Consider the following 72,089-nt stretch of genomic DNA (forward strand, 5'->3'; position numbering starts at 1 on the left):
AACTATTTTAGCCAATACTGAGTACTGAGCTGCACATTACATTCATATCTATGTGTTACCCATTTATTATATTTAAGATTCAATATCTCAAAGATATGACATGGGTTAAATGAGAGTTATTTGACCAAGAGTAAAAGCTTTAACACAATAACAACATTTATTGGTGAGCAGTTGAAAGTCTATCCAATACACATCCATCTATCTATAGTCTACACTAAGGAAGAAAATATTAGGTTAAAATAAAAGAATTACATGAAGGAACACAGAGTATATTCCTAAAAACATTAATCTACAAACATATTTAGTTACAAGTAAAAGGCAGACCTTTCCCATAGTTACCCTTTGCACCAAGGTTCCATTCTGATGGCTGCTCTACCATAAAGTGTGTGTTTCCCTCCCATCTAGTCTGTGTATATCATTACAGGCTAATGGTTCATTGGTTGGCATGACATGGCTCTGATTGGTGGGCTTCCCGATTCCCGATTAAGGACTGGCTACATCTCCAATCCCTATACTGTACTTTGCATAAGTCAGCCCCCTTTAATGCAAATCCTTGGGATTATTCTGAGTGGGAGATTAACTTGAATTTTCCCAGAAAGTTAAGTATTGATTACGGGTTGGCCTCCCTTTATTACATATCCCAGCATGGGATCCTTTGAAGTGACGATGTGTAAAACAATGAAGCTTGGATCCCATTGTTTGTATACACAATCCTAGGCACGGAACTGTCTGTTCTAACAGACACTTCTGTGGCGCTAGGTTGCACGTTGCACGCCCTCCATAGATACAAGCTAAATGAAATATATTCATAATTACAATATTTTACAGCTATTAATGGAGATTTCACATAAACATTATGCAACACTACTGTATGTATTGTGGTGCAGGTAAGGAAATTTGCACTGAAACACACATTTACAGCTAACCATTGTGGTACATGTGTATCATGATGTGCTTTGAAAATGAATGTGCTCACATTTCCTGATCTATCTAAACTAAAGCAAAAATTCTGACCAAAGTTCTATTTGAAATACCACTGCAAAAATGTATGTGAATTTTCCCAGTGGAAAAAATACTGACAAAACATTGCAATGTGCTTGTATAAGGTCTTTAATCATCCAGGGGAAAAAATTAGGATCATAAAGAAGCTGTTTAAGTGAAAGCCATATATTTTATTGTGGAGATTGTTGACACTGTGTATAACCATTAGATAATAATAAATGCCCTGCAGTAGCATATTTCGCTAACAGTCAAGCCACATATTACATTCCTACATAGTAATTCTGAAATAATGGATCGTTTTAATTATTAAAACATTAAGATGCCTATTCATCAATAAAAAGATAAAAGAAAACTCATGGTGTATACTAATATACCAAGATTTAGACCTAAATACATTAACATTATTTTCTATATTAATGTTTGAAAATGTATGTACAGCTATATAAACATAATGATATAAAATAAATAGAAGATTTTCACATATAAGCTATTATAAAAAAAAAAAAACTATTGTAGACAACCTAGGAGATATGTCAAGCCGTATGAAAAAAATATTGTTAGTATTATTATTTTTTTTGTTGTTTATACTCTCTACAATCAATGAGAATTATTCAAATGGGTTATCTTGCAAAAACAAATACATCCAATTTAGTTAAATGTTAATCAGGTAAAAAACTCACGCCCTTTTGATATTTTCTGGGAACCAGTTTACTAATCTGCCAATATGTACAATCATTACAAACATACCTTCATCTCTCTGCTAGTTTCATTTTGTGTCTTAACCACTTTCTGACCCCTCTCAGTGGCACTGTAACTGGGTCTTAATGCTGGGGTGAACTTACAAATTACATGATCACGGTGATTGGCTGTCACAGTGGTCACACGATAAGGAGCCAGTCCTACTGGATTTCAATCCTAAAAATAGGCTGGAAGCTGTCTGGGATATATTGGTCACTGTACTGGGAGTGTGAAATTAGTCAGCTCTTAGCACAGATAATGATATTTCTTGCTAGTGGATGTTGAGGCCCATTCTGACATTCACATGAAATACATTGTTGGCAAGACATTACGAGTGAGTCATGATAGAAATAGGGAATGTACATTGTGTAGTTAATCACAGTATAGAAATATAAGCATAAGGCTTAGTGTACACGGGACAAAGGATGAGCCCAACACCCCCTGGTTTGGTTTGCACCAGAACATGCGAACAGACAAAAAAAATTGTGCGAACATGTGTATACCGTTAAAGTCAATGGAACACGAACGTGAAAAAATCAAAAGTGTTCATTTTAAAGCTTTATTTGCAAGTTATTGCCATAAAGAGTGTTTGGGGACCTGGATACTGCCCCAGGGGACATGATTCAAAAATTTAAATGGCCGTTTTTTTCAGAAGCAGTAATTTTCTTTTTTTTTCTTTTTTTAGTTCTTTATTAATTCTCCATATAAAATAACATTACAGTGGGCACTCGGCCACACATAAAAAAGTTACTTTATTACATAATATATATCGAAACCCTCCCAATCGGATCTTAATACCGCTTCCTGATTTGCCAGGAGGGGAATCAGAAAGACAATAGCGAAAATGTATTTGCTATAGTCACACAAATGGGTGGGTTTAGGGCTAAGTGCTCTGCACACTGAGCCCACCCTTTTTTGAAGCCAATCATGTGCTTCCAAAAAAAAAACATTGGAATCCATGCATCTAACATCCTGCATGCGCCCCATATGGATGGGCCACCACTGGTTGTACCATGTACGTCTGTTAAAAAGTAACCTGTTCTCGTAGTACTTGGAGATCCTTCTAGTCCCCCTGCTTCCTATTTCAAAGTGACCAGGCTAGGCATAAGAGCACGTCCTTCCCATAGTGGTCTGCTTTCTGGCTGTGCTAGGAGCATAACCTGCCTGTCTTCCAATGGACAAGACTTGTGCTGACATGTCCCCCTGCACAGCTATTCACTGGGAAAAACAGTGTCCTGCAGCCAAGTGAGCCAACCATCGTACATGATTCCGGGTTTACTTTGGGACACACTGCGGGACACATGCGTTTCGGAGCATGTGCGGCTCCTTCATCAAACGAGGTCTGACAAAGGAGCCGCACATGTTCCGAAACGCGTTACCGTCCCCTTCTACCCTACTGACACTATCAGCCTTGTGTGTCCCGCAATAAAACCCGGAATACAGGTCGTCCCTGCTGCCTCCTCTCTCCAACACGTATGAGAATGCTTTACAGCTGCTGGATGGCTCTACACTGCTCTCTACCACCATGCTGAGGATGGACACATGCCACAGATGAGGACTCCTGATTTTATCATGTCTTTTAACACTCAACAATCTTGTAAGTGCTTTTAACCCCTTGTGCATTTTATTAAATTGTGTGTTTTGGAAAAGTAAGACAAACATTTATTATCTCACCAAACCTCAGAACAAGGCCCTCAGGTATTGCTTGGGTCAAATACATATTCATAATTCAATGATAATCCTTCCAACTCGAATTACTTGAAAACCTGCAGAGCCTAGAAAAAGGTAAACAAATGCTCAGGCTTGTTATATCCTAGAAACCAACTCACCAAATTTAATTAGCAACATAACAGCAAGGGAAAGGTTTCAAAAAAGGTGTGTCCTCATAGGCCAAAAAAAAATGCAATAATCTCCAAAAACTGGTTACCCCATAGCTAAAATGGATAGGAATGGCTGAAATAAAATAAACAGTTATCACCATCTCACATGTGAAATTTCACATGAAAATGTAAAGGTTACATTTATTGGTAAAATTTATTTTTCATGTGTTTGTTTTAAACAGTTTTTACCTGCAGTTGCGGTGCTTAATTTTCACATTGCCTGTCAGCAATTCCACGGACTTCCCTCTTAGAGATATATGCTCAACCGCAGCAATACATGCAAGTCCAATATAGTATGCAATTTCTTCATGCTTTACTTTTACAATACAATTCGCTTTATTCATTTCAGTACACTTTATTTTCATATTCAATCTTATTTTTATTTTTTCATTCTTATTCATATATTTTCTTTTTCATGCATCTATTCAATTTTCCTCCTCAACAAATATTTAAGATAATCTTTTTAACCATTTAAATAAGAATCTAATGCTGACTGTATTCTATATACCTGCATTTATAGATTATATTTATTGAATGACATTCATAGTCATCAGCCATGGACACCCTAACATAAGATACATATATATATATTTATAACAAGTTTCTTTATTGACTGTATCAAATACAACCATTTGGGAGGTTCACGCCCCTGTTTAATTTTAATTGTTATGGATGTCATATGGCTGTACCTATCAATACTAAATTGATCCAGTAATTTAATATCTTTTAGATTTTTATTTTCCTCATATTAGGATATATTTCCCCTTTTTCATTCATCTATATACCAATTTTTCACGTCACATGCCATACAATTCTAAGAAATTTAATTACATATTTGAGTCATCTTGACTCCATCAACATATTGTACCTCTTGAGTATTTTATTGACTGAATATAAAATAAAAAAAATATATTCTTTCTTTTCTCTTTTTCCTTTTTTCCTTTTCCTGTTTACTGAATATTGGCATTATTGACAATTAACTTAATACCCTTATACTCCCAAATAGGATTGACTAGCACCACGTGCTTTCTGTCCTTGATCCGGTTGCTTACCCTAGGGGGGTTTTATATCTGCGCTCTTTGGTGTCCGTGAGAGAAAGTCACCGAGGAGGTAATTATCTACACAAGTGTGTAATTTCCTGCTTTAATATGGGTGCCATCGTTGAAGAGCAAATCAGTAGCGTATATTCGCCAACACATTATCATTTTTAGTACCCTAAGAAAGTAGACATCTATGATTAATTATATTTATTCATATTTCAATAACAACACGAACATGTTTGTATTATATATTTATATTTACTATGTAGAAGATGTCTTCACCATTTTTGTCTCTTATTGTAGATTGAGTTCAAAACATATATATACATGTGTATACGTCCCTGAGGAAGCCCGACTGGGCGAAACATGTAGGACACCCCACTGTATATAACTCAACAATCAATTATTAGTGAAACTCAATACGACTTTTTATTTTATTCATTTTTTGTATGTAGCTGTGACAGCTATTCTTACAATTACAGCAACACCAAATTAGAAGTAGGTTTTCTACCACTGTATACAGTAACTAATAACAACCGGTAACAGTGGTACACCTAATATTACAATACATTATTTATTGAAATGCAGTTGCTCAGTTGCTTAATCTGCACAAAAATAGAAACAACAAACAATCCGTACACATTACTTAAATCTTAAACCTATGCGTTTTTCAGTTTTGCAGAAACGCAGTTCATTTAACATGTTTTTTTGTGAGCATTTTCCATTGGTGCATTTTTTGGAAAGGGTCAGGGACTTTTTTTCAGCGGATTGCATTTTTGGTTCTATAGACGTTAATGAAAATGCAGAGGAAATGCCTAAAAAACACAGCGCTTGTGTTTTTGATGAGTTTCTGTCGTTTTTTTTGATGTTTTCTCCTGTAAGACATCCTCACAAAAACACAAAACAAATCAAAAACGCATTAACTAGTTACGGACCAGCCTCTGCAGTTGTAATGTGGCAGGTTGGCTCCCTTGCACGAATTGCTGTCATTGTATATCGGGCGCGTAGGCGGTGATCTGTAGTGGGGGAACCAACCACCGGCCACCCACGATCGCTCCTGAGGCAGGCAGAACGGGGATCTGTCAGTGTAAACAAACAGATACCCATTCTGTCAGGGAAGTAGAGTGAGATCTGTGGTTCCTAGTGATTTGGGAGCAGCAATCTCTCTCCCCCTCCAGTCAGCCCAGCCCCCATACAGTTAGAAACACCTCCCTAGGGAACACTTAACCCCTTGATTGCCCCTAGTGTTAACCCTTTCCCTGCCAGTGACATTTATACAGTAATCAGTTATAGCACTGGTCGCTGTATAACTGTCAATGGTCCCAAAATAGTGTCTAAAGTATCCGAGCTGTCCGCCACAATGTCGCAGTCCCTCTAAAAATTGCAGATCACTGCCATTACTAGTAAAATAATAATAAAAAAAATGGCATAAATATATACCATATTTTGTAGACACAGGAACTTTTGCGCAAACCAATTAATACATGCTTATTGTAAAAAAAAAAAATATGTAGCAGAATACACATTGACCTAAACTTGGGAAGAATTATTATTTATTTTTTTGGGGGAGGAATATTTATTATAGCAAAAAGTAAAAAAAAATTACATTTGTCGCTTTTTTTGTTTACAGTGCCCATCAGTGCTTCACAAAAGTATAATAGGTAGTCAACATAGATGTGCAATTTATGCTTCTAGAACACCTGATGGTGCTCCCTGCATGTTGGGCCTCTGTATGTGGCCAGGCTGTGTAAAGTCTCATACACACGATCGGAATTCCATCGGACAAAGCGTAGGACTTTTGTCCAAAGGGTGTTGGCCATTAACTTGTCTTGCATACAAACGGCAAAGAATTGTCGACCAACAGACACAAAACTATGTTTTTTTCAGCTCTTTAGCGCCACCCTTTGGGCAACTTCTGCTAATGTTGTGTTATGTAAAAAATAGTTGTGTTCAAGTAGACCACCCACACAGGAACACAATACAAGCGCTCATGAAATTAACTAATATAAAATTGAGAACAAAAAGCCAAATTCCAAACAAACCACGTTCAAGTGGCCACAGCTGCTACCATTAAATTTGGTTCACGGACCAATCTGATATCAATAGCTGGGTGAAAAAATGGACTACTAAGAAAGAATCTCAGAAAAAAAGTCAAAGATCACCAGGCAGCGCTGGACACAAAACTAGCCAAAGTTAAATGCAAGCATAAAAATTTTAAATAAAATTCAGCAATTTATATACAATGTCCTTGGAAAAGGTCATTTCTGTGAATATCAATTTTAAATGCAATAGCTGAAGAGATCTTATTGGCACAGAGTCCACTAATGCCCAAGATGCAGCATTCGGAAAACAAGACACCCCACGATAGTGCTCATAAAAGTTGGAGGGGGGTGTGTGAAAGGGAACCCCCTCTTGAGTGTCCTCTTACCCCAAAGATGCAATCAATCAGTGTATCTGTGACTCCAATCTCGGCCGCAACAGCTTCTCTGGTTTGCACAGGATTTAACCATAAAAAGAGAAAGGAACAGGGCACATAGCGTAATCCTGCTTAAACTTTTTATTCTCCCAAAATGTTAAATCTTCATACAGTACACTCACATGAAGGCAGCTTTTACATTGGCATATCTCACAGTGATACCTCAGTCAGGTGCAGTGTCAGTGTATCCACACCTCTGGCCAATCTCTGCTGATCCAGCTATGAGGAGGGGAACGAACAATGATGCTGGCTGACAAGACACTTTAGATCACTTGGTTAATCCCTGACTAGTTTCATCACATGGGACATCATCTGAGGGTGGAGCCAAGTGCTGTACATAGGATCTTTATACCCGAGAAGTGCACACTAACTAAAATTCCAAATGGAGATTAAACCAGCGGAGGGGCCAATGGCAGTGCAAACAAAAAACTCAGGCATAAGGATTATAAGTGCATGATGCAGCAGTTTATGTATGCTGTGAAATGCACTATGTTGGAAAATCCGTCAATCGTGCTCATCACCGCAGTTGCAAGAGCCAGCAAATAATTACTACATGCCGGACTCATGCAAACTGACAGGGAAAGACGATCCAGGTGTACCAAACCCGTTAATAGAAACAAAGTGCCCAATCAATGGGACCACATCACTATCGACAATTTCAACGGGCTATGCACATATATAATGTGCACCCTCGATTGAGAAATCCATCAGACGTGATCACGGTCAACACAGTATCTAACATCAGAGTATAAAATTCACATATCAAATACACATATGAAAATATACATAAAAAAATATACATATAAAATATATACATATGGAAATTAACATATAAAAATTGACATATAAAAATTGCACATGTCAAAGCCATTCCATATAACTGGGGATCATATATCAAATAAGTTAAATTTAGACAACACAGAAACCCATATGTATATATATGAAGAAATAGGAAAAGAGACTGCCTTAGAGCTCTCATAATGAAAGGTCCCAGCAATATGCTGGACCAACATGGGCTAGCTCAAAGGAGAATGTACGTCTGTGCAGTTCTCCTGCCTGTGTTTCTATTTCCAGGATCCACTCCGTCGCTGGGCGGCAACAGCCATGCGATTGGCTGTTGAAACGGACCAGCTGATTGGTCGAATCGAGCGGGGAAGAACCCACGCAGAGGAAGTTTATAAAAGGGCTCCAGCGCGGCGGTCTCCTTAGTTCGTTCCTGTCAGCCAGCGTCGCCCACCCTCCCTCCCTATCCTCAAGTCATGTTGTTGTCCGAAAAGGGGAATTAGTTGTCCAGCTTTGGCTGGATGGACAACATGTTATTCTCTTTAAAATATATCTTATTATTTATTTATTTATTTAAATTAATTAACCCCTATGGATAACACCGTGGCCACATAATTTCCAATTAATAAATATGTGTTGGTTTAGAATTGTGTGTTGAGTTTTCATTTAAGGTACCTTTGTGCTAGCCCACGTCTGTTATACATATCGGTACTCATCTGCATCAATCCCTCCAATTTTATTTATTTTCTTATAGGGAGGAATGATATTCCTTTCTATTAATAGGGGGAATGGTGTCAGCATGCCGATACAGATAATAAACCCGAATGTTATTAAAATACCGTACCAACGTGAGGGTTGATTTCACATTGCACAATGCAATTTAAATTTCAACTTTCTTAATATAAAACGAATGCATGTAATTGACTGCTTCGATATTATTTGTCACCAATGGTTCAACATTATCTCCCTGACCGCATCTGACTATATGTCCGAAGATCTTTAATATAAGCGCACTGAATTATGCTATAATTTAAAAAGATCTCCCATAGAGATGCAAAGAAGAAAGCAACCACTGTGAATCGGGTCTAGATTGTATTACCCATTAATAATGGATAAATCAATGATGTTCTCATATAAACCTGGCTTTGCCAAGGACTCCACAAGAAGGAGTCTCGTGAAAAGACCAGATCCACTTGATATTATCCGAAATATCCAAAAATAGAACTCAGATATATTATATATAAAATCAGTGAACAATAAAAAATCACGATAAGAATCCAAAAATAGAAAATAAAGATATAATAAAAGAAAATCAAATCAAATGTAAGGATACTGAATGTATACTAATTAGTAATCACTTATGAAACAATTCACATCCAATTCAACATTTAAGCCGTGTGGAGTGAGTGTATTCATCAAATATATCCAACGGGTTTCACTTTTAGAAATTTCTCTCACCATGTTTGAACCCCTCCAATTTGGGCTAATACTATCTATGCCCCAAAATTTTAAACCGGATGGATCTTGGTCATGGAATTTTTTAAAATGGAGAGAAACACTATGATCTTTATAACCGATCTCTATATTATAGATATGCTCTGAGATTTGTGTCTTTAAAGTCCTCTTGGTGCGACCTACGTACATTAAATTACATGGGCACTGTAACACGTAGACAATGTGAGTGGTACTGCATGTAATGAACCCCTTAATTTTAAGGTTCAAATTATTGCCCGTTGATGTAAATTCGGTCAGTCCCCGAATAGGTGAATTCCCCTTAGCGCAGGCGTTACACCTTCTGCAGGCAAAGAAACCCGCATAATCCCAAAACATAGTTGGTCTGACTGGTGGATCTAGTACCTTCTTCACCACCTTGTCTCCAAAGTTAGGTGCTTTTCTATATATGAAGACCGGGTTAATTGGCACCACACTTTGTAAAGTCTTATCCATTTGTAGAATGGGCCAATGTTCCTTAAAAATCTGCTCAATGTCCCTATATTGGTCGTGGAAATTTGAGATGAAACCCCACTAGTGTTTAGAGTTCGTTGTTTTTTCTTTATTTTTAAGACACACCGACCTTGACGTGCTACCAACATCCCTAATGATTTTGTTTAAGGTCGACTCATTGTAACCTTTTTGAACGAAACAAGTTTTGATAATCTCGGATTGTGATTGAAAATAAGCCGGCCTAACTTTTTGTGAATCTACCTAAGACTGAGCATATCATTACCTTTTCCTAGGCTCTGGAGGTCTTCTCTAAGCTCAGTAGGTTTATTGTCTCTACCTGTTAATGATATGCTCAGTCTTAGGTAGATTCACAAAGAGTTAGGCCGGCTTATCTGTAGATAAGCTGACCTAATTCTAAATCTAAGCCGACCTATGTTTAAGTGTATTCTCTAACAGAGATACACTTAAACATATCTAAGATAGGACGGCTTGCGCCGTCCTATCTTAGATTGCAATGTATTGGCTTACCGCTAGGTGGCGCTTACATTGCGGCCGGCCTAGATTATGGAAATGAGGGGATACAACGATTCACGAGCGTACACCGGGCCTACACCGTCGCATTACGTTGTTTCCGTACGCGATAGGCCGTCTAAAGTTATTCCACCTATGAGGTGGAATAACAATGTTAAGTGTGGCCGCCGTTCCCGCCGCGAGGTTCGAATTGTTTACGTCGTTTGCGCAAGTCGTCCGCGAATTGGGATTTACGTTGTTTACGTACGCGTCGAAGTCAATAGGCCTGTACGGCCTACTTAGCCGCAATGCGCACTGGGAAATGTAGTCGCCCGGCGCATGCGCAGTGTAAAAAACGTCAAAAAACGTGAGGTCAAGCCTCATTTCCATACTACACGCCCCCTCCCAGTCATTTGAATTAGGTGCACTTACGCCCGCTCGTTTTAGGCTACGCCGCCGAAAATTTGAAGATAAGTGGTTTGAGAATCACTTCTAACCTAAATAATTTACGGCGGTGTAGCCTAAAAAGAGTAGGCTAGGCCGTCCTAATTTTAGGCGCCCCTACGTGAATCTACCCATCTGATCCTAGTCTAGCAGCCAACACACTAGATTTAAATGAAGATAAAGCAGAATAGCGCAGGGTCTTCTTTTTTCAGTTGTGGTCACATGACTGTTGGACAGGGATTATCAAGTCTTTACAGGTTTTATTGCAGCTTCCATGATTATCTATTTTCATTTTATATCAAATATGTCTATTTAACTAACATACTTTTCAACCACCTAGATGTTTTATCTAAAATGATTTAGTATTGTCTAATTGGGTAATTGTTTTGGAAACTGAGACTACCACAATTTAATTACAATCTAATGAATGCATAAACAATAAAGTAGTAAATATAAACCATAATGAAGAATTTTCTTCACAAATCATGTTATTCATTTGTCAGTACAGTTTTAATTCTTGATTATTTATTATTCAGCAACGTCCTTACTTTTGCTGGAAGACATGTTTTTAATGCTGGCAATATTTAATGTTAAATAGGACAAGGACCTAACTTATGTAACTGTGAACTTCATTATGCTAGTGGCATTATGGTAGAACTGCCAGCTAAGGAGAATGAGAAACTAGGTTCAGCTGGAATATAGAGAGACAGCCAATTTCATTATATTACTAAAACGAAGAATGGGCAGGCTGTATGCAAAAGGATTTTCAAGGCTACTTCTTGTGCATAACAAAACATATTCTTAGCTGGTCATAAACATCAGAGAATGATAGGGTGTGCAGGTATGATTTGACCATAATTTAGACAATGTTCAGACATGTTTGCTGTATAAAAGCTAACATTTAATATGATTCAGTGTTTGTGCTTAGCTTATAGAGAGAAACAATATAGGCATAAGCAGAAATGTCTGTTTTTTCATAGGGAAAGGAGGTGTTTCAAAAGTTAGGGTCATTCAGCACTGTTGAATGAAGGTTTTATAAACTCTCTGAAGCCGCATACACACGATCAGAATTTCCGACAAAACCGTGGATTTTTTTCCGACAACATTTTGGCTCAAACTTGTGTTGCATACACACGGTCACACAAATGTTGTCGTAAATTCTGAACGTCACGAAAGCTGTGATGTACAACACTACAACGAGACGAGAAAGATGAAGTTCAATGATTCCGAGCATGCGTAGGATTTTTGTGCATTGGAATTGCATACAGACGATCGGAATTTCCAACAAGAACTTTTCCCATCGGAAAATTTGAGAACCAGCTCTCAAATTTTTGCTGTCGGAAATTCAGACAGAAAATATCGAATGGGGCCTACACACGGTCAAAATTTCCTACCAAAAGCTCACATCGAACATTCCTTGTCGGAAATTCTGATTGTGTGTAAGCAGCATGAGTGTTATTTCTTAGGAAGAAAGTAGATGTCAGCCAGTTCTAATAAACATAAGACTATCATTAGATCTGGCTGAACTCTATGGGTACTTTTAAATGAATGTGTACTGTGCATGTGCAGAGAAAAGTAACATGTTCACGTTAATGCTGGCCTCCCATAACTACACATAATATCTCCCCTATAGCCCCCTTCTACTCTAGTTGTTGGTAATGATGTAACATTACCAGTATTTCTAGGTAAGGAAGATCATGCGACTCTGTCTAATTCATCTCATGTGAAAGTACCCTGTGTTGTTACATATAGGCAAAGAAAGAGTATTCAGCCCTCTGTTTGGCTTTAATTAAAGGGACTTTGGGGGTAACAAAGAGCATATCCTTCCTCTCACATATAAGTGAAGCAGTGGGAAAGTATAGGGAAGGTAAGTATATGCAGCTGCTCTGCCAGCAATAACCTACTGCTTTGCCTTGCTAAAAAAAAATATATATACGGTATTATATATATATATATATATATATATATATATATATATATATATATATATTATAAAAAAAATCCCTGTTGCAAAAATATTGCCAGTATACTTGTATGGTTAGGTTAATTAGTCAGACTCTGAAAACTGAGACCAGTTAATATAAAAAAGGGAGGTATGGCACAGCACTCAAAGTACTCACAGCTGGTACCTGAAAAAATATAACCTACTTAGTTGACAGCCATAACAGAATATTTTTCACACAATCAACCAGACTGTCCTATCCTATCAGGAGATATCAAGAGATACTAAGAGTTAATTCACCTATTTGGTATGGATAATGCAATACTATAATACTATACAGAACTCTGACAAGTAGCAACTATTTTGCATGGACTAGTATTTTACAGAAGGCTGTAGATTTTATTTTAATCAGGCCCTTAAGCTGGCTATAGATGGATCAACATTTGTCTGGTTCATTCCTGTTCAATCGACTTCTCATGTACTGTTGGAAACATTTTCTTCAATCAGAGCATGCAGCCAATGGACCGTAGCCCTAATCAGTGTATTCTGGAGTGTGGGGGGGGGTCCCTTTGTTAGGATACAATGACACAGCAGGGAGAATACACCTTGAATGTGTGGATAGGGGAATCATTGCAGTTTTTTTTTATTCAATCCACTGGCTGAACAAAACTGACACTTAAACCTCGTACACACAATCGGATATCTGGTGGAATCTAATCTGATGGATCTTTTTGTCGGATATCCGCTGAAGCTGACTTTCATCAGTCTTGCCTACACACCATCAGTCAAAAATCTGACCGTGCCAAAACGCGGTGATGTAAAACACTACGACGCGCTGAGAAAAATGAAGTTCAATGCTTCTGAGCATGCGTCGACTTGATTCTGAGCATGCGTGGATTTTTGACCGATGGACTTCCACACAGACGATTGTTTTTTTCTATCGTTTTTTTATCCATAGGAAAAATCTAAAACATTTCTATTTTTTTACACCGATGGAAAACAAACCGATGGGGCCCACACACGATCGGTTTGTCTGATGAAAACAGTCCAGGGCTTTAGCCATTAGTGAAGAAAGGAAATCTGCTATGGAGTGCCACAAACTGCTTATCTCTACAGGAAGCTACAGGAAGGCACTTACATGCCCAGTAAGCATGTATTTCTTTTTTTGTAATCAAAATGTTTTAATTATTTACCTGCATTTTAATAGTTTTATTGGGATGCCTATATTTGGTGTGATTGTAACAAATTCTTTTCACATACAGAGACTTGTTGTATGTGCTTTAACCTAAAAAATAAACAGAGGTACCCATTCAGGCCAAGTGCTGTAAACTGTTATTTTCTGAGTTTTAGAATAGATCCTCCTTACATACAACAAATCATTCCAAATTGATTTTCTCATTGGACACAATGACATTACTATGGTAAAATTTCCTCTTTCAAATTCTATTACATTTTCAACTTCTTCACCCTCACCCTTCATTTTTCTATCATTTTCTTTTATCACTGGAAATCTTTCATCAAAGAAACACTTCAGAAAGAAACACAAGTATTTCATGTTGCAGAAAGCAGCTGTGGCATACATTATGCGTTGTGTAATAATGGGCAAGCAGATATTAACTGGCCACTCGTTCCTTGGAACAAGCATCAGATTTCATTAGGCTTTTGGTATTCAGCTGTATTCTTGTGTCAGAAACACCTGATCCAATATATGCAGCCAAATTGTTCTTTTTTTTTTTCCTGTACGGTATTTTATTAAAGCTTTTCTTTTTGATACAATATACAGCTCAAAAAAATTATTCCCTCTGAATAATTTTTTACTCTATGCTGTAAATAATGTCAGACTGCCATTTATAAACATAAATAACATACAGAAAGCCAAGCAGATTCATCTATGAAGTCCAGCATAATATTTCTCACTTTGCCAGAAACATTTGGGCAGACTTAATCCAGAAGTGACACTCTGTATAAGCTCAGTTTTCAATGGTTTAACGCTGAGCAAATATGTGAGTTGGTACAATGGAAGGATGGAGTTTATCAAATGGATCTATTTTTTTTATTATGGGAGAGTGTGGGCTCTTTCCTGTGTTTAAGTGAACCTTTTTTTCTTAAAAGTACAATATACAGAGCAAATTGTTAGCATATTTACAAAGAGGTATATCCAAGAGGCATAGCTTCAACACCCAAAGTAGGCAAGTTTTAGAGCTACCTATATTGGACCACATTAGGGCAGTTGGAATAATGTTTTTCACCTTCATCCAGTATTTTTGTAATAATGAGCAAATCCATAAAGCATTAAAAAATCTGCCGTTTTACCACAGACTTGGAAACACAATTGAAAGGAGCATATACCAAGTTTAGATATCTTAAGCAGTGTGTAGTATACATATTAAAAACATTTCCATTCTGTTACTTTGTACCTATCTGGAAGGTATTACAGACAGTCTCTTCAGACTCTGACCAATACCCATCTGAGAGCTGTATACATAAACTGGGTGTACAATCTATTTTTGGCCTAGTGATATCAAGAGCTGGGCATAGCATTTATAGCCAAATAGTAAGTAGAAACCAGCTTGGCTTTGTTTGGTTGACTCAACAGTCTTTCAAGTACCAGGAGGACACATTGGAGAGACCATGCTAGAACTGTGCAGCATGTTGTAGGTAATGGTAATTAAATACTATATATAGACAGATGGAATTTGGAATTCATCCTAGATTTTCTAAAACTACTCATTGGTAGAGTAAAGTTACTGTACATGTTTAATCCTCCATGTGTATTATAAAGAAAAATGGCGAGAGAAGTACAACACAGTGTGGTACCCTGGGCCATGGTCACAGAGCGTTTTTAGATAACATTGTGTTTCAAAAGAGGAGATGATAACTGCCTCAGTAGCTGTACAGATGTTGTCGGAAAATGGGAGGATCCAATCATAAATGTTAATAAGCTGGGAAGCCAAGGAGTAATAATGGAAGATGAGGAAGAATGATAAGCCAGCTTTCTGTTGTGAGAGGTGGAAAGTAGCTAGCAAGGTGCTGAAGGAGTTATGCAATAAGAGGAGTAAGGTTGTTGGCAATGTAATTTTTTAAAGAGTAATTAGGCCTTTATGTTAAAATAAAGGAATCAACCATTTGTAGTTTATATGAGGGGTAATATGACTGGGTGGTCTAGTTACAACCTAGAGGAAAGAGATCAAATTCCTATTTTCCTGAAAACCTGAGTAGTCTTTAAATTCCTCAACTAGATTGAGTAATTTCAAGATGGACACTCATTTAAATACATGAAAACATGTTTCTCTAACAAGTTTATAATTATACCTTTTATAGTTAAAGAGGGGAAAATAAGAATGGCTAGTTAATGATCAGGGCAAACAAGATAGGAAAAAGGGGACAACATTATCTAATTCCCTAACGAATAGGAAGGTTGAATAGGTAGCATTGTTTACCCTGTGGGACAAAACAAAAGGAAGGAGGTGTTTCAAAAGATAGGGTCATTCAGCACTGTTGAATGACTTGTAAGTGTCTACTGACACAATCACTTGTTGATCAGTAATAATCAAGGGATAATGTAAGTTAGTGAATACTCTTCTAATATTATTTCTGGTAGAACAAACTGGAATGAAAAAAATCCTCTCCCACCAAATGAGAAATTACCTTTCAGCCTAAGGGGGGGAAATCTTAGCCTAAATCTTAACATCATTGTTTATTAAAGTGGGCAATATGAATCAGACCTAGTTAAGTCTTTGTGCAGTTTATGAAAAATATAAATGACCACCGTGCACTGACTGCTCCAAATGTATCTACAGTATATATATATACAGTATGTACAGTATTTATAGGTGTGGGCTAATATAATGGAAAAAATTAAGGTAACAGTCAGCAGGAAATATTTCTAGGCTGGGGTTTTTATGGACATGTAATTTGGAAAGTACATTTTTGGAAATGGTCACATGGACTTCTAAAGCCCTGTACACATGGCCCGACCTTTGTCCGACCAAACTCACATCGAAATTCCGACGGAATTCCATCGGAGTAAAAGAGAACATGTTCTCTATCTAAACTCCGATGGAATTCCAATGGAATTAATCCGATGGGGCATACACACAGTAGGAATTTCCGATGGAAAAAGTCCGTCTGAAATTCTGATTGTGAGTATGGGGCATAATTCTTCCCTCATTTTAGGAGTCAGCTTCGGTAGAAAAATATTTTCAGGGCAGAAAGACAGTCGATCAGTGGAATTTATATAACGAGAAGGTTAAAACATCCAGTATTTTCCCTAGGGTAGCTGAAGTGAATCCAAATAATGGGAATAGAGGTTGGGACATATATGGGCTTGGCAAAATAGGCAAGAAGTTTGCCTGACTTATTATTAAATTTGAAGACCCTTTTTTTAAAGTGTGTTTGATCAGAAGCAGATCATATTCTTTCCCATTTGCCACCAATTACCTATTTTTGTCAGTGGAGGGGGGTAGTTTGTAGTATGTTTTTTTCAGTAAATTCAGTGAGAGATCCTGCATTTTTCATCAGTATACGATATCTATCATGGACATAATGGAGCTTTTTGTAGTAGCCTTGGATGCTCCAATATTGATGTTTCAATATTTGGAAGAAGTGCTGGTGCTGTCATTGTGGATAATCAACCATCAGTCATTCAACCACTGTGGGTTTAAACATTATGAGGAAGGAGTGCCAAAGAAAAGATACTTTAAATCTAGTGCTAGAGGAGCATGGTTGGAAATACTTCTAGACAGGTAGGTAGTACTAGATATGACAAAGAAAAAGTAGGAAAGGCTAGGTCTTTTATGGACATGGATTTAATGAAAATAAGAATGGCAAGAAAAGTATCTGTCTATAGGATGCTTTTACTTTCAATCACCAGAGCATATTTATCCATCCATTCCACCAAGATATCAGGCTTAGTTGATCCATCTATCCCAGTGATGGCGAACCTTGGCACCCCAGATGTTTGGAACTACATTTCCCATGATGCTCATGCACTCTGCAGTGTAATTGAGAATCATGGGAAATGTAGTTCCAAAACATCTGGGGTGCCAAGGTTCGCCATCACTGATCTATCCTAGCTATTGTGCATCTGTGACCAAAATAATCAATTAAAGACATGGCCAGAAGTGGGATGTGAGTGGAAGCTCCTTGTAGTAGCTCCTAGAGAACCTCCATTATCCTGACTGATCCTGATCTATCCTTCCCACACACCTTCGCCCTGCTACCAATTTGGACTACATGGATGCCGATTCCCTCACCCGCGGTTGTTTTAGAGGATGGAACGGCATAAAAATCCTGGCTTCTCCGTCGACCTTTTGGCCTCGGACGAGAGGACGTCCATGATAGGCGGAACACTGAACACACTATCACGGAACAGCACAAGGAGGAGGCGCGGCTTTTGAACAATGGACGACCTGCAGTCTGACTGACTGAGGCATATTTTTAAGTATAAAAGGTTATCTTATATGCTGGGAAATACGGTATATTGATTGGTTTGCGTAAAAGTTATAGGGCCAAATTCCCAAAAACGTAGCCTAACTTAAATTTCAGCAGTTAAGTTACACGGCCTTAAAATTTCTACCTAAGTGCCCGATCCACAAAGCACTTACCTAGAAATTACACGCCGTGTAACTTAAGTGCCTCCGTCGCAAGGCGGTCCTCCTCTCCGGGGGGCGATTACTATTTAAATGAGGCGCGCTCCCGCGCCGGCCGTACTGCGCATGCGTGTGACATAATTTTCCCGACGTGCAGGGCGTTAACGTAAATTACGCCGGGCTTTGTGGATTGCGACGGGACAATAAAGTTGCGACGGGTGAAATAAAAAATACGCGCCGGGAAAACAAAAAAAAAAAAGAAAACTTGACAGCGTCGCTCGGCATGCATTCCTGAGAGGGAGAACTCCATGCCAATTTTCAAAGAAAAAACTGGCATGGGTTCCCCCCCCAGGAGCATACCAGGCCCTTAGGTCTGGTATGGGTTGTAAGGAGACCCCCCCTACGCCGAAAATTCGACATAGGGGGTCCCTCTACAATCCATACCAGACCCGTATCCAAAGCACGCTACCCGGCCGGTCAGGAAAGGGAGTGGGGACGAGCGAGCGCCCCCCCTCTCCTGAGCCGTGCCAGGCCGCATGCCCTCAACATGGGGGGGTTGGGTGCTCTGGGGCAGGGGGGCGCACTGCGGGCCCCCCCACCCCAGAGCACCCTGTCCCCATGTTGATGAGGACAGGACCTCTTCCCGACAACCCTTGCCGTTGGTTGTCGGGGTCTGCGGGCGGGGGCTTATCGGAATCTGGGAGTCCCCTCAAATAAGGGGGCCCCCAGATACCGGCCCCCCACCCTAAGTGAATGGATATGGGGTACATCGTACCCCTACCCATTCACCTGGAGGCAAAGTGATAGTTATTAAACACACAACACAAGGGTTTTTAAAATCATTTATTAGTCTGCTCCGGAGGCCCCCCCTGTCTTCTTTAGCTCTAATACCAGGGAGGGCTTCTTCTTCTTCCGCTCTCCGGGGGTCTTCTCCGCTCTCCGGGGGTCTTCTCCGCTCTCCGGGGGGGTCTTCTCCGCTCTCCGGGGGTCTTCTTCTATCTTCGCCGCTCTCCGCTGTTGACTCGGCGCACCCCGGTTCTTCTGCAGCTGTCCGGTGCCTTCTCCTTCAGCGCTGGCTGCCTGCTATTTCGTGTGTTAGCTCAATTACTAGCAGGAGGCCAGCGCGGTCTTCTGTGACGTCATGTTCTTCTTCTCCCTTCTTCCGATGTTGACACTACCGGAGCATGATGGGACGGTGATGCCTATATAAATGGGATGCAAGGCGCGCTTCCATCATTGCAGTGAGAAGAGGCGACGTGTCAACATCGGAAGAGGGGGGAAGAACAGAAGAGAAGAACATGACGTCACAGAAGACCGCGCTGGCTGCCTGCTAGTAATTGAGCTAACACACGAAGATAGCAGGCAGCCAGCGCTGAAGAAGAAGGCACCGGACAGCTGCAGAAGAACCGGGGTGCGCCGAGTCAACAGCGGAGAGCGGCGAAGATAGAAGAAGACCCCCGGAGAGCAGAGAAGACCCCCCCGGAGAGTGGAAGAAGAAGCCCCCCCCGGAGAGCGGAGAAGACCCCCGGAGAGTGGAAGAAGAAGCCCTCCCTGGTATTAGAGCTAAAGAAGACGGGGGGGGCCTCCGGAGCAGACTAATAAATGATTTTAAAAACCCTTGTGTTGTGTGTTTAATAACTATCACTTTGCCTCCAGGTGAATGGGTAGGGGTACGATGTACCCCAAAACCATTCACTTAGGGTGGAGGGCCGGTATCTGGGGGCACCCTTATTTGAGGGGACTCCCAGATTCCGATAAGCCCCCGCCCGCAGACCCCGACAACCAACGGCAAGGGTTGTCGGGAAGAGGTCCTGTCCTCATCAAGGGGGGGGGTCTCCTTACAACCCATACCAGACCTAAGGGCCTGGTATGCTCCTGGGGGGGAACCCATGCCGGTTTTGATTTTACAAATTGCCGTGGAGTTCTCCCTCGGGAATGCATACCAAATGCCGACGCTTGAATGGGCTTTTACATGGTGTGACTAACTTTCCACATTGTAAAACCAGCCCTAGTTTTGCGCAAGCAAATCGGAACTTACGCAGAAATCACAATGCTGAAATGCTTTGTGGATCTGCTTAAGTCCTCATTTGCATACTCAAAGCGGCATTTCAATGAGAAATGCCCCCAGCGGCGGATGCGGTACTGCATCCTAAGATCTGACCGTGTAAGTGTCTTACACATGTCAGATCTTCTGCCTAACTTTGGAAAAAGCCTTTTGAGGATCGTTTCCAAAGTTAGGCACAGAGATAAGCAGGCTGAACAGCAGTTCCGCCTGCGTATCTCTTTTGAGAATTTGGCCCATAGTGTCTACAAAATAGGGGATAGTTTTAGGGCATTTTTATTTTTATTTTTTTATTTTTTTTACTAGTAATAGTGGTAATCAGCAATTTTTATCATGTGATATTGCGGCTTACACATCAGACACTTTTGACGCTATTTTGGGACCATTGTCAGTTATATATCGATCAGTGCTATAAAAATGCACTGATTACTGTGTAAATGACACTGGCAGGGAAGGAGTTAGCCACTAGGGGGCGAAGAAGGGGTTAAGTGTGTCTTAGGGAGTGATTCTAATTGTGTAGGGGGTTGGCTAACTGTGACACGACATTGATCACTGCTCCTTGTTTACACTGGCATCCCCCCCGCTCTGCCTCTCCATGACACGATTGCTAAATCGAAGATTTAAAGGAGACATACCTGTACTCCCATTTGCGCAGCCGTGCCATTGTGCCGACGTATATCGTTGTGTGCTGGACGGCAAGCGGTTAAGGATCCTGTTAGTCTGGGAGCCAAAGAGAACTGTCCACTGCTATTGCTTTATGTTTCTCCTTCCCCACTTGTTTCTGTCAGTGGGTTATTATAACCCCCTCCGGACAGAACAAGAAAAAAAATGCATGCTGAGTAATGCAAACAGTTTTGGTATTGATGTTTCTGTCAGCGGTTATAACCCCCTACTGACAGAATTCCTCAGTAAAGTATGTAGATGTTAGTTTAGGATGCTGTGGTGTTTTACTTTTCTTTAGGATCTACTGGAATGGGACAGCTGTCCACCCCCTCCTGCTGAGCAGAATATCACTCTTGAGGGAGAAATGCTCTGGCTCAAAATCCGTATTATGTTATGTGACTGTTAGCTACAGGTATCTGTACTGAGACATGTGCTGAGATATGGTTGCACTGATACCACTTTTTTAAGACAAGTACTCGACGATACCAATTACAGATACTTTTTTAAATGTCTTGTGACAGTGGCCCTCATATGCGGCACTAATGATGCGTGGACAGTGTCAGTAGTTTTTTGTTTTTTTTATACAATGCTTGCTTCTTCTTTTTTTTGGAGGATGGGAAGGAACAGTGTCAGTGTGTTTTTTATTTTATTTTTTATTATTTTTACAATTTAACCTTTTGAATATTTATTTATTACAATTCTTTTTTTCTATTATTAGTTTTATTTTTTAACCCTGTTGGGGGACTGGCTTTGCTGAGATATTAGGGGTCTTAACAGACCCTTGACATCTCCCTTTTAGGACAGGGAAAGGGTCTGAGGACACAGATTCCCCAGTCCCTTTCTCTGTAGCCTCAGCTGCACTAAAGATGAATAAACAGGTGACAGAGGCACCTCTCTATTCATAAACTGAAGCATTGTAAACACAGTTTAAGATGCTCAGTAACAGTTATGAATGAACAGTCAGTGATCACTGACTGAAAGAAAAGGAGTCAGTGAATTACATATTTACTGGCTCCTTCCTCTGCTCTCCATCCTGAAAAATTGAGGAGAGAGGGAGCGGAGGAGCACAGAGGGGGACCGAAGCACAGAGGGGGACTGGAGCACGGAGGCGGGCCAGAGCACAGAGGGGAACTGGAGCACGGAGAAGGACTGGAGCACAGAGGGGAACCAAGGAGCACAAAGGGGGACAGAGGAGCACAAATGGGGACCAGAGCATGGAGGGGGACTGGAGGAGGATATGGGGGACAGTCATGGACGATTGGTGCGGCGCTGGGGGGAGTTACAATCACTGATCTTCCTGTATACATTTTAACAAAGCATCTAAAAGCAATAGGGGGAGGAGGGGAAGGGGCTTTCAGCTACTTTATTGAAATGTATACAGGGAGATCGGTGATTGTAACTCCCCCCCAGCACTGCACCGATCATCCCTGACTGTCCCCCATATCCTCCTCCAGGCAGCGTCACAAAGACCTCCCTCTTCTTTTTAGAAGATTCTACAAAGAAAAGTGGAGAGGAAAGGCAGAGCCGCCTGGGGTATTCTGAGGAGTCCTGACCAATCCCCAACCTGGATTAAAAGGGGGCAGGCCTCATTTTATGCACATGCAGCCTGGTATGGGTGCAGAGCCAATGGAGTGGACTGTGATATCATGAGCAGTGCAAAGGGGCAGCTGCAGCCAGGATGGCTGGCAGGGCCTGATAATGGATTACTGGGCTCAGTAGCTGCATGTAGGACAGCTAGAACCAACTTTATATTTCTACTACACTATAAAGGCCCACTGTTCCTGCCTGCAAAAGGCAATTACTTAGACCTGGCTGAGCCAGTGTCAGGCTTAACCACTTTGTGCTAGCTGTACCTGTAACATTAGAGAGGAAGCAATGTGCAGGAGGAGAGAGGAGTGACCATTAGAAAGGAAGTGATGTTCAGGAGGAGAAATGAAATGTATATACCCGAGTGTATATAGTTTGTCCCAGCAAGTACTGCAAAATTCAATTGGGCATACCATACTTCCTATACCCTATCCAAGTTCAAATCAATAAAACATAAAAACAAGGACATGGACTGTTTTCTGTCTTGGAGTGACTGGGAGGTCACAGGTGGGTCACGTCACTTAACAGCCCCTACAGGGGTACTGCTACACATAAAAAGTTTGTGTTGTGTTAAAACTGCAGCTTGAAGATTTGATGGTGTATGTTCCATGTAAAAGCATACACCAACAAGATAGTCATTATCTTTTTTTTGGAATGATATGACAGTACTTGTAAAAATTATGTTCAGCTATGAATGCACTGAAGATAAAGCATAAACTAGCTGTGATGAGCAACAATATATATTTCAGCCACTATGATGACAGTGTTATACACTTTGACCAAATACTTAAGCAGTCCTAACTTTGACCAGACTTTGAGAGTGCAAACCTGCCCTATGCCTCCCAGCTTATACAAGGGCAATTCACCCAGACCCACATACAATCTCATGACCTTTTAGGTATACAAAAATTAATAACTAAACTAAACTGCTACACAATGTACAGTACAAGTAGCAATGAAAGATGTCTTTAAAAAGGATAGGGAGTGACAATGATATCTCTGTCAAGACCAGGGGGACACATGCACCTAGTATTAAAAGAAGACTATGAGCAGAATTTTCTAAGGAACTAATATTGGCTACACATGCAGAAATTTCAATACATTTTTATCTGTTTTTCCAAATATAGATTTTTTTTTTTTTTTTTTACTGTCCACATACCGTACTTTGTATGTGTTTTGAAAGATTTTTCATTCAGAAATACAAGGAGGAAATGAGAATGATAATTGAAAGAATCAGATCCAAACAAAATGCAGAAACACATCTTGTCAAATATGATCAGACGTTTTCTGATCTGCTTGACTGCTTCTTTTACAAAACAAAAAAAAAATGATTGAACATAACAACATACAAAACAGATTTATCCTTTTAATCAGCATATCAAAACATCCAAATAAACAACTGTAAAAAGTGAAACACGCCTGTAGTTTAATCTGCAGTTAAAAAAAGTATCAGTGGACCCCTTTTTCAATAAAACACCAGAAACCACAAATCCCCAAACCCCAATGGGTAGGAAAATGAAAATAGTAGTAAATTGATACTATTGCCCATAACCTTCTCCTACCTTGTTTTAACTAAGGCCACATATGTAGAAATCATGCTTAGTTTAAACCACTATGGTTGTATAAATATAGTTTTAACAATTCTGCAGAAGTGTAATAAATAATATAAAGGAAAAACTCAGCATTTTTTAATATGTAAAAAAATATTAACCAGCGTAATGCCTTACTTCATCATGCAAAATAAAATAAGATTGCCAGCAATTCTTTATGTTTGTCTTGTATAACAATAGCTCTATCTAGTGGTAAAAACAGAAATAACACTTGGAACCTCTGCATTTGTTCATACAGTGTACTATACAGTATATATTAAACATAATATTGTATTGCCTCGTAAGCTGCTATGTGCTTACTGTGATAAGTTGCTAGCACCTGTGCACACTCTCATATGTGTGTCCCATTTACCAAATGTATATTTTTTTTATTATTTTACCCAAATAGCATTAAGACCTACCATTAGAAAATCATAAATAAATGACAAATGAAAAGAAGAAAAAAAAAACAATCTTTATTTATTTTTTTCTAAATGGTATTTGGGTAAAATAGTGCTGCACAGATATATACTGGTATATTAAAGACATAACAATATATATATTTTTTTTGTGTACAGCCCCAGAAGATCTAAAATCCATATTATCCTATTTGTTTATATACAACTTAAAGTGGTTTTAAAGGCAGACATTTATTTTACCTTCATGCATTCCCTGCATGAAGGTAAAAAATGTTCCAGTTGAAACTATCGCCCCCACCCCTTTACCCCCTTACCTTATATCCCCCCCTCCTTATACTTACCCAAGTCCTATCTTAATCCAGAATTTTATCTGTCCGCCGCAACAGTTCCTACAGAAGTTGCTAGGGGTTCCTTGAGCAATTTCTGCCTCTTAGATAGGTTTGCTAACACCATTGATCTTTTTTTCTATCTGTAGGGGTAATCCTTCCCAATGATCACAAGTGAAAGGAGCATTTCACCCACTGACCATCAAACTAATGTATCATGAGTTGTAGATACAGTAATAGTAGTTTCTAGCAGGGGTTCACTGAGACCAGAAATTATTTCAAGGTTTCCAATGCGTTGTAAAGGCTGATCTAACTTAGTCTAATAAGCAATGTATATTCATAACATGTAAAGATTATGATTACCCCAAAATTTGTATCAATAACAAAATCAAATAGTCGAAAATGACAGCACACTTTGACCACCCAAAGCTTATTGTTTAGGACTAATAGAAGAAGTGTAAGAATCTACAGTTAACTATGTATAGAAAAAAAACAAAAAAAAACAAAGAACAACAAAAAATATATATAAATCTTGCAAGCTATTCTAGAGCAGTGATGGCGAACCTTGGCACCCCAGATGTTTTGGAATTACATTTCCCATGATGTTCAACTACACTGCAGAGTGGATGAGCATCATGGGAAATGTAGTTCTAAAACATCTGGGGTGCCAAGGTTCACCATTACTGCTCTAGAGCAACCTGAGACTGTAACCAGCGTCAGGTGTAAAGTAACCTGATGTTACAACCTAGTGTCAGGTTTGGTATAACAATTTCTGTGAAACAAAGTGCAAATTCACAGCTAATCACAATCCCATAATCTGTGAAAACATATATATAAAAAATAAAAATAAATGCAGCGCTTTGTGATACTGAACCTTACAAATGCAAAGATAGTGCCATAAACAATGAAAATCAATATTGCAAAAAAATGTAACTATGAACATAAATAAAATAAAAAAATCTGTGTAACAAGAAAGCTCACAGTGAAATAAATGTAATATTATTCCTAAATAGCAAGTGTAAAAAAAAAAAAAAAGAGATTGGGCTAGATTCAGGTAGGGGCACGCAATCTAATGGCGGCGCAGCGTATCGTATTTACGCTACGCCGCCGCAAGTTACAGGAGCAAGTGCAGTATTCACAAAACACTTGCTCCATAAGTTGTGGCGGCGTAGCGTAAATGGGGCCGGCGTAAGCGCGCGTAATTCAAATGTGTAAGGGGGCGTGTTTTATGTTAATGTGTGTTGACGTTTTGTACGAACGGCGCATGCCAGTGTGCATTGCTCCAAATGACGTCGCAAGGACGTCATTGGTTTAGACTTGAACGTAAATTACGTCCAGCCCTATTCGCAAACGACGTAAAAAATTCAAAAATCGAAGTGGGAACGACGTCCATACTTAACATTGAGTGCGCCTCATAGAAGCAGGTACAACATTACGCCGAAAAAGCCTTACCCAAACGACGTAAAAAACGAACGCCGGGCGCACATATGTTTGTGAATCGGCGTAATTTGTATACTCTCCGCCAAAAACGATGGGAGCGCCACCTAGCGGCAACGCGTCAGAATGCACCCTAAGATACGATGGCGTAAGAGACTTATGCCAGTCGTATCTTAGGCTAATGTCAGCGTATCTAGCTTTCTGAATACAGAAAGTAGATACGCCGGCGCAGCTTTGAATTTACGCGGCGTATCTATGGATCTATGGATACACCGGCGTAATTCTTTGCTGAATCTAGCCCATTGTTTTCTCCCAATTTTCATCGATCTACAGAGACAAAAGTGCAAATTGGGGTATTATAGGTATTATGCCACGTACACGACCGTTTTTAATGTCATGGAGAAAAATGCAATTTTTCTCAACGTGATTCTTGTCAAGCCTGCCTTGCATACACACGACGTGAAAAAAAAATGCTTGAGCAAAGTGCGGTGATGTACAACACGTACAAAGGCACTATAAAGATGAAGTTTGATTCGGATGGCACCACCCTTTGGGCTGCTTTTTCTGATTTTGTGTTACCGCGTGTTAGTAAAAGTTTGGTGAAAGACGATTCGCGCTTTTCAGTCTTTGAGCTTTTCAGTCTGCTACAGCTTGACGAATGTGCTATCTCCATTACAAACGCTAGTTTTACCAGGACAAGTGCTCCTGTCTCAAAACTGGCTTCTGAGTATGCACGTTTTTCCCATCGTTAAAGCGTACACACGACCGTTTTTCATGACGTGAAAAACGACGACCTGAAAAGCAACGAGAAAAAATAGAGCATGTTGTAAATTGTTCACGTCGAGAAAAATGCTCTGGAGCCTACACACAATCGTTTTTAATTAAGAATTTAAAAAGTTGCATTTTTCTCGTCGTGTGTACACAGCATTACTGTCCAAAAAGTGACTCATATTCCTGATCAGAAGAGGGTGACTTAAGTTTTGTCCACATAAGCAGTTGAACCACTCCAGAGGTTCTTCCCATAGCTAGAAACTTGCATTTGTATTTTTAGCACCCAAATTAATTACTTTACATTTTTTAACATTAAACCTAATTTGCCATGTAGTTGGCTACCCCATTATTTTATTTAGGTCTTATTGTAAGGCTTCCACATCCTGTGCTAAAATTATTTCTCTGCTTAGCTTTGTACCATCCGCAAATACTGAGATTAAGCTATTTATCTCATCCTCTATAACGTTCTTGAATACATTTAAAAAAAAATTGTCTTAGGACAGATCCTTGGGGCACCCCATGTACCACACTGGACCCTTCTGAGTACTCGCTACCACCACCCTTTGGACCCACCCCTGTTGCCAGTTTTCAATCCAGGTATTCATCATATGATCCATGCCGACAAACCTCAGTTTGAAAAGTAAACGATTGTGGGGAACTGTATTGAATGCTTTTGAAAAAATCTGGATACACCACATCCACAGGCCTTCCTTTATCTAGATGGCAGTAATTTTTTTCATAGAATGTTAATAGATTGGTCTGGCAAGAACGATTCTTCATGAATGCGTCGGATTACCACTAGTGATACCGTTTTCATTACTAAAATCTTGGATGTAGTCCCTTACTGGGGCTGAGCTTCGAGTCGAACATGAGTTCGACTCGAACATTGGCTGTTCGCCAATCCGGCTAACAGCGAACAATTTGGGGTGTCGTGGCAAATTCGAAAGGCCATGGAACATCCTGTAAAAGTCTATGGGAGAATTCTAAAGTGATAATTTTAAAGGTTACATTTCAAGTTATTGTCCTAAAAAGTGTCTGGGGACCTGGGTCATGCCCCAGGGGACATGTATCAATGCAAAAAAAAAGTTTTAAAAACTGAAGTTTTTTCGGGAGCAGTGATTTTAATAATGCTTAAAGTGAAACAATAAAAGTGAAATATTCTTTTAAATTTCGTACCTGGGGGGTGTCTAAAGTTTGCATGCAAAGTAGCACATGTTTCCCATGCTTAGAATTGTCCCTGCACAAAGTGTAATTTCTTAAGTAAAAAAAAATAATTTAAAACTACTAGCGGCTATTCATGAATTGTTGGTCCCCTGCCATTTTTTTCACCAACTTTAATCTGTATTGCCGGGACCGACAATTCATTATTAGCGGGAGTAATTTTAAAATACTTTCTTTTCTTTCAAAAATTACATTTTGTGCAGGTAACCAGAATTTAAAAAAAATGTGTGGGGGTCCCCCCAAATTCCATGTCAGGCCCTTCAGGTCTGGTATGGATATTGAGAGGAACCCTGCGTCATTTAAAAAAAATGATGTGGGGTTCCCCTAAAAAATCCATACCAGACCCTTCAGGTCTGGTATGGATTTTAAGGGGAACTCCGAGGCGAAATAAAACAACATTTGTGGGGTCAGGCCGCAGGAAAAGAGGGGGGGATGAGAGAGCGCCCTCCCTCCTGAACCGTACCAGGCCACATGCCCTCAACATAGGGAGGATCTCATCCCCACAACCCTTGCCCGGTGGTTGTGGGGGTCTGCAGGCAGGACGCTTATCAGAATCTGGAAGCCCCCTTTGTGATCCCGACCCCCCCTATGTGAATTGATAAGGGGTACATTGTACCCCTATAATTTCACAAAAAAAATTGTCAAATTGTTAAAAATCACACAGACACAGCTTTAAAAAGTCCTTTATTAAAAATAAAAAATAAAAACAGAAAAAAAAAGATTCCAGCGATGTAATCTACTCTCGATCTCCACTCCAGCGATGGAATCCATTCTCGGTATCCAGTGATGGGTGATCGCCACTCTCCAGTGAGGAACACTCACATGATGTTGACTCCACCGGAGACACCCCAGGAATGACCGCGGCTAGCCTGACAGCTCTTATGTCGCTGAGGGTGGGGCCACCCGTCATGTGACCCCGTCCCACTCTGACGCAAGGGGAAACGATGGGCTTTCCCATTGACGTGGATGGGTGGTTTCCGTTGCATCAGACAATAACTTGCATATTAACTTGCATATTAACCTTTAAAATGTTTCATGTTCGTTTTCCATAAACTAGACTTTAACAGTGTTTGCGTGTTTGAACAAATGTTTTGCCTGTTTGCATTTTCTGGTGCCAACCGAACAGGGGGGTGTTCGGCTCATCCCTATCCCTTACCATCCCCTGCATTAGGGATATATATATATATTTTTTTATATTGGTACCACGTTGGCTTTTCTCCAATCAGCTGGTACCATTTCAGTTGGTAAACTGTAGGGGTGCGCATCTTCATTGATCTCACGATTTGATTATGATTATCTGGTCAACGATTAGATTCGATTCTGCGATGCATCATGATGCATCACGATTACAGACGTGCTCTCACTTCCACTTGGGCCGCCTAGGCGGTCTTCCTTCCTGCAATCTTCTGAAAAACATCACAGGTCCCAGAAGTTTGCCCGGCTATGCAGGACAGTGCAGTGAGACATGCGAACCCGGCTGTGAAACTACAAGCTATCACAGCTGGATGCCCACAGTAGTATTGCCAGCGCCGTGGACAGAATGGAGGGTTCGGTTGGCTACGTCGCTGGATTGTGGGACAAGTGAGTGTCTTTTTATTAAGAGTCAGAAGATGCACTTTTTTTGTAGCTGCTGACTTTTAATAAAACAAAAAAATTACTGAACTCTGCTTTGAAATAAAAATAACCTCACTCCCTTAAAGTGGAGTTCCACCCAAAAGTGGAACTTCCGCTTTAAGCACTCCTTGCCCCCTGACATGCCACATTTGGCATGTCATTTATTTTGGGGTGGTGTCCTCTTTTTAGTGGGACTCCCTGTCCCGGCCGCCTAGGTGACTCCTTTCGCCCTAGGTGGCCCCTCCCTGCCAGCGATCTTCTGGGACACAACATAGGTCCCAGAAGATTGGCTGACCAATGGCAGAGCACAGTGCGTGCCTGGCCGTGAAGCTGTATGCTATCACGGCTGGGTGCCCACAGTAGATATGATGGTGCCGTGGAAAGGAGGGGGAAAGGAGCGGGGCTCCATGTGGCCGCATCGATGGAACGTGGGACAGATAAGTGTCGGTTTAATAAAAGTCAGCAGCTACACTTTTTGTAGCTGCTGACTTATAATATACTAAAAAAGGTGGAAATCCACTTTAAAAAGTGCACTAATCTGGTGCACTACAGGGTACAGGAATTCACACATGTGGCTGGTGGGAGGTCAGGAGAGATTAGAATCCACAGCAAACAGCCCTATGAAGTTCCCTGTACTATTGTCTCTGTGTTGAAATTTCTCTGGGGTCCCAAGTTTGCACATTCCAGCCCACTAGGACTTAACACAGTGGAATGTACAAACGGGAAGCCGGGGAAATCTCAGCACAGAGCATGTGTAGGAGGTAAAAACATACTGCTGTTAAAATACCCGTTTTGTAATAAATGCTGTTATAATCCATTAAGTGGCCACCGCTGTATGTGCTTTTTAAAATATATGCAGCTACTCATACCTGCATTTCTGTCTGTGTATAACTGTATATGCGCTCACGTGACTCTGTCTGTCTTTTGACGTGCAAGAATGTTGGGTAAAGAGGTGTTATGAGAGGCGCTCGGCTATTTACCTATCATAATATTCAAAGGCCGGGAAGAGACACCATCTGAGTGTGTAGACTTGATGGGCCAAATTCATTATCTAGATAAAGGCCTTGTTCCTCCTTGCTAACCAACCATTTATCAATTTTAAAGGGTGTTTGATATGATGAGAATTTTTCTTTCATCTGATCAGGAGGGGACAATTTGTCCTGGCTATTGGCATGCATAGTTAAGTGCCCCATTCAAGAGAAGGTGATGACCTTCGCTTTAATTAATTTCTCATTATTATCTCTAATTATCACTAACTCATTAAACCAAGAGATGAGGCGCTATTGAGGGGCTGAGCTAGGCTAAATTAAGAGAAGAGGAAATTGTCCAATCTTGGCGAAGATGCGCCCGCAGGGAGGAGAGGGCTAACAATCAGAATGGCCCTGTTCAAGTCAATGACAGATGGACCTATATTAGTGGGAATCGCACACAGAATAAATTGAGTCATGAATCTGACCTGGGCCCAGAACCATTAATAGAGGTAAATATCAGATCATCTCTCAGCACTTAAAGGTATACCTGCTTTTCATATGTTTGTGTTGTTTACTATTTGTATTTTGTATGAATATACTCTGTAGCCTTGTATTTTAACCTACTATTTCCTCCATTGGTGTAAGATTATAGATATTTGCTGTGTATTAGATAGACTAACTATACTGTAATAAATGTTATTATGTTAACACGTTCACTTCTGATCAAAAGAACTCTCATTTAACCCACATCATATCTTTGAGATATTAAATCTTAAAAGTATATTATACAGTATGTATTAAAAAATGGTCAGCAGTACTTTGAATTTCAGCAGGTTCCCAATTATCAGTTGTAGACAAACAAGCCATGGGATCTGATCTACTGTGTGTTCCATATATCATTCCAAACGTTGCTCCTAGTCCTATAGTGTGACAATGAGGCTGATTTATTAAAGGAGCCAAGAACCCTCAGAATTGGGCTGATATACAAAAGAAGTTAAGGCTCTTATGTGAATATTTGCATTAGGTTTCCAACCATGTAAAAACCATGAAATTCCTGTTCTCTTTGAATACCCAATCATGTGCAAATGCTTTTCACATTGTTAGATGATTTAAGTGCATATTCACCAAGAGGCTTAACTCCTTTAGTATATCAGCCCAATTCTCAATTCCTGTGAATTTTGAAGGCTCCTGTCTTTTTATATTTTCCCTTAACCATACTCATATGGACCTCATTTATTTAATTGTAAAATTAGGTAAGAGTAAATGGCATAAATCTTTGTTTTCTAAAAACATTTAACATTTGATTGAATTAAAAAATAAATGTAGAACTCCTTTGCACATGACTGGATAACTGAAGTAAACACGAGTTGACATCATTTCACTTCACTTTATACACAATAAATCAGGTCTTAGATATTTCTGAAAATTGCTATATAACTACTGGACAAAAGTTTCATATTATTATTTTGTGAATGACATACACAGTCTTCTATCGCTGTACCCAAAGTGCAGTATATTTGGAAAATAGCCAGTACATAAAAAGACCTCCCCTTGAGATAAGAATGCCACTTGAAGAAAGATTGACAACACTTGTCCTTTGAAAGAAAATATTATCCATGGTCTACTGATTCATTGTTTGGGTACCATGCAGGGAACCTGTACAAGCTTATGTTGTCACACTGAGATCTTTATCCATATTCAAGTAATCAGGAGTACTGTTAGACATTCGGTGAAATTGTGCTTAAAATGGTGCTCGTTATGTCATAAACATGAGTGAGACATTGTCAAGGTTAAGAAACTGCTTGTATTTTTTGAGGCAAGAAAGTCATACAAGTTTATTGCTTGATTTCCAGATGACTAATTCAGTATGCTCATTTGACTACAAATGTTTCAATATAAGAGAAGAGGGATTCTTAAGAATTATGGGCAAAAAAATTACATAAAGGTTGCTTTATTAGGGAACAGAAAGGGGTGTATTTCTTACAAAAAAAATGCATAACAATTTGCCCAGTATAATTGTATGTACACTTGTACTGCACTGAAGTTGAAAAAAACAAAAAATGGTATTAGGCGATTTCCTGCGCTGGAGGATTGTCTTTTATTAATTTAAAACAAAAAAATCTTGCATTTGGTCCATAGATGGTCCTTAGTATCATGATTGCCTAATAACATTTATTTTCTCCTCTTTCACACAGTAAAAATGTACACGCACTTTTACATAGACATATTGAAATACAGCCGGTTCAACAGGGAGTGCCTGAATTGTGATCAGTGTGTGGCTTAATATAAGTTGATTGACTTCTGTTGAAGGGACATGCTAGAAAATCTTTGGCAATCAGCAGCTACAACCAATAATAAGCTGTAGCCCCTGATCAGTGTATCCTGGAACTTATGACTGTCAGAATACAATGTCCCAATGGGGAGGGGGATTTCTCCACTTACCTCAATTAATTTGGTTGATGGATAAATATGCTATTTTTCTTCCAATGTGTAGCACCACATTCATGTGTCTCATATCATTTCCTAATTGATTATTGTAACAAGCCCCTGCTTGCTTGGTTCCACTCTCCCGACACTCCTCTGCTGCTATGGGATCAGATTGGGGATCACAAAGTCTGATAGTTCTGTCGTCCAATGCAAATATCTCCTTCACTTCTTCAACACAAACCACACACACATAATACAGGATAACAGTGTCAAAAGAAAAATGCTGGGTCCAGTGTGGTTGTACGGCATGTTGGGTTAGGCGGACCCAACTGGAGTTCTCAGTCACCCTGTGCCCTGAATGAACACAAAAAAAAAAAAAAAACAGCGGTGATTAGAATAAATACCACCAAAAGAAAGCTCTATCTGTCTCAGAAAATGTAATTTGGGTAAAGTGCTACATGACCGTGCAATTGTCATTCAAAATGCTATAGCACTGAAAGCTGAAAATTGGCCTGGGCAGGAAGGGGGTGAAAGCGACCAGTAGGCAAGTGCATAACATACTGTCACCAGTCAGTGTCCCTGATCGCTGCCACACCAGTCATATGATGATGTTGTACTGTGCTGCTGACAGTATGTAAAAAACATTTTTTTGATTTTTTTTTTTTAATACCCTTAACTTAATTTTGAAAAAAAAAATTAAAAAAAAAATACAACTTAAAAAACATTGCCATGCCCCATATTAAATACCTCAGACTGTCTACTTTCCAAAAAGGAAATTTTAAGGGGCTCAAGAAATTAGGTCAGTACATCAGGATTGTAAGTTTGTAAGTTTGTAGATGCTATAACTTTCATGTAGCAGAGAACATTTTGGCCTAAATTTATGAAGAAATTTGATTATTTTGTTTTTTTTATTGGATATGTTTTAAAAAATAATAATACAATAAAAATAGCCTTTATTTTGCTTGTATAATAAAAAATAATAGACAAAATGAAAATGTACACTCCTACTGCATACTTTCACTAGCTTTAATGATGAGGCTGAAGCATTATGGGTGGAACTGCATACAGATGTGCGTAGTTCAAAATTAATCATTGGAGTTTGTTATAAACCACCCAATGTTAATGAGGAGGTGGAGACTCAGCTCCTTGCACAGATGGAAAGGGCTGCAAGGTCTGGGACGGTGATAATAATGGGGGATTTTAACTACCCAGAAATTGACTGGATTAATGGCACTTCTGGGACAGTTAAAGGACAAAAATTTAAAAACCTATTGCAGGACAATTTTATGGTGCAGTTTATTGAGGCCCCAACTAGGAATGATGCCCTGTTGGACCTGATAATTTCAAACCATGCAGAGCTTATTACTAATGTTCAGATAAAGGAACACCTGGGTAGCAGTGATCATAACATGATTTCATTTAATGTTAACTATAAGCAAGAAATACATACAGGAAATATTAAAACACTAAATTTTAAGAGAGCAAATTTTCCAAGGATGAGGGCTGCTCTCCAGGACTTGGACTGGGAGGGACTATTGGCACAGATGAACACAGAACAGAAATGGGAATTCTTCAAAAAGACTGTGTGGAACCTCACTGCAAAGTATGTTCCCATGGGCAATAAGTTTAAAAGGCTAAAAATAAAACCTATGTGGCTCACGGTCAAAGTTAAAAAAGCTATAAACAATAAGAAAGTAGCTTTTAAAAAATATAAAAATGAAGGAACACTAGTGTTGTTTAAATGTTACAAAGAATATAACAGGATATGCAAAAAGGAAATCAAGGATGCAAAAATTCAAAACGAACGACAGATTGCAAAAGATAGTAGGACAAACCCCAAAAAATTCTTTAAATATATTAATAGTAAAAAGGTGAAGTCTGAGCATGTAGGCCCCTTACAAAATAATCTAGAGTGGGTGACTGGGGACAAAGAGAAGGCAAATTTACTAAATGTTTTCTTCAGCTCTGTGTATACAATGGAGCATGGGGGAGCTCATGTCCAAAATGGGGGTGGGAGTGACACAGCCCCAAATCCACAATGGCTCAAAAGTGATATGGTCCAGAAATATTTAGACAGAATAAAGGTGGATAAAGCACCTGGACCTGATGGCATCCATCCACGGATCCTAGGTGAGTTGAGCTCTGTCATTTCAAAGCCACTGTATCTAATATTTAGGGACTCATTAAAGACAGGAATAGTACCACTGGATTGGCGCAGGGCCAATGTGGTGCCCATATTTAAAAAGGGAACAAAGTCTTTACCAAGTAACTATAGACCTGTTAGTTTAACTTCTATAGTTGGGAAGATACTGGAACGTTTAATAAAAGACCACATGGATGAGTTCTTGCTGGAAAAAAACTATTTAAGCAGCAGACAACATGGATTCATGAAAGACAGAAGTTGTCAGACAAACCTGATTTCCTTTTATGAAGAGGTAAGTAAAACCCTGGACAGAGGCGTGGCTGTGGACGTGATATATTTGGATTTTGCAAAAGCGTTCGATACAGTTCCGCACACACGGCTCATGTGTAAGGTAAGGTCTACAGGATTGGATATATCAGTTTGTAAATGGATAGAAAACTGGCTGAAAGACAGAATTCAGAGAGTCGTGGTTAATGATTCTTACTCTGAATGGTCCAATGTTATGAGTGGTGTACCCCAAGGTTCAGTGCTGGGACCCTTACTTTTCAATATATTTATAAATGATATTGGGTCTGAGATCAAAAGTAACATTTCTGTCTTTGCAGATGACACCAAGCTATGCAGTGGAATAACGTCCTTACAGGATGTCTCCAATTTACAAGCCGACCTCAATGCTCTGTCTGATTGGGCGACTAAGTGGCAGATGAGGTTTAATGTAGATAAATGTAAAGTTATGCACTTGGGGGCTAAGAATATGCATGCATCATACATACTAGGGGGAGTACAACTGGGGGGGTCTGTAGTGGAGAAGGATCTGGGGGTTTTAGTTGATCATAAGCTCAATAATGGCATGCAATGCCAAGCTGCGGTTTCCAAAGCGAGCAAAGTCCTTTCTTGTATTAAGAGAGGTATGGACTCCAGAGACAGAGATATAATTTTGCCCCTGTACAAATCATTAGTAAGACCTCATCTGGAATATGCAGTTCAGTTTTGGGCACCAGTTCTCAAAAAGGATATAGGAGAACTGGAGAAAGTGCAGAGAAGAGCAACCAAACTGATAAGAGGCATGGAGGAGCTCAGCTATGAGGAAAGATTAGAGGAACTAAATTTATTCACTCTTGAGAAGAGGAGAATAAGGGGGGATATGATCAACATGTACAAATATATAAGAGGTCCATACAGTGAACTTGGTGTTGAGTTATTCACTTTACGGTCATCACTGAGGACAAGGGGGCACTCTTTACGTCTAGAGGAAAAGAGATTTCACCTCCAAATACGGAAAGGTTTTTTCACAGTAAGAGCTGTGAAAATGTGGAACAGACTCCCTCCAGAGGTGGTTCTGGCCAGCTCAGTAGATTGCTTTAAGAAAGGTCTGGATTCTTTCCTAAATGTACAGAATATAACTGAGTACTAAGATTTGTAGGTATAGTTGATCCAGGGTAAATCCGATTGCCTCTCGGGGGATCAGGAAGGAATTTTTTCCCCTGCTGTAGCAAATTGGATCATGCTCCGCTGGGGTTTTTTGCCTTCCTCTGGATCAACTGTGGGTATGGAGTTGGGTGTATAGGATTTTACTGTGTTTTTTTATTTTGTTTTTTGTGGTTGAACTGGATGGACTTGTGTCTTTTTTCAACCTATGTAACTATGTAACTATGTAACTATGTAACTATGTAACTATGTAACTTTAACAAAGCAGTGTTCGTTGTTTTTGAGTCCCCGGTAACAGTTTTTTCACCTATTGATCCTGTCAGTGTATACATTATTTTTCCACTAACTATCAGGCCTCGTACACACGACCAAGAAACTCGACAGAATCCATCAAGAAACTTGGTGGGAGAGCTTTTTTGCCGAGGAAACCGGTCGTGTGTACGTTTTTCATCGAGGAAACTGTCGAGGAACTTGACGAGGAAAAAAGAGAACAAGTCTTTTTTCCTCATCAAGTTCCTCGACAGTTTCCTCAATGAAAAACGACGGGAGTTTCAATTTCCTCGTCGTGTTCCTCGTCAGGCTGGTTTTCGACGAGAAACTCCAGCGTGTGTATGCTAAGAAACCCGCGCATGCTCAGAATAAAGTATGAGACGGGAGTAAAAGTAGCATTTGTAATGGAGATATCACATTGTTCACACTGTAACAGACTGAAAAGTGCAAATTGTCTCTTACCAAACTTTTACTTAACACGCAGTAACATGAGATTAGCAAAAGCAGCCCCATGGGTTGTGCCAGTGGAATCGAACTTCCCCTGCCATTGTATGTGTTGTATGTCACCGCGTTTGAGAACGAGGAGATTTTGTCTTGATGTGTGTATGCAAAGCAAGCTTGTCGAGTTCCTCGACAAGCCTAACAAAGAACTCGTCGAGGAAAACTATGTGTCTCGCCCGACGAGTTTCTCGGTCGTGTGTACGAGGCCTAACTGGCAAAGCTGCCAAGCAAAATGGGCAGTTACATTTCAGTTGCTAAATGGTCAGAGCAGCTGTCAATCAGCAGAGAACACTGAATGCAGAAAACTGGATGAAAGCATGGGGCGACCACTTCCCTGCAGATCTGGGTGAATCGTTTTGAGGTTATATACACTTTTATGACATACTAAGAGGGAGATGTGGAAAGCCTATGACCTCTCAGCAGAGCTCAAACTAAGAAGTCATAGAGAACCCCGGGTCCTATACTGTGCTTGCAAATTTGAAAATATGCATGCATGCCCTATTTTAATTTGAAATTATAGTGTTTGTATTAAAAAAAAGGACTGACATTATCCAAAATGAACACTCAATGAAATCACATTTACAATGTGGTGCATGATCTTTTCAAATGTGTGGTTGATTATGCTCTTGGGACAGAAAGTAAATCTCAAAATATATTTTTATAAATATGCCCTTTAGTTTTTTGCTGGCATTAAAGTAGAAGTAGCAACTTTTGCAATCGGAAAATAATTTCATGTAATTCTATTTTTCATCACAAAAATATAAATATTAATATAATCTACAGCTGCAAATATAAATATTAATATCATGTTGGAAGAGCAATTACTGGCATGTGGATTCTGTGTTTTCTGGTGATTTTCTAAATTGCTGCAAGAAAATAGTTTGCTATTAAAATACCAATGAAGACTTTAGATCTAGAAAATGTAATGTGCATACATTATGTTTAACTCTTGTACTTAAAAAAAATACAAAAACACTGATGATGATTATATTCAAATTGTATCACCCTTTGATCTAAATTCAGCTCTACAGTAAAATATATCAGTTCATATCATGTAGGTTTAATAGCATAAACACTGGCCTTTACTACCTCTGCATTACCGGGGCATTTTTTTTGTGTGCTGTAATAGGTGATAGTTTGACTGAAACTACTCGGTCATGCAGCACTGTACCCAAATTATATTTATATCATCAATCAAAAATGGCAGGAAGCCCATTCACTCCCTTCAAACAACAATGTGCTTAATCTACACCCCAGAAACATGTGATCTCCATTATTTATAATATGCTATCCTCCAGATAGCTCAATGAAATCCATCAAAATGTGTTTAGATTGGGAGAGAGACTTGCAATCAGAGATAATGGAAAAGCAATGGGAGCACATAGCCACAATGACAAATAAAGGTTCTCCTAATGTCTCGATCCAGGAAAATAATTATAAGGTTCTATCGTGCTGGTATAGAACCCCAATAATTCTTAACAAATACAACCCGCCTACTCCAACAAGTGCTGGAGATGCTCTGAGGAATTAGGGACTCTATTACACATATGGTGTTCGTACTCCCTAATTCAACCGTTCTGGACACAAGGCCGTGTATATTGATTGGTTTGCGCTAAAGTTAGAGGGCCAGATTCACAGACAATTACGTTACTCCGCGGCGGCGTAACGTATCCCATTTACGTTACACCGCCGCAGGTTTACAGCGTAAGTGCCTGATTCACAAAGCTCTTACCTGTAAACTTGTGGCGGTGTAACGTAAATGCGCTCGGCGCAAGCCCGCCTAATTCAAATGGGGCGGGCACCATTTAAATTAGGCGAGTTCCCGAGCCGAACGTTCTGCGCATGCTCCATTAGGAAATTTCCCGATGTGCATTGTGCGAAATTACACCCCCCCGATGTTTTTTTTTAAATGCGACGTGCGTTACGGCGTTTCGTATTCCCGGACGTCTTACGCAAAAAAATAAAAATTCGAAATTCGATGCGGGAACGACGGCCATACTTTAACATGGCTGATCTAAAGATAAGCTATGTTAAAGCAGGTGTAACTTTGCGACGGGTAAAAACGACTAGCGACGACGTACGGGATTGCGATGAACGTGCGGATCTTCATAGATTGCCGTAACTAGTCATTTGCATATTCTACGCCGACCGCAATGGAATCACCACCTAGCGGCCGGCCTAGAATTGCATCCTAAGATCCGATGGTGTAAGTCAGTTACACCTGTCGGATCTTATGGCTATCTATGCGTAACTGATTCTATGAATCAGTTGCATAGTTAGGACGGGCGGATCACAGAGATCCGACAGGTGTAATTTGAATTTGTTTTTTTCGGCGTAAGTACGTTACGCATGTTGCCATTCACAAACACGTCGGAGCGCCGTAATTTCACGCAAAGCACAGCGGGAAAATTGCAAACGGAGCATGCGCAGAACGTCCGGCGTGGGAGCGCGCCTAATTTAAATGGTACACGCCCCATTTGAATTGGGCGGGCTTGCGCCGGATGGGTTTACGTTACACCGCCGTAAGTTTACACGCAAGTGCTTAGTGAATCAGGCACTTGTGCTGAAAACTTGCGGCGGTGTAACGTAACGACGATACGTTACGCCGCCTGAGTTTTCTGTGAATCTGGCCCTATATTGTAGTCAAGAAGGGACAGGAAGTGTGTTGTTCACATGATTTCCAAGTGGAAATAAAAAAAACTAATCCTGAATAAACAAATGCAACTATTACATCTAATAACTGGTTAAATACGTTTTCAGTCTGAATCACAGATACATTTGCCAATGTGATTATCACAAAAAATCAAAAAGCTGTATTGCACATTATACTGTGTTCAAGACAGTTTCACTTGTGCTAAAGCTTATGACCTCTCATTGCCTATTAGATTTTAAGTTTCTAAACCATACTGTAAAGCTATGAGATTGTTTGCTGCCATATAGGCCACCATCATCATAATTGTCACATATTCTTGTAACAATAGTGAAAGCACCATGTGTAGTATATTTTTACTTTACACATACATGTATCAGTCAGATCAGAGTGTTTTCCAGAGGGTATGTGAAGTATCCTGCAGTACATTGGATACGTTGTCTGCCGAGTTAATTTGCATGACAAGTCATGTCCCATTAACAGCAATGGAACCTTTGTAATCAGCGTAACTCAAGTCACTTTGACTTAGAAAAAGGTTCCTGCACTACTTTGAAGCAACTTCAACACGACTTTCATTGACTTCTGTTAAATGAAGTAATGCGACTTTGAAGCCACGCTGGTGTGAACCAGCACTTCAAAAATTCATGCTTGTATTTTTGTCTTTGACCTCAATGGGTAGAATTTCCCTCACTTGATATCCGAATGACAACACAGAAAGTGAGGGGAAATCTTTCTATTCGAGACACAGTCAGCAATAAAAACCTAGCAGAAGCTGTAACCCTATCTTTGCTAAGTAAAAATGCTTTTATTGCTTTCTTTTGTTTCATTGAAGATATTCTTTCCCACTCTATCCAAAACAAGAAAAAAGTACATGTACATTATCTCACAAAAGTGAGTACACCCCTCACATTTTTGTAAATATTATAATATATTTTTTCATGTGACAACACTGAAGAAATTACACTTTGCTACAATGAGTATAGGAGAAAAGGCTGCTTGGGGCCCAATATCCAACCATAGTCATTGGTCAGGGGTGTTGGCTAGGATTTTCAAGGCACTGATAACAAAACCATAAAATATCAAATTTTTTCAAGTTTATATTCTGGATGATGGCACACTGTACACTATTTACTAGCCATAATTGAGGTGATACTCTCCCTTTTTGACTTTGCTACAATGTAAAGTAGTGAGTGTACAGCTTGTATAACAGTGTCAACTTGCTGTCCCCTCAAAATAACTCAACACACATCCATTAATGTCTAAACAGCTGGAAACAAAATTGAGTATGTCCAAATTGGCTCACCATTATTTTCTAGCACTGCCATAACCCTCTTGGTCATTGAGTTCACCAGAGCTTCACAGGTTGCCACTGGAGTCCTCTTCCACTCCTCCATGACAACATCACAGAGAAGGTGGATGTTAGAGACCTTGCGCTCCTCCACCTTCTGTTTGAGGATGCTCCACAGATGCTCAATAGGGTTTAGGTCTGGAGACCTGCTTGGCCAGTCCATCACCTTTACCCTCAGCTTCTTTAACAAGGCAGTGGTTGTCTTGGAGGTGTGTCTGGGGTCATTATAATGTTGGAATACTGCCCTGCAGCCCAAAAATAAATAAAAAATCACATGACCGACTAAGGAAATAAAAGAAGGTATTTACAATTATTTTAATTCAGTGATTTATGTTTAAAGAGAACAGGTTCAATGCTCGTAACTTTTCCTCATAACTAAGGTCCTCCAGTCCCTTTATTAGCTGTGTTTCCCTTCTCTGGACTCTCTCCATTTCCAGTACACCCTTCCTGAGGACTGGTTCCCAGAACTTGACAGCATACTCCAGGTGCGGCTGAAACAGAGTCTTGTAAAGTGGGAGAATTATCGTTATTCCCCTTTTTAATGCATGCCAATATTCTGTTTGCTTTGCTTGCATCAGCTTGGCATTTCATGCCATTGCTGAGCCTATCATCTACTAGGACCCCCATGTAGTTGCCCACCCCATTAATTTGTTCAGATCTTCTTGCAAGGTTTTCACATCCTGCGGATAAGTTATTGCCCTAGTTTGTTTTGTATCGTCTGTCCGCAAATACTGAGATTGAGCTGTTTATCCCATTCTCCAGGATGTTTATGAATAAACGAAATAGGATAGGTCCCAGGGCACAATACAAACCAAATCCACATACTGTTTGCAGATGTTGCAACTATTGGACAAGTATGTATTTTGAAGAAAAAACATACCTATCTTTAAATACTAATTCTGACCATACATATTGCAACCTCCTTTGTATTTACCAACAGCTATATAGTGCATGAACCTGCATGACTACATAGAATTAGAATTATGTATATAGGTAGGCCCTCTCATACATAGATTGGGCAAATCTAAAGCATATAATGTGTAAGCCACCAAGCTGATTCTGAGTGACAACATTTTGTTTAGTCAATTGTAATCACAAGATTTGGGATTGCACCCTTAACTAACAAACCAGGCATATTTATCCTAAAATAAATCAATTTTGCCTAGTATAATGCAGACTGAGGACACTAGGAATTCCAGGATCTCATTTGATCTGCAAATAAAGATTCATTAAGCTCTGTTACTGTACTGATTTTTCATGTACTTCCCAGTTTGAACAAGTAGTAAAGTTAGTCTGACATTATCTAACAAGCTACCAAGTCTTTATTGCCTGCTATTATTAAAATGCATAAGGAGATTGCAGAAGTTACTGCCCATTATAAAACGAAAGTATCTAAGACAAAATAATAGACAGTCTCCCTGAAGTCCATGGTAAATTTATTCAGCTCAGGTAACAAGATCTTAGACAAGAAAGTAATTCAAAGGGATATCGCAAAGATCAGTGTGTGTCTGTGTGGCATATTGTATATCTTCATAGAAGGGACAATTGCTACCTGCAAACCTCTGATGTCATAAATGCTTGTATGTCTGCCATTATTTCTGTTGCCATCGCAGAAAACAATGTTATAATGCAGAACTCTACTGTTACTGTAGGAGACATGAATACAATGGGGTTTTTTTTTTACGAAAGGGAACTCCACTTTGCACTACAAGTGCAAAGTGCACTTGAAATTGCACTGAAAGTGCACTTGGAAGTGCAGTTGCTGTAAATCTGAGGGGTAGATCTGAAATGAGGGGAATCTCTTCTGATTTCCTTGCATGTCCCCCTCGGATCTACAGCGACTGCAATTCCAAGTGCACTTTTCACTTTGCACTTGTAGTTTGCACTTGTAGTGCAAAGTGGATTTTCCTTTCGTAAGTAACCCCCAATGTGTTAGTACGCGATGCAACATTAAAAAAAAAAACAAGAGATATATCGTGCTAAATTGTAAAAAATAAGTACATTTAAAAATGACTGCTGTGATTGAAGTGATATCAACAAGACAAAACAATACGAAAATAATAATTGCGCAAATCAATGTGCTACCAAGTGCATGATTAATAGACATGTGCATTCGTTTTCGTCCGAATGCATTTTTGTCCGAATTTCAGGTATTTTCGTTGTCGTTTTTAACAAACGATAACGAAAGCACAGACGATGAAAACCGAAAGATCCAACATAAACAAATGCTTTATTTTCGTTGCGGTCGAATGTGCCTAACCCTAACTCTATTAGTCCAATATTATTCTACATAAAGAGAAAAGAGTCGACATAGAGAGACATGAATATTCGACATAGAGAGACATGAAGATTCGACATTGAGAGACATGAAGATTCGACATAGAGAGACATGAATGTTCGACATAGAGAGACATGAAGAGTCTAAATTATTATTATTTTTTTTAAGATTCTGTCGAATCTTCTTTTTTTTTTTCTTAGAACATTCGACAGACACCATAAGCCTGCAATGACAGATTCAACCTTAATTTGGATTTTCGGACGAATGCATTTTTTTTACAAAAAACGAAATGAATAAAAACAAATTTCGGGAGTAACTAAATAAATGTATTTTTCGGACAAAAACGAAATTACGAAACAAAATATTTCAGTGTGCACATGTCTAATGATTAATAACCACTTTAACACTTAATGAAAAAATGTGCAAATACAGTAGCTAGACTAATCAAATGATTAGACAAAAAATCACTGTGAAGGATTAAATACGAAGTGCTAAAAACGCACTAATTAGTGAAAAGCAAAAGTGCAAAGGAATAAATAAAATATAAAAGTCCATGTAATGTTGAAAAATCCCTGAGGAGTAAGGTGAAACCTCCACCAAGTGATGAAATATCTTCAGTGTCACACTAAGAGTGGTATTCAGAACCTCTTACCAGATAATTAGGACCACCTATTGCTAGGATGGTCACTTGAGTGAGCAGAAAAACCTCTGCAAGGTATGAAGAAAACCCTTGAAGGAAATCAGATCGCAGATCTATCTGTTGCAGTCACCACTCCACTCACATTGATATCTCCAGGACATCCATAAAGTTTACATAGGATTTTTTTGTTATATATGGTGATGACTCGCCCGTGCCCTTAGAAGACGTCAAGTATGATGAAACGTATCGGGCGGAGCCACGTCATCGCGCCCCATGTAATCCCAGAAGTACAGGTGTACATTTGTTTGCTGGCAATGAGATTCTTTTATGCGCATAAGAATTTTTAACTTCTGTAAGTAGCCATTTGGCATTTTATTTGATTAAACTTGGTTGTATGGTATTACACTATTGGAGCCTTTTTCTTCCTATGTAAGAGTAGCGATAGGTGGTCCTAATTATCTGGTCTCTGAATAGCACTCTTGGTGTGACACTGAAGATATTTTATCACTTGGTGGAGGTTTCACCTTACTCCTCAGGGATTTTTCAACATTACATGGACCTATATTTTATTTATTCCTTTGCACTTATGCTTTTCACTCTTATTTAATCCTTCACTGTGATTTTTTGTCTAATCATTTGATTAGTGTAGCTATTTGCACATTTTTTTCATTAAGTGTTACCGTGGTCATTAATCATGCACTTGGTAGCACATTGATCCGCACAATTGTTATTTTTGTTTTGTGTTAATAACATTGCCTTGCATGGCGAAAAAAAAAAAAAAATTCTCACCGAGTTTACTACCACTTTAAGCATGAAGGTAACAGTAACAGTTGCTAAGGACTTAGACATGCCATAGATGATGCAATTTTATTTCCTGCAACCATGGAAAGAAAATTGCTTGATTTCCCTATCAACACAGTTAGTGTTGATGGGGGAATCCCTCCCCCTGAGCCATTGTGTTCTCCCTGTGGGAAGGAGGGGGGCAACACGGGGAGCCATCACTTCTGGGAGAACACAGTGATTATTGCTAGAAGCTATAGCCGCTGGCAATAATCACATTTAAGAATCAGACATGCTGGTTTTACACAAGTCGATTGATGATCCAGCCTGCCCATATATAGTTTGAATCTTGGCCAGTCCCTGCTAAACCGGCTGAGATTTGAACTGCCTATGGCCGCCTTTATTTTAAATCTGTAGTCAAAAAAAAATTCAGTACTGAGATGCCATCACCTTTAAATGTATGAGAAGTATTCCTATGGGACAAATAAGGAGAATCGGGTATTGGAACAAGATTATTTTGATCAAACAAGGGTACTGGCAAAAAGGATGGAAGGGTTACAATAAAAATGTAGTGGAAAAGGTGGGAAGAAAAATAGGTGCTTGCAATAGGGACAGGTTGTTAGGGCCAAATGATATAGGTGAGTATAGTGTTATTTCGATAAAATGTCTGCACGGCAGGGAAGCCATCCCCCTGCACGACAGGGAACCGATGCGCCGGCCAAGCGCAATCGCGTGCATTAGCGAGATCATGGGGGTTTGTGTGTGTAAACAGCACTTTACCATTTTCGGAATAGTAAACATGATCCTTGATGCTTTGCCAAAAGTGGGGGGCCGTCTTCCCAATGTAAAAGACACCGCATACACAGGACATCAGATACACAACCCCCTGTGTAATGCAGTCTGCATCTTCTACGTTGGGAAGACGGCCCGCCACTTTTGGCAACGCATCAAGGATGACGTTTATTATTCCGGGAATGGTAAAATGTTAACTCCTGTCAGTAGACACTTGGACCTGTACCATAGGTTTGACACTACATGCGTCTCCTTCATTGCACTAGCTGTAATTCCAAAGGACCCACGAGGGGGGAACTGGGATAAATATATCTTGCAAAAAGAAACCCTATGGCTAAAGAGACTTCATGCTATCCACACACCAGGCATAGGTGTGCGCAGCCTATTGCATTAGGGTGCGCACCTCAAAGCTCAAACACACATGCGTGTGTGTGCATATGTATATATATACTGATAGTGTCCGTAGAGCAGTGGACAGTGTTAGTAGGACAGATATTGGTGTCAGTAGAGCAGTGGACAGTGTCAGTAGGACAGATATTGGTGTCAGTAGGGCAGTGGACAGTGTCAATCGTTTTTATCTTTATTATATTATTTTTAAAGGGGTTGTAAAGGTTTGATTTTTATTTTCTAAATAGGTTCTTTTAAACTACTGCATTGTTGGTTCACTTACCTTTTCCTTCCATTTCCCTTCTAAATGTTTTTTTTCTTTGTTTTCTTTGTCTGGATTTCTCACTTCCTGTTCCTCCTCAGTAAGGTGTTCAGTAAGCTGTTCTTTTTGCAAAATTGTATTTGTATTGGGTTATAGGAAAAACAAGTAAGACATCACAGTATTATAAGATACAAAGTATTGAAAAGTTCAACACAATGACAATAAAGAAATTGTACAAAGAAAAAACATGAAAGTAAATGACATATACATAGTGTCCAAGGACGCAGAACACAGGAGTGATCTGCATGATTCTACAAGATCATATAAAACAAACAACTCTTAGGCATATATTGGAGGAACAAACAGAAAAAAAGAAAAACAAAAAAGGGGAAAACATATACTAAGGTGAGGGCAACGACACAGGGGTCCCGTATCTCGAGAGATCCCAAGGTTCCCAGACTTTTTCAAATTGTGGTATGGAATCGTTAACAGAGGCTGTCAAATATTCCATCCTCCGAATTTCAGCAACCAGGTGGAGAAATCTGGGCCATGGAGGCGGGGTACCAGACAACCAACACGACGGTATGAGCCTCCTGGCGGCCAATAAAATATAGGCGGCCAATCGGTTAGCACCTCTGGTTAGAACTGGGAATGGGAGGCCCAAAAGAAAGTTCAATGGATCAAATGGAAGGGACACTTCTATCACCTCCTGTGCCAGCAGTCTCACCTCCTGCCAAAAGGGTTGAACCAGGGAACATTTCCAAAAAATATGAAACAAAGTGCCAATATAATTTCCACAACGCCAACAATGCGGCAGAACTGAGGGAACATAAGTGTGTATGACATCAGGAGTTTTATACCAAAACATGAGAATTTTAATAGACGTTTCCCGATGGATCACACATTTAGAGGATTTAAAGGTAGAAGACCAAATCTTATCCCAGGATTGGACCGTAATAGGCTTACCCAATATGTGGGACCACTTTCTCATGTAAAGATGTGTGGTTTCAGAAAGAGGGATTGACTCATGGAGGATACGGTGAATAGAGGATATTAGGTGCAATTGGTGAGGGCCCTGGGCACACAAATACTCAAAAGCCGTTGGTTTATCGAGAGTCAGGGTAGAAGATTTGGATTGAAAGAAATATCTAACCTGCAGGTAAAAATAAAAAAGGTGGTTGGGTATGTTGAATTTTTTGCGTAAAATATCAAAGCTATACAATCTCCGTGTGACAAATTTCGGAGTTGAAATAGTGGTGCGTCGAGCCACGGAGATATCCTACCCAAAGAGATGCTATCAGGTATAACTGGGTTAAACAAAACATTCGCCAATGGAGGGCAGGGTGAGGCAAGGGAGTGGCTTTTGAGACATTTATGCCAAATGGCTAAAGTAAAAGCCATTGGGGCCGTGCATTGACGTTTGAAAAAAGGATCTAGGGATAAAGGGGAGTAAGCTGTTCTAAATGACTTTCCACCGCTCGGATGATGGTGGAAAGCTTACTGGAAATCGAAGGAAAAGGTAAGTGAACCAACAATGCACTAGCTTAAAGGAACCAATTTAGAAAATAAAAGATGAACCTTTACAACCCCTTTAACAATTTTATTTATGTGTTTATTTATTTTTTGGAGCCCCATTGGGGGGCTTTGGAGATTAGGGTGTGCCCAGGCACACCTGGCACACCCTGTGCACACACCTATGGCACCATGTATCAATGAGGCACATTTGCATAAACCTTTTCTGTAGCTACCTTCTATCAAGTGGTCTTTAATTCTTCCCCCTCACCTTATAATGTCTAATTACACAATTTAAGATCTAGGTGTAATCTTGCATTATAATTCAGTAGATGTTTCTTGTTGTTTTTCTTGTTATTCAATTTCTTTCCTTCCTTTTATCTAGTTAAATGAACAGTTTTTATAATACATGGTGACTAAAATGTATATATGATTGTATACTTATAACTTTATTATCACACCCCTCCTTTTTATTTATTTATTTATCTATATTCTTAATAGTTACTTGTATTCTATCCCAATACTGGTCTGAGAGATTTTCTTGACATCCTCTCACTGTATTGATCCTATAGAAGTGTGTGTCTTTTACATACATTGCAGCGTACTTGCTAGGTATCTTAAAAATGTCCTTGCATTTTTGGTTTGCTGCACAGCCTTTCACATGCCCCATATGATTTCTAAATCGCTTTTCAAGCAGTATTGCATTATATTTTTTACTTCCATTTCTTGTCAGATTGTTGCTTTAAGACAGCTAGCAATGCCACACCGGTATCTATGGGAGGAGCTTTCTTTGCCTCCTGTCACATGTCATTTGTGGGCACACTGCCCTCCCTGCCGCTCTGATTGGATGCGACGGGAGAGCACTGAGAGGTCAAGCGTGCGCAACTGAGTCATTGACGGTTCTCCCGGGTCGCGTTGCGATGACGTCACTGCCGGGACGAGCGTTCAAAAGAGCGAGGAATGGCGGCAGTATGCACAGACATCTCCTATTACCGAGACTGTCATCACAGGCGGAGAACCCCGGGCATTTTCAATCTGAAAGGTAGGTCCTCACAAAAGGCAAATCCCTCTGCTTGAGAGGCCTGTTATGTCCCCTTGGAGATGGGGGGTTGATTTCTTAGACATAGATTAGTAAACTCTTAGGGCCAGATCCACAGCCAGCAGGCTTAACTTAAATCTTCCTATTTAAGTTACACCGCCGCAAAATTTCTACCTAAGTGCCCGATCCACAAAGCACTTACCTAGAAATTTTCAGCTGTGTAACTTAAATCTGTCCAGCGCAAGGTGTGCCCAATCTAATGGGGCGAGTCCCATTTAAATTAGGCGCGCTCCCGCGCCGGACATACTGCGCATGCTCCCGACGCGATTTTCCCGACGTGCTTTGCATGAAATTACGTTGCGCCGAGTTTTGTGAAACGCGCCGGGTAAAAAAAAGTTGCGTCGGGAAAAAAAAGAGATGCGGCTGGAAAAAAAAAATGTAAAAAAAAATTGGACAGCGTCGCGGGAAAGAAGGGTATACTTTTACAAGGTGTACTAACTTTACACTTTGTAAAAGCAGCCCTAATTTTGCGTTTGCAAACTAACAACTTACGGAGACTTCACGAAGGGAAACCGCTTAGTGGATCTCCGTAAGTGCTAATTTGCATACCCGAAGCGGCATTTCGACGAGAAATGCCCCCAGCGGCGGCCGAGGTACTGCATCCTAAGATCCGACAGTGTAAAACTATTACACCTGCCGGATCTTAGGAATATCTATGCGTAACTGATTCTGTGGATCAGTCGCATAGATAGAAACAGGGATATGCAGGCGTATCAGCAGATACGCCTGCGTATCCCTTTTGTGGATCTGGCCCTTAATACCTATTGTGTATTACAGATACCTCTTCTGGAAATGTTCTTTTCTGGATAAATTAAATCCTATAATTAATGGGAATGTCCCTAACCACTTTATGAACTGTATCAGAAGTGTTCCTGTCATTATCCTAATTAATTAAGGACTCTCTGAGAGCTTGCACCTATTGGTAAGCAGTATTGTATTGGCCCTACCTATCTACTCTGTAAATGGACCACTGGACTATTTTCCTGGTTTGGAAGATTTAATATAATAATAATAATAAAAAAAATGTAAACAAGTCATGCAAAAATGTCACCATACAAATAATTGTGTCACAATCTAACAGAACAATATATATATATATCTGTGATGGCTGCACTCAATGTATATCCACATACAGTATGTATTATATAAAACAATAAAAACATATTAAATAATGTGTTGAGTCACCCTTTACCCCCCCCCCCCCCCCCGATAACATTCTTTCAAATGAAGCACATCGGGAGGTGATACAGCGGTGATTACATCACGTCCACCAGTGTGCTGCATGTGTTTCACAGTATTTTATGCAAGTTTACTCCTTCTTGTTGTAAGTTGTTTAAACCTTTATTAAAATCTTGAACTTTTAATAGTACACTGCAAGTGCACTTGGATGTGCAGTCGCTGTACATCTGAGGGGGACATGCAAGGAAAATAAAAAACAGCATTTTTGCTTGCACATGATTGGATGATAAAATCAGCAGAGCTTACCCTAATTTCAGAGCTTCCCCTCTGATTTACAGCAATCTACAGTGACTGCACTTACAAATGCACTTGCAGTGCACTTGTAGTGTAGAGTGGATTTCCCTTTAGTAAATCGACCCCTATGTGTTTCTCCTCTGTTTCCCCCTACTCATTGAGTGCACTGCTGGACTGTATTGACTGCATGGTCTATCCATCTTGTGACTCTTGCTCTTGGCATCCATCCATCAATCGCATAGGGATATTGCATGTAGGCACAATTATACTTCCACCTTGGGTCCCAGCGGTTGATTGTGTGTGTATGTATGTACTGTTTGCTTGGTTTTGTCCACTTTGGAATTCTGGCTCCTGGCATCCATCCATCCCATAGGGGTATTTGAATAGGGAGCAGCCTGATCTCCATCCTGGGGTCTTAATAGCTAGAAAGTGGCTAGTGAGAGGGGTGAGAACTGTGTAAAGAATCCTTCTTCATTCACTTTTGAAGCACTGGATTTTGTTAACGGTTAAATGTTTATATTAACTTTTTTTTCACTGAGGCACTTTATTTCCTGGACTTTATGGATTGGTAATGGATTTTTTTTATTACTTGCACATATTTTATAAAGCATTTTTTTCCCGCTTAATTGTATGCTTATTACAATGATCTTATGCACTTACTAAAGATAGTGCAGCACAATATTTGTTTTTCTAATATACCATTAGAATTACTCTGCTCTCAAATCTACTGTTATTTAAAGTTCTTTACTTATTTATATCCCCCTGCATTTATTCTGAACAACCACAGTCATTATCAGGAAATGTATCTGGGATCACAAGCATCAAATAATTAAATTACAAATTCACATGAGACTTAAACTACATGGAAGCACTGTTCTTCCAGATATAATCAATATACTGTATCATTTCACTTGTCATTTAGTCAGGATGATAGACTGGCACAGTCATAAGTCTAGTAAGGCATTGGTGTGCCTAAAAAATAAATTTCCTGAAATTCCTTTAAAAAAAAACTTTCATGGTGCTCCAATTCTTTACTGAATCATAAAACAATCTGATATTGTTGTTCTATCTCTCTACTATCCCCTCTACCCATATAAACAGTTTCAGACTGAATCCTAGAACATTTAATATTCCTGATTTTCCCCCTTCCCTACTCCTGGTTGAGAACTTGCTTATTATACTTTGGTTCTCAACACCAATATCCCACCGATTACATCCCTTTGGGATGTAATCATTGGGGGATTTTGTCCTTTTATATCGCCCTTCTTTCTATTACCTAAAAAGTAAAAAAAATCCAAGACATACAGTCGGAGGAATCACTAGACATTAGACCATAGTTGCCCTATGTATTAGATACTTTGGCCCAGATTCACAAGCACTTACGCCGACGTATCTCGATATACGCCGCATAAGTGTAACTATGAGCCGTCGTATCTGTGCGCCGTTCCCACAGAACTAGATACGCCTGAAAATAGGCTTCATCCGACCGACATAACTTTCCTACGCCGGCGTATCGTGGGCACATATTTACGCTGGCCGCCTCATTGCAAATATGCAAATGAGGGAGATACGTCGATTCACGAACGTAGTTGCGTCCGGCGCATAATATACGCGGTTTGCGCAAGGCTTACGTCCGGCGTATAGTTATTCCCCATCTATGAGGCGCAACTCATGCAAAGGTATGGACCAGGGAACAGCCGTCGTATTTTACGTTGTTTACGTAGTAGTACGTGAATAGGGCTGGGCGTAGGTTACGTTCACATCGTAGGCAGTGATTCAACGTATCTTAGGGAGTAGTTTTGATGTGATTCTGAGCATGCGCACTGGGTTGCGTCCACGGGACGGCACATGCGCCATACGTTATTCGTATCTTTATGACGCACAGTCTATCATTTACATGGGGTCACGCCTCATTGGCATGGCTCACGCCCACTTCCACCACGCTGGCTTACGCCGAGGAAACCCAGCGTAGATTTGGGGGCGAGTGCTTTGTGAATCCAGTGCTTGCATCTGTGCGCTGCGTCGGCGTAGCGTATATTAGATACGCTACGCCCGCATAAATATGCGCCGATGTATGTGAATCCGGGCCTTTGTATACTGATTGTCATATGCCTCGTACAAACTGCCATGTTTGCATTTGGTCGGTAAAACCGGCCCTGTGTATGCTCCATAGCAGTTTTCCCGACAGGAAAACTGCAAGCAAAAAAATGAGAACTTGTTCTCTTTTTTCCCGCCGCGATTCTCTGCGTTTTTTTGCTCTGCAGTTTTCCTATGGGAAACACTGCCAGGGAGCATACACATGGCCGGTTTTCCCGACCAAAGATGTCATGGCAGTTTTCATGTCGGGAAAACCAACCATGTGTACATGGGGAAAAGCAACCAAGCAGGTTCTCGGTTTTCCCCTCGGTTTTCCCGGCGGACTTTTGACTGCCGGGAAAATCGTGTATACAAGGCATTATAGTTAATGACCATGCTTCAATGTGATTTAAATATCAATATCTTTGTTTGCACATTTTTCCTTTTTCTGTCTTGAGCATAATTTAATAAATTATAACATGAGCTTATATTGTTAACAGTGTATGTACCTTCCTGAAATGTGTTCTTGCTAAAAATAAAGAATTTGAAACAATTTGTCCATTTTAAGTGTTGGTGTTAAATTGTTTGTATCAACCCTCTAAATACTAAAAGTAAACTATTATATAGTCTATAGTCATCACATCAAGAATTGAAAAACTGCAACATATTATGGTTTTGCTTTTTGGTTTAATACTACTTTAAAAGAAGAGATATTAGCTGAAAATCATTCTGCAAACCTAACACCAGGAGTTTATGTCCTATTCAGTTCAGGGTCATGTCCTATAAAATTGTTCATTATGGTTTGAAGCAAGGAAAGTATCTTGGCAACTAAAGTTCACTGTAGAATTGTACGCTTTTGAACTTTGTTTAGCCATGGTATAATGAAAGGATTCGCTGACTGAGATTCTCCAGCGTTTGAAATAGTATATGATTCATGGATATGATACTGCAAAAAGATTGTTCTGGGCTTTAACTATACTGTATAAAGTGAGTTAACAGAAGTAGTTTATGGCAGTCTTATGATCCTTTATTGCTCCCACGCATACAGTGATTTGATTGTAGTAAGGCATGAGGGTTGATTGTACACAGATGAGATTGCCTGAGTGCTCCCACTACATGTACACAAGTAGTAAATTTGTCACATTTCAAGAAAAACAAACACAGACAAACCACCATATGCTATTATCAAATCTAATGCTGCAATGTAAACTAAATTATAGGAAAAGCAATAATATCTTATAAATGTATTTTTTAAAGGATGACACAGCCTTGGATAATGGTAATAATACGTTCCGCTTTCAGAATAAGACAACATGTATAAATATTGCATAGAAGTGCAATTATTCATAATTGTTTGTTTACATGTTCAACTTTTGACAAAAATTATTATCTCAGTCTCCCAAGCAAACATTAATTCTATTTAAATATTTATGGAAACTAGTTTACAAATTTATTGAAATTTCAGATATTTGACAGTGAAGAATATTTTGAGTTTGTTTGCTCTTAATACATCCATGATGTAAACATAGACAATACATTTTTGTATTTTTTTTTGTATTCAATGATATTTATTGAAAAGATTTAAAAGATGTATACAACAGTACAAAAGTGTTTCAACATCTCCAATAGCGTTAGCAAACGCAATCTGAGACCCATACATATACCATATAAATAATGCAGTAAGTTATAAAATATAAATACACACAATCTCTGAAAAAAAAAACAGGATATCACCCTAGGAGTAACCCTCCAGGAACAACATAACTAGCAGTGCGTATTCCAGGAATCTCAAGTCCCGCAGGGCAAGAGTCCCTGGGCGTAAAATTGTATGCCCATCTTACCACTAATGCCGACATCTGAGCAAAAGGGCCAATGTTGGAGAGCTCTTATAAGAGAAATAAGGGAAAAAGGAATAGAAGGAAAGAAAGGAAAAGGAAGAAAGAAACATGAGAGCTACCGTCCAGGACCCCAACATCCAGCAAATAGGATCATAACTACATCGCCAGTGTCCTCAGGTCGTTGGTAAGGTACCCAAGCCATGGGTCCCAGACTTTATGAAATTACTTCATTTTGTCCTGTACCAGTGCCGTCAAGCGTTCATTCAGCATCAGCCAGGACATTTTCCTCCTAAACTGATCGAATGGCAGGGCTGCGGACCACCAATTTCTAGCGATTGTAATTTTAGCCGATATAAAAATAAATGTAAGCAGCCTCCTTTGGGCCTTAGAGGCCTCCACAACCATGTCACCCAGGGGAGCCTGCTTCACGGATTTAACCCAATTCAACTGAGTCAAAGAGTATATAAAATGATAGACTCTGATCCAGAACCTCTGAACTTTAGGACAAGTCCACCAAATATGGTAGGTGGTTCCAGTCTGGCCACAGCCTCTAAAACACTTGGGGGTAACTCCATGTACAAAAGTAGCAAGCCTAGCCGGCACCATATACCATCTAAGTAAAACTTTATAATTAGCTTATATTATAGACGTATTGATAAGCGATCTGGACGCTGTGTCTGACAACCTGTGCCACTCCTCCAAGCCTAGGGTCTACTGCAAATCTCCCTCCCACTGGAGCATATAGGTCCATTTAAAGTAGGTGTCAATCTCGCTCCCTTTCTCGGCGAGATTGACCACCTACGAGCCCCATTGCGGGAGCCAGCATCGAGCTGGCTTGCCGCGATGGAGACAAAGCCGTCATAGAAGCGACGGGAGATCCGACTTGGATTCCCGCCAATTCTAGCTGCAGTGTTTGGTATGGAAATAAGTGGAAACATTGCGCTAAGCATAAATAATATAAAACCTGTAGCGCCCAGCACCAACAAGAAACAATGTTGTATACAAGAAATGGGAAAGAAAAAGTGCAGCGCTAAATATTGAGTGAAGGGATTCAAACAATACGGTAAGTGGTCCAATTCAATGAAACAAATTCCAATAGAATTGGATCCAGGGGACACTCACCAGAGTAATGTGGTGAGTGAAAGAAAAAAAAAAAAATTTGTGAAACAATGTGATAATGTGGAAAACCACTAGGAGGTGGTGTTCCTGTTAGAAATGTGTACAGCACACTGTGGTAGGTGATATAACACCTGTATGTGATAACAGATTGGGGTGAACCAAACACAAAGTCCAAGCAAAAACAATTATATATATATATATCAGTCCGATATCGGACTAGTATGTGCAGTCTTTAGGAGATGGAATTTCTTATGAAGGAAAAAACAAACAGCCACTCAGAAAGAACTGATGAATGATGATCTTCTCTGGTATATTGATCGAACGATCAGTGTAGGTGGTAGGAACCTCATCAACTCATCAACATCATCAACGATTCACAGTGATATCCAAAAAGATAAATAAATGGATACTCTTACCAGAATACGTGGACATACACGTCAGCGACGGTATGTCAAACAGGCATACACAAACTCCTAGGCAATGATGGTATTGATAGGAAGCATTTTGATATGTCAACCTTTGATCCCTGGGAGCCGGTGGAATCCAAGCGGTAAGAGACAAATCTTGCAGGAGTGGTTCGCAGACAAATCTTGCAGGAGTGGTTCGCAGACAAATCTTGCAGGAGAAGATCACAGTTCACAGACATAGACATGTAGTGAACAAGGCCATCCCGGAATCATGTAAGGAAAAAAATGACTCACATGGTGCGGTTAATCCTTAAAAAAAGCCTTTTATTGAGGCATGAAAGGCAGGCAAATTGGACAGAAAACTGGATAAAAAACACATAAAAAAAAAATATAATGGATAAAAAGAATGGTACAAGCCCGATCAAAGACAGGTACAAGTGATCACGTATATGAAATGGCGTCTTGAGCAAGTAGCGCATGGGCTATGTACCCGACATGTTTCGAGCAAACGAGCTCTTCAACTGGGGCATAAACAGCGTTTGGTATGAATCCTGAGAGGGAGAACTCCACGCCAAATTTTAAATAAAAAAACGACATGGGTTCCCCCCCAGGAGCATTCCAGGCCCTAAGGTCTGGTATGGGTTGTAAGGAGACCCCCCTATGCCGAAAAACCAATGTGGGGGTCCCCCCACAATCCATACCAGACCCGTATCCAAAGCTGGCTACCCGGCCAGCCAGGAAAGGAGTGGGGACTAGCGAGCGCCCCCCTCCTGAGCCATACCAGGCCGCATGCCCTCAACATGGGGGGTTGGGTGCTCTGGGGCAGGGGGGCGCACTGCGGGGCCCCCCCACCCCAGAGCACCCTGTCCCCATGTTGATAAGGACAGGGCCTCTTCCCGACAACCCTAGCCGTTGGTTGTTGGGGACTGCGGTCGGGGGCTTATCGGAATCTGGGAGACCCCTTTAATAAGGGGGCCCCCAGATACCGGCCCCCCACCCTAGGTGAATGAATATGGGGTACATCGTATCCCTACCCATTCACCTGGAGGCAAAGTGTAAAAGAAAAAAAACACACAACACAGGGTTTTTAAAGTAATTTATTAGTCAGCTCCGGGGGCCCCCCTGTCTTCTTTAGCTCTTTTAGCAGGGGGGCCTTCTTCTTCCGCTCTCCGGGGGTCACCAACACAGACAGCTGCAGGAGAGCTGAAACAGCTTCACAGCCATGGATGGACGCCATTGTAGGTTTTGAAAAAGGACATGTGCCGGATTTACACTACTATAGATGCAAGTGGGTAAATGCACCTGTTGTTAATTAAAACATTACTGTTCCTAATCTGGCAGTGGCGGCTGGTGCTCAAATTTTTTGGGGGGGCGCAAACGAAAAAAAAAAAAACAATTGCAGCCTCACTGGGCCCATCAATTATCACCACTGTGCCATGCCATCAAACGCAACCACTGTGCCATGCCATCAAATGTAACCACTGTGCCATGCCATCAAACGCAACCACTGTGCCATGCCATCAAACGCAACCACTGTGCCATCAAAACGCAACCACTGTGCCATAAAATGCAGTCACTGTGCCATGCCATCAAAACGCAACCACTGTGCCATCAAAACGCAACCACTGTGCCATAAAATGCAGTCACTGTGCCATGCCATCAAACACAGCCACTATGCCATCAATTGTCACCACTATGCCATGCCATCAATTGTCACCACTGTGCCATCAATTGTCACCACTGTGCCATGCCATCAATTGTTACCACTGTGCCATCAATTGTCACCACTGTGCCACCAATTGTCACCACTGTGCCCATCAATTGTCACCACTGTGCCCATCAATTGTCACCACTGTGCCACCAATTGTCACCACTGTGCCACCAATTGTCACCACTGTGCCCATCAATTGTCACCACTGTGCCAATCAATTGTCACTGTCCAGACATCCATCCACCTCGGAGCTTTATATTATAACCTGCTGGGACTTGTGGTTCTCCATCTTCTCATGGAGAAGATGGAGATTGGAGAACTACAAGTCCCAGCAAATTATACATACAATATGGCTCTGAGGTGGATGGGTGTGGATTGCATGCACCTATCAATCCCGGGGGGGGGGGTGCAGGATCGGATAACAGTGTTATCTGATCCTGCCCCCCCCCCCTGGGGATTGATAGGTGCATGCAATCCACACACCCATCCACCTCAGAGCCTTATTGTATATGAAACCTGCTGGGACGTGTAGTTCTCCATCTTCTCATGGAGAGGATGGAGATTGGAGAACTACAAGTCCCAGCAGATTATACATACAATATGGCTCTGAGGTGGATGGGTGTGGATTGCATGCACCTATCAATCCCGGGGATTGATAGGTGCATGCAATCCACACACCCATCCACCTCAGAGCCTTATTGTATGTATAATCTGCTGGGACTTGTAGTTCTCCAATCTCTATCTTCTCCATGAGAAGATGGAGAACTACAAGTCCCAGCAGTCTAACTACAATAACAGGCTCCAATCGGGATGGGGATCAAGCAGTGCAGGATTGGCTTGATCGCCCCCAAAGTCATCAACCGTGACGTGACACAACAACCCAGGCAGGCATCCATCGGCTTACCTAGCCGGCCGTTCCGCTCGGGCTGTATGAAATGATGTGCGCTCCCGCGTGACATCACTTCCGCTTTTCGTCTAAAAGACGAATGGCCGGAAGTAACAATGCTCCCGCCTCCCAGCGCCCATACAAGCACTGTCAGGGGGACGGGAAGCTCATCAGCGCTCGATAGGCGGGGATTGAAAAGCCCGCATATGAAGCACCATGTATGCAATCTAAAGATTGAATTGACACGGCGCTACATAGGGCAATGGTGGCCGGCGCTCAAACATTTTTTAAGTAAAGGAAATTATTTTTTTTCAAGTTTCTTAAAGGGGCCACTGAAAAAAAAAAAAAAAAATATATATATATATATATATATATATATATATATATATATATTTGTTTTTTTTTTTTGTTTTTTTTTTGTGCCTACAGGAGGGGGGGCGGCGCCCGGGCGCCCCCTATGGGTGGGCCGCCACTGTAATCTGGAGGTGCCTTTTTCTGTTTTTCTCTGCATACTTTGGAGTTCGCTCTCAAACTTTCCCCTGAAGGCTAGCCCTGGACTATGGACTTTATGCTTTTTTATATACAGGACATTCTCCCATTCTTCTTCTTGCTCCCAGCCCAGGTTACATTATCCCTTGTCTTTTCGAGAATATCATAATAAGGATTAACGGACGCAAAATCTAGCATTTCTGGTCACAGCGCCACTATCTTCTATTTTTTTTAGCAGGGCCTACTACAGCAAATTCAATATTCCAGGGGGAAAAGCCAGGTATGGTACAGAATATGCAAAGTTACATTGGTCCATGCTGGACCATGGTAGCTATATAGAAATAGCAATACCTGGAAATCATCTTTAATTTTAAAATTGCTGCTTTCCTTTTTCGGTGAAATAAAAATATGTATGGTAATTGGTGAAAAATAACAGCCGGGACATGTTCTTGACTTTAGTCATTTGCATATATGTAGTCTAAAGTCGTGGATGTGCATGCTCTTCATATACCGGTACACATTTATGGATATCATGTTTGCATCATGACATGGCACTGAGCACACTAGAGATGTGGGCAAGCCAGATTATTTTCATACTATCTACTATCTAAATTTCAAATTTTTCTGAAGTGTATTATTAATAGTACAGTATGGCCCAAAAGGGGACAGTTGGGTAATGATACATAATTATTTACGAAATACTGTTAAGGATGAGGATTCTGAACAGCATGCAAATGCATATAAAGTAAGCAATTACTAATTGTATCTATAATAATCTTGGGGAACTTCCCATCTAATAAACAGCCCAGTCTGCTGGCCCTTCTGTTCCTATATGGCTGTAAATAATATATTACATTTCTTACCATCATAATGTTTTTTAAGGTATAAAAAATGCATCAAAAATCAGTTGTACTTGTCATGTATGCCAGAAATGGTTACATACGTAAATCAAGTCCATTATAGGAATATTTATTTATTTTGTAAAATAATGCCATCATACGTAAATATAATTTTAAGATAGCTAGCTAGCTAGCTAGCTAGCTAGATAGATAGATAGATAGATAGATACATAGATACATAGATACATAGATACATAGATACATAGATAAAATAGATAGATAGATTAAATACAATGATAATCTGCAAGTACATACGTATAGATCACATTTATTGGTGTGCAGACTGGCAAGTCTGTTTATCCATCAAATTTCCCTACATTTAAGGGCATTGATGCAAGCTCTTATTTTATTTAGAAAACTGTGTGTTTGGCCACCCAGTCTTTAAAGAATAGTTGTACCTTTTGTACAGTTGCCTATTCATTACTTGCCCCATTTCCCAAGTCCAGTCCACTAAGATAAACACTTACTATCAGCTCTGATCCAGCGATATTTACTGTGTGGCCCTATTCAGAGCAACAAAGTTCTTAATACAAAAAATGTCTTGCCGGGTTATCTTCTTTGTGCAAGTGTACAGTGTCCCCTTCTTTCCTATGGGAGAGTCATGTTTAATGTGGCCACTGTTTCACTATGAGCTATTTTTTGCTGTTCTTGATGAGGTATATGTATGGCATACCTGAGGGCATGTATGGATCATTGGTGAATGTACCAAGCATATAAATATGAATTGTAGGAGAACAAAGAGAAGGCCACAGAAAAGAGGAGCAGGTAGACTAAATAATAATAATAATAATAATAATAATAATAATAATTATAAAAAAAACATATGAAAGCAGCTGCAGGAGGCATGGGAAGCAGAAAATGTTTAATAGCAAGCAGCCTGACTAACACCAAGCAAGCCACTTGAATCTTGATGATCAACCTTGCCCATGATAGATAACCACATTGTGAATGACTAGATATCACCATATGTAAGTCCTTAACAACAGTATATCTATACAGTTTATACATTGTGTACACTGGATCTAAACCAATTAAAAATTCTAATGCCGCTTACACACGACCGTTTTTTTCGGGGTTCTAAAAAATGACGGGTTTTTTTATGTGATTAAAAACGACCATGTGTGGGCTTCAGAGCATTTTTCAGGTTCTAAAAAATGGGCAAAAAAATATTCAAACATGCTCTATTTTTTCACAACGTTTTTAACGTTGTCGTTTTTAAGGTTGTAAAAAATGGTCGTGTGTGGGCTTTAACGACGTGAAAAAACTGGCATTCTCAGAAGCAAGTTATGAGACGGGAGCGCTCGTTCTGGTAAAACTAGCGTTCGTAATGGAGTAAGCACATTCATCAAGCTGTAACAGACTGAAAAGCGCAAATCGTCTTTTACTAACACAGAATCAGCTAAAGCAGCCCAAAGGGTGGCGCCATCCGCATGGAACTTCCCCTTTATAGTGCCATCGTACGTGTTGTACGTCACCGCGCTTTGCTAGAGCTTTTTTTTTCATGATTGTGTGTAGGCAAGGCCGTTTTAATGATCGGGTTAAAAAAAATGTTTTTTCTAGACACTTAAAAACGTATTTTTTTAGAAACCGAAAAACGGTCGTGTGTACGCGGCATAGGGGTTAACTAGTGCATGTTCTTCATCTTCATATGAAGGATTGTAACTGCATGTTGGATCTGCTAAAAACTTCATTTATGTGTTATAAGTTATGGCTTTTAGGTTACCTCTACTCTGCATATCATGGTACTGACAGAATAGTCTGTGTCTTGCTGAGCAACCCCCCAAAAAGATAATGAATTTCGCTTGGAAACTGAACTCTTCTATATATTTTTTACCAATCCATAGTGGACACAGATAGGCCTCGTACACACGACCGGTTTCCTCGGCAGAATCCATCAAGAAACTTGGCGGGAGAGCTTTTTTGCCGAGGAAACCGGTCGTGTGTACGTTTTTCATCGAGGAAACTGTTGAGGAACTCGACGAGCAAAAAAGAGAGCAAGTTCTCTTTTTCCTCGACGGGAGTCTGAATTTGCTCGTCGTGTTCCTCGTCAGGCTGGTTTTCGACGAGAAACTCAAGCGTGTGTATGCTAAGAAACCCACACTTGCTCAGAATAAAGTATGAGACGGGAGTAAAAGTAGCATTTGTAATGGAGATAACACATTTTTCAAGCTGTAACAGACTGAAAAGTGCAAATTGTCTCTTAACAAACTTTTACTTAACACGCAAACACATGAGATTAGCAAAACCAGCCCCAAGAGTTGTGCCAGTGGAATTGAACTTCCCCTGCCGTTGTATGTGTTATATGTCACCGCGTTTGAGAACGAGGAGATTTTGTCTTGACAGTGTGTACGCAAAGCAAGCTTGTCCAGTTCCTCGACAAGCCTAACAAGGAACTCGACGAGGAAAACGATGTGTTTCGCCCGATGAGTTACTCGGTCGTGTGTACGAGGCCATAGGCTTAGGTGACATACAGGTGGTGGTTAAACACACCTCCTTTTAAAAACATGATTTAATTTTTTTAACATTTTAACCTCTTTTTAACACCAAGACTGAGCAAGTTTTACACTTAATAATGTACACGTATTTAATAATAGTGGTTCAGTGACTTAGAAACCACTAACTGAGGGTCCCTGTAAAGCTACAGGTCACATCATTCATGGTTTTACTGTGCACCCTATTAGGAATGTTAAAGATGTTGCTAAAGTTATAAAGAATGTTCAAGATGTTGCTAAAGTTGTTACTATAAACCATAGGCTTTCCATTCCAGCTCTCTGCTACACATGCTGGCTCTGATGCCTCAAAATCCCCAGCAGGATGAACACTCCTACTCTCCTACTTCAGGACATATAATCCTTGCTGGTGCTGGATGCCCTTTGTTGTTACCTTTGTGACTCCTTTACCACATTCTTTCAGTTATTTTGCTATTTGATGTTTAGTATCGGTTTTGAGCACTTCTATGGCCATTTTTTTCTAAATACCTTTGCCCATGGGTAGCATTTAAGGGTCTCCCATATTCTTTTACCACATAGTGTTGGTCAGAGTGGGTTGCACTCTGTGCTTTCTATGTTTCCCATGTTAGGGTATTCAGGGCTATTTATTGCTCTGACAAATATATTTGTTGTAGTTGTATTTAGCAGGTTCAGAGAAAAATTTAATCTGGCCACTAGAGGGGGTGATTTTACCATGTCCCTGTTCCTATGATATACACTGGCTTTAGCTGCATTGTTTTACCACTGTCATGCTGTCATAAGAGGTCATGCAATACAGGATGCTGGTGCTGAACTTTGTAGTTAGGGTTTCCACCTGTCCGGGATTCACCTGAACAGTTCGGATTTTGAATCATGTGTCCGGGTTTCAGTCCACCAGGTCTGCTACAATCCTATAGTGTATGCTAAAAAAATATATATTTACTGTGCAGGTTTAGATTGAAGAAAAAGTGGCAACCCTATTTGTAGTCTGGCTTTAAAACGTATGGTTTTTGCTCAACCTGCATGTTTTGTATCTCTGATTCTACTTTATCTTATTTTTCTGTTCTCCTCTCTTTACTGTTTTTCACCCCTTCATTCTTTTTCCAGCTTTTTTTCTCTTGTTGTTATCTAGATACGATATCTCACGATTTACATTAGCCTGCCTTTATATAATACATTCAATATGGCATCCCCCTTAGCCTTACAGAGAGCTTCCCTCAATTGTCGAGGGTTTAATTTCTCCCACAAAGCGGAGACAAATTTTATAACATTTCCACAAATCCAAAGTGCAATTACTGTTACTACAGGAAACACAATTCCACTCTGACACTGTTCCCTCCTTACCAAACAAATACTTTCACACCTGGTTCCATAGCACTAACCCGGTAGCTAGATCCAAATGTGTGTCCAATGCTTTTAACTGCTTATTTAACCCAGAGGTGTTGGACTTATATAATGACCTAAGGGGTCTAAGTATAGTATTTTTATATATTATTATATAAGTTGAAATATATGCAAATTGTGTTCACGGTGGCTAATATCTATTTTTCCAACCAGGAGCAGCTGCGCTTCCTCTCATGTGTGACAGACGCTTAGAGTATTTCGGTACCACCAACCTAATCCTTGGGGGTGATCTTAATATCCAGCTGATTTTAAGACTGGACTCATCTACTTGCAAGTTATCCCTCACTCCATCTACACTGACACAAATTATTTCCCTGCTCACACAATTGTCGCTAACCAATGTATGGCAAGTGTTACACCCCTCAGTATGATCAAATACCACCAAATACCACTAAAAGAAAGCTCTATTTGTGGGGAAAGAAATTATATAAAATTTTTTTGGGTACAGTGTCGTTTGACCGTGCAATTGTCAGCTAAAGTAACGCAGTGCCATATCACAAAAAATGGCATGGTCATGAAGGGGGAAACTATTCTGGATAAGTGGTTAAAATAATACTTGACACATTTAATATTTTTATATATAAGGATACATTTATTCGTTCTTGACTATTAATGCAGCATGTGGTCACTTTTCTGTCCCTGTTATTTTATCTTAACTGACAGACTAAATTAATATTTGTAGATTTCATGTATCTAAGTGTTAAACTTATTTTAGCCTGCAGGGACAGGCCTTATTATTAACATCTTCCCTGGAAAAATTACATGAATTGATTATTATTGGCTGTGGGGCAAAATTGAGGACTCTGCACTGACAACTTGATATAAGAGCCTCTGTGTGAGCCTGTCTGGTAAGATGACAATAATCTTCCTGAAGGTCTTGAGAGGGCAAATAACTATGGAAGTGGTGAGAGATGTAATACCTTGACCCTGGATACTCTCAAGTGATCAACAAGTAACAAACTCACAACGCACTAAGGAGTATTTTTTTAAATTACTAAGTGTAGGAGTGCATCACATGTCAAAAGAGACACAGTGATAGGAGATGGCTGTAGTTGAAAAGAAGATGAACAGAGATTTAAAGTGACATTAAACTCTCTCTCTCTCTAATATTATATATATATATATATATATATATATATATATATATATATATATATATATATATATATATATATATATATATATATATATATATATTAAAGTACCGTATTTTCCGGCATATAAGACGACTTTTTGGATGCAAAAAAATGCATCCAAAGTCGGGGGTCGTCTTATACGCCGGGTACGGTCTCCGTGCAGCTGCGATCGTCATCATTTCAAAGCTGCGCGCCGTCTTCTCAGCGCGTCCTCGCTGCCCTGTGATAGGCGGAACAGAAATCTTCCCAGCAGCGCCTCTGTATCTGTTTTCCGCCTATCACGGATGCCTTCTCATCCTCGGACGAGATGAGAAGGCATCCGTGATTGGCGGAACATAGAACAGAGGCGCTACTGGGAAAATTTGTGTTCTGCCAATCACAGGACGCGCTGAGAAGACGGCGCGCGGCTTTGAAATCATGGACGCTCGCAGCAGACGGAGTCCCCGGCCTGCAAAACGTGAGTGATGGCACAGTGGGGGGGAAAGTGGGGGCATGTAATGTGATGGCACTGTGGGGGCATGCAATGTGATGGCACTGTGGGGGCATGCAATGTGATGGCACTGTGGGGGAAAGTAATGTGTTGGCACTGTGGGGGAAAGTAATGTGATGGCACTGCGGGGGCATTTAATGTGATGGCACTGTGGGGGCATGTAATGTGATGGCACAGTGGGGGCATGTAATGGCACAGTGGGGGCATGTAATGGCACAGTGGGGGCATGTAATGGCACAGTGGGGCTTGGAAAAAAAGGGGGTAGTCTTATACAGTGAGTATATCCCAAAACCAACATTTTTCCTGGAAAATTAGGGGGTCGTCTTATACGCCGAGTCATCTTATACGCCGGAAAATACGGTATGTAACTATTATCTCAGAAAAGTGCCTTCTATTGCTCTCAGCTTCATCCAAATATCTTTTTTTTACCACTTTGATCTGACTTCCTGTTAGAGGGTGGCTGCATTTATTCCCCATGGCCACAATGTATGTAGGAACATACAATGTGACCCTCCCTTGGTTGTTTCTGAGATGGGCTAGGGACGATAGACTATGGGGTGTTTAGTGCTTATAGAGCAGTGCACGTGTATCCAAATAATGTGCACTGCTCATATCAATTAAACAGAAGTAGCAGAGGTTTGGGAGCTCATTGAGGATGTTACAAGGAGGCCAAAAACACACTGTAGCACCCTCCTAGTTGCTAGGTGAGGTACATTTAGCTGGCTCCTTTGTAGGCACAGGAACAAGGTTTAATTTGTTGTGTTTTCACTGTGCAGTGCTCCAAGAACTGAGGTTTTGCTACCCCCCTGTTTTCTAGAACTCTTGGAAAAGTTCTAGTCCGCCTGTCTGCCAATACACTGCACAGCAAACACTCGTTCAGAGATGAACCAAAAACCGAGTATGACAATCCCATGACTAAGTCTTTTATGACGAAACATGTCGGGGCGTGGCTGTGCAGCAACCATCTGAAGTGAACGTGTGACGTACCAAGGCCGATCAAGGAAGCAGAGATCCAGGAAGGAACAGCGGGGAGGTGGTGACCGATCAGTTGACAACTTGGGTCTGCTGTGACCAATATACTCGGTTTTTGGTTCATCTCTGAACAAGTGTTTGCTGTGCAGTGTATTGCTCTCTGGGCCAGTGGTTGTAGGGTTGAGGGGTATGCCTTATCGGAATCTGGAATATTCTGCCCCCCATGTGAATGAGTATGTACCTCTACTCATTAAAAAAAATGGCTAAACTCCTAAAGCAAATGAAAACTTCCAGATTGTGATAAGTCAACCCCTGTACTCCCACAACCACTGGGGCACAGTTGGGTGGAAGAGGCCTTTGTCCTTATCAACAATGCACCAAGGTGCTTTGGGGTGCAGCTACCCAATACACTCCCTCATGTTGAAGGCATGTGACCTGGTATAGTTCAGGATAGGCGGCCCTTGCTCAACCCCCTTTCCTGGCCTGCCAGGCTGCATGCTCGGGATGGATTTTATGGATTTTTTGGGGGGACTCACACATTTTTTTTTTCAAATGTTTGGTATGAGGTTCCCCCCAAAATCCATACCAGACCATTCAGGTCTGGTATTGATTGGAGGGAACCTCACACAATTTTTTTTTTTTAAATCCAGCATTTTAGTTTACATTCTGCTGTCAGCAGGGAATGCCACTGACATGGTCATGGTCATGGTTGTTAAGGACATGACAGGTGCATGGATCCTTAACAACTAGATATTCACTGGTCGTTAAGGACGTGGCAGGTGCCAATTTTTGTAAAGCATACAAAGTAACATAAATAATGCAAACTCTGTGAATAATACAGATACATACTGTCATTTATAAAAACAATAAGAAGAAAGAAACCATAAGAATAACAATCAGAACATAAGTGTGGCCTAAGTTGACTTAGAATATTCATAAACAAGGGTTCAAACCTGTACTAGTAACGTACCATACCAACAGGGGGGGCAGAAGGGTGGAGGAAATACACAACAGACAGCTGTATACATAGCTTACATCAACAATGGAGTCCGTGCAAGAAGAAATATTGGTGTCAATTATCCTCTAACAGGCTATTTGTGTCAGAACAATAGTCAGATCCATCCCATATTTGCCATATTTTGGTAAACATCTGTACTGAACCATCATCTACAGCAGTCAAATGTTCCATTCTATGTATATCAGCCATAATAGAGACAAAATGGGGGATTGTAGGGGGAGAAGTAGAAAGCCAAAGCCTAGAAATAGCTTGTTTAGCAGCTAATAGTATAAAGAACAGGAATCTCCGTTTAGTTTTAGGGATATTTGCAAAAGGGAGATCTAGTAGATAGTGCATAGTATTTAAAGGGATGGGGATCTCTAACAACTTTTCCAGAAAAGTTTGGATCTGGACCCAAAACTGATTAACTGAGGGGCATTCCCAAAAAATATGGTAATGTGAGCCCACCGCATTATTACATCTCCAGCACTGTTTTGAGGTTGTCGGATTCCGGGCATGTAAGAGTTTTGGGGTCCTATACCAAAAAAGTAGAACTTTACATGCAGTTTTCTTATGAGTCACACAGCGGGAGATTTTGGAGGTGGATTCCCAGATTTTTCCCCAATCCAACAAGTAGAAGTCATGCTGAAGGATCTGAGACCACCTCCTCATTAAATAGTGACTGTCTACCGTGGCTTCATGTAAGATTTTATAAATGGTGGATATTAATTGGGGTTCGTAAGGGCCCTTGGCACATAGAGTTTCAAATTCCGATGGTTTCTCTAAGAATAGGGAAGGGGATCTGGTGGAAAAGAAATGTCTGATCTGCAGGTAAGAATAGAAAAGTTTCTTGGGGAATTGGTGTTGTTTTTGCAAGTCAGAGAAGGTCAAAAGATATTGCATCACCGGATTGACAGGATGGCGCAACATAAAAATCCCTGCCTGAGTCCAAGGTAGCATACGTTCATATGACAAACTATCTGGGATGTCTGGATTGAAGAGGACATTAAGAAGTGGTGGGCATGGGGAGGATAGAGAGTAATGCTCGGAGCATCTTCTCCATACAGACATGGTAAAAAGCATCAGGGCTAAGAATATACCTCTCAGTTTGGGCATATGTTTGTCATTAGATGGCCAGAGCATATAACACGGGTGTACCGGTGCGGTAACACTCATTTTAATGTCCGCCCACCTACTCGACGCCCTCCTAGCAGTCGAGGAGGTAAGTGCTTTTAAGTGAGAGGCATAATAGTATTTAATAAAATCTGGAGCTCTTAACCTCCCCCCTAGTTTTATGAACCATGACCACCGACCCTGCGACCCAGTGGGAGGCATTGTTCCAGATGAAACAGAAACTTCTCCTCTAAAGAGCTTTCAATTGTGACATTGGGATCGACACTGGGAGAGTCTCAAACAGAAATAGCAGTTTAGGGAGTATCGACATTTTGGAGGACATTAAAACGTCCCAGAAGGGAAAGGGGGAGGGCGGTCCAATGGGCCAATAAGCGATTAATTTCCATGAAAAGGGGAGGGAAGTTAGCCTGGTACAAGGTGGAATATGATTACCTGAGCTGAACTCCCAAATATTTAGGTGAGCGGGAACACCAATGTTAGGTATAATTTTGTTGAAGCAAAGCCAGTTGAGGAGGGTGATATTAATAGGTAGGGCTTCAGTTTTGGCAGTGTTGATTTTAAAACCGGGAATTACACTAAAAGACGATAAGATGTTATAGAGGGAGGGGAGGGATGTGCGTAAGCGTTAAGAGAACATCATCTGCAAAGAGGGATATCTTGTACTCCGTTTGACGTAATTGTACACCTTTAACAGTAGAGCATTCACATATGGCCACTGCCAGGGGTTCTAAGCTGAGGATAAAAAGTAAAGGTGATAAAAGGCAGCCTTGTCTCGCACCATTGCTAAGGGAAAACACAGACGATATATGGGAGGAGAGAAGAACATGAGAGGTGGGATTTGAGTATAGAGCCTGAAGGGCTTGGATAAAAGTGCCAGAGAAACCGTATTTTGATAAGATTGTGAACATAAAAGGCCAACTGAGGCAGTCAAATGCTTTTTGGGCATTTAAACTAAGTATTAAAGTGGGGCGTTTCGTTTTCGTTAATAGGTCGATGAGGTCTATAGTGCGTCGCGTATTGTCCCCTGCATGTCTCGTAGGGACAAAGCCCACTTGTTCTCTATGAATCAATGATGCAATATTAAACTGGAGTTCCACCCATAAATATAACATTACATCAGTAGTTTTAAAAAAATGTCATTAGTCCTTTACGATTTTTTTTTTTTTTTTTTAGATGCCTTCAAAGTGTTGTTGCTAGGCAGAATAGTTAATCTTCCCACTTCCTGCACCTAGGTGCTTAATGCTTCCTAACCTACACCGCACATACTCCTGGGAATGTAGTGGGTGTAACTTTCCAGAAGTCTGTGAACTCCCCAGTCTCAAAGAATCATGTGACTTGGACAGTACAGGTGCTGAAACCTGATCTGACACTGCTTGTGCAGCACTGAGCATGTGCGAGATTTGCAAGGCTGAAATCCAGGAAGTCATACAGTCTGGCTTCATGATGCCCACACTTAAGATGGCCCCAGTCAATTTCTATTTTATAAAGTGTCTAAATGCTGTAACAACCTAACAAAACGGACCTTAGTGTACAGACTAACTTAACTAGAATACATTAAGCTTGTGTATTACAGGGGTATTTATATTTAAAAAGTGAAATTGTGGCCGGAACTCCGCTTTAATGAGAGTCTGTTTGCTAGAATTTTCATAAAAAAATTATAACTTGAATTTAATAGGGCTATAGGGCGATAATTATCTGGAATGGAAGCATCTTTGCCAGGTTTAGGGATGACCGTGATACAGTATACGCGTGTAAAAAAAGAGAATGAGGTATGGTGCCCTTAAGCAAAGAGAAAATAAATTTAACATATAAGGGACTAGGGTGGGGAGGAAAGTTTTATAGTAAGAATACAGGAGTCCGTCTGGGCCCTGAGCTTTATGCATAGGGAGTAGTTTAATAACGCCATTTCTTTAGCAGTGATAGGCAAGTTAAAGCGGTTGTAAACCGCATATATAATTTTTTTTTTTTTTTTTTACCTGCAAGGCAAAATGCATAATCAGCTAGTATGCACCGCATAATAGCTGATTATGAAATACTTACCTAAAAACGAGGTGAACAACACTTACCTGGTTCACGCCGAGCGAGATGTCATCTTGCTCCGGCGTGTCTTCCGGGTATCGCCGCTCCAGCGCTGTGATTGGCTGGAGCGGCGCCGCTCCAGCGCTGTGATTGGCTGGAGCGGCGATGACGTCACTCCCGCGCATGCGCGCGGGAGATTTAAAAATCGGCAAGGTCCGGCGGCTGCCGGATCTTCCGCCGTGGATCCCCCCTGCGCATGCGCCGCCCGCATTGCGAGGGGAATATCTCCTAAACCGTACAGGTTTAGGAGATATTCTTTTTACCTACAGGTAAGCCTTGTTATAGGCTTACCTGTAGGTAAAAGTGCAAATTTAAGGTTTACAACCGCTTTAAGAGAGGAGCATTGATCTGGGGTAAATTTTGGAAGTTGCAGGGATGTTAAGAAGGAGTTGAACTTCTCTTGTGTGAATTGGGCCATTGGGTCTGAACTTAGGCAGTTATAGAGTTTTTTATAGAAGTCTCCAAACACCCAATAGGTAGGAGGGCCGTCTTGTTGTACTATATGGTCAGGGATAGATATGGATGGGCAAGGTTTAAGCTTATGAACCAGCATCCTATGTGGTTTGTCCGCAAATTCATAAAACGTTTGCCTAGACCATAACATAGACTTGGAGATTCTGCTCATATCTAGGGACTTAAAGGGGTTGTAAAGGTTTGTTTTGTATTTTCTAAATAGGTTCCTTTAACCTCTTCCATACCGGGCAGTTATACACCCATCCATACCAGGCCTATTCTGGCACTTCTCTCCTACATGTACAAATCATAATTTTTTTGCTAGAAAATTACGCAGAACCCCCAAACATTATATATGGTTTTTTAGCAGACACCCTAGGGAATAAAACGACGGTCATTGAAACCTTTTATCTTGCACGGTATTTGCGCAATAATTTTTCAAACGCCTTTTTTTTTGGAAAAAAATTGTTTCATGAATTAAAAAAATTAAAAAACAGTAAAGTTAGCCCATTTTTTTTGTAAAATAGGAAA

The sequence above is a fragment of the Rana temporaria genome, chromosome 9, assembly GCF_905171775.1.
Source record: "Rana temporaria chromosome 9, aRanTem1.1, whole genome shotgun sequence".
Classification (NCBI taxonomy): domain Eukaryota; kingdom Metazoa; phylum Chordata; class Amphibia; order Anura; family Ranidae; genus Rana; species Rana temporaria.